Source organism: Cryptomeria japonica, chromosome 11 (genome assembly GCF_030272615.1).
Source record: "Cryptomeria japonica chromosome 11, Sugi_1.0, whole genome shotgun sequence".
Lineage (NCBI taxonomy): Eukaryota > Viridiplantae > Streptophyta > Pinopsida > Cupressales > Cupressaceae > Cryptomeria > Cryptomeria japonica.
In genome coordinates, this window is record NC_081415.1 from 631,436,383 (window position 1) to 631,508,471 (window position 72,089).

At 34.9% G+C, this 72,089-nt stretch overlaps 3 protein-coding genes across 3 annotated transcripts; all 3 read right to left on the bottom strand.

Annotated features, from left to right (window-relative positions):
• Positions 1–15,378: 15,378 nt before the first annotated feature.
• Positions 15,379–16,334, bottom strand: LOC131859921 (uncharacterized). The gene has a single exon (XM_059214202.1). The coding sequence runs from the start codon at positions 16,150–16,152 to the stop codon at positions 15,631–15,633; it is 522 nt and encodes a 173-aa protein (XP_059070185.1). The 5' UTR covers positions 16,153–16,334; the 3' UTR covers positions 15,379–15,630.
• A 2,885-nt stretch (positions 16,335–19,219) lies between these two features.
• LOC131063157 (uncharacterized) lies at positions 19,220–19,959 on the bottom strand. Its single transcript, XM_057996932.2, has one exon. It carries the CDS (start codon positions 19,931–19,933, stop codon positions 19,412–19,414), a length of 522 nt encoding a protein of 173 aa, XP_057852915.1. The 5' UTR covers positions 19,934–19,959; the 3' UTR covers positions 19,220–19,411.
• Positions 19,960–24,078: 4,119 nt separating this feature from the next.
• Positions 24,079–24,600, bottom strand: LOC131063087 (uncharacterized). The gene has a single exon (XM_057996861.2). The coding sequence runs from the start codon at positions 24,598–24,600 to the stop codon at positions 24,079–24,081; it is 522 nt and encodes a 173-aa protein (XP_057852844.2).
• Between the last annotated feature and the right edge of the window lie 47,489 nt (positions 24,601–72,089).

Genomic DNA, 72,089 nt, shown 5'->3' on the forward strand with positions numbered 1-72,089 from the left:
AGGATTTTGAAGGTTTCATGGTCACCATTTGTTTTGTGACCATCAACTGTTAAATCACCCTTGTCTATCATGTCTTGAACTATGTTCTTTAGCCTCATGCAATCATTTGTGTTATGCCCTTTGTTTTGATGAAAATCACAATAATGTGAGTCATTACACCAGGGTGGTTTGACTTAGGATTCAAAGTTTCTTGTGGTTGGTAACGTGATGATTTTATTCACCAAGAGTTCTCGAAACACTGATTATAATATTTGTCCTAATGGCGTGTCTATGCGTCGATATGGGAAAGTATTAATGTTGCCTCTTTGGTTTGTGTTGTTTCCTTGGTTAGTGTTGTTGTTGCCCTGATGATTTTTCTTGATGTTTGACGTCGAAGTTCCTTGGTTGGTATTTCACTGATAAGTGTTAGTGCCTTGACTAGCACTCTTTTGATCATTATTGGATGGTGGATTGCCTAATAAAGTCAACATTGGTTGTTTAGATTTCACATTGTTGGCATCAATTACCCCATCATTAACAATGTTTTTATTCCTTGTCCAAAATCTAGATTTGTCTAAAGTGTTGTTATTGTTGTGATTGCTAAAGGTATTAGTGTTTGACGAATTAACACCTTCCTTAAAGAATATCAATGTTTCTTTCTTGATGCAAGCTTCCTCTACTTGAATACCATTTTCTATCAATTTTACAAAAGATGGTATACATTGGAGTTTGAGTTGATAACTCATCTCACTATTCAGATTGTTGATGAAGATTTCCATCGTTTCCTTTTCAGGCACATCTCGAGGATATCTCAAGACCATGCACCTCCACTGTTGTAGAAATGCCATGAATGTTTTATTGCTCTTTTGTTTTGTGTTAAACACATCCAACATGGTGATTGCGTGTTGAATGTTATAGGAGTATTGTGTTGTAAATTTATTTACCAACTCATCAAATGATCTAATGGGGGGTGTAAGTTTAGACAACCACTCCATTGTTTTCCCTCCCAAACTTCTTGGGAATAATCTCATTAAGTATGTGTTGTCGTGAGCAAACTCTAAGCTCATGGTACAAAATTATTGAACGTGATCATGGGGATCACTCTTACCATCGTAATTTTCATACTTTGGTATATTTGAATTTGGGGTAAAAGGTACCATGTTCAATCTCCTATCAAAAGGATAAGGACAAATTTCGTCCAAGGATTATTGTACTATGGTTCCTTGTTGTGTGTCTTGCATTTGTCTCTGCAGTGTTTGGAGTTGTTGTGTAAGAGCAGCCATGGGTGCATTTGTCCTTCGATGGGGAGCTTCCCTCATTCATTAAGATTGTCTTGATTGCGAGTATGGTCTTGTTCATGGGTGTTGTCTTGTTCATGGGTGCGATCTTGGTTGCGTATGTTTTCTTGATCATGTGCCTCTTCTTCTCTTCATTGTTATTGATAGGCATAGTTTCTTGATCTCATTCTTGAAATTATCTCATCTATATTCCTTAAGTTTTGTATGTTGAAATCCTCAGGAATGTTGACTCCTTTGCTAGTTAGCATGAGTAGATAGTTTTCCTTATCTGCTTCTATAAGTCTTTCTATGAGTTTTTGAAAAGACACGTTCTCTTGACATTCTTGGAGAAGTTCTTTGGTGATCTTCGTTTCTCCCATATTTGCATACTCATCAGAAGGATTGGACAATCTATGACCCATACTTGATTCTAGTTGTGATTCCTTCTTTTTGTTTCTCTGAGATTGAGTTACGATGGGGGTGAACTCACAATAATGGTTCCCACTTTTTTGCCACTTTTGACACTGAGATGTACATTTTTAAAATAATCTTCAACTTCCGAGAACTATAACTTTTAAAATATTAAAAATTTGAAGATGATGTAAATTAGTGATTTCTAGCATTTTGTTTGTAGATTCTATATACATTTTTTTCAAATTTTTTTGGAATTTTTTTAAAAAAATTTTCCATCTCCCTCGAAAAGTAGTTTTTTACAACAAACTACATTTTTTAAGAGTGATGTGCCTCCCGAAACGCATAACTTTTTTTCTATAAATGATAAAAACTCAATTCTTTCGAATTTTGGTTTATAACATCAATATCTAGGGCTTGCATTTGGTTTTATAGCGATATGTTCAATATTTTTCATTTTATAAAGTTTTGAAGTCCGACTAGTCATAATTCAAACATAGGTTTACGTTTGAACACATAACTTGTTCTATATAAATAGAAATTCAATTTTATTTTTTTTGTTAGAAAGAAGACATCAATACCAAGGGCATAGATATTTTTCAGAATTTTTTTGAATTAGTTTCTTATTTTTCCCAATGCGTTGAACAGAGAAGTTCATGTTCAGTGAAAAACCAATTTTTAATAAAATTAAAAAATCAAGAACATAATAAATTCAAAATATTACAAAATTATATTCGTTGGAAAGCTTGTTTCAAGTACTACCATCTAATATTTTTGGGTTATCAAGATTATTTCATTCGTGCATTGAACTAGAGCTCCGAAGTCATTAATTCTTCAGAACTCTAAAATTTTTTGGGAGAAACTTCTAATTTTTGGGGTTCGAACGAACACGAGTTCGATCGGATTGGGTTCGCTCGAACCAAAAGGGGTTCGAGCGAACCCCCATTCGCTCGAACAAGTGAGCTTGATTTTGGCATGCTCGATGTTCGAGCGAACCCACTCGATGTTCGAGTGAACCCACTCGATGTTCGAGCGAACCCAACTGAACAGTTTGGTTCGCTCGGACTCCCAGGGGTAGTCCGAGCGAACATTTGTATTTCGCTCGAACACTGGCAAATCCGAAATTCCCACTTTCACCAAATTCCTTCGTTGGCAAAAGTGGGAACCAGCTTTGTGAATTCACCCATGGGAATTAATATATCTCTACCGTGATGAATTATGCTTCTTCTATTGGGGTTCTTGGTGGAGTTGGTGGCTCAGGCCGAGCTTCATTGTAAGTGATAAGTAATTTTGGAAACAAGGTAAGGTTAATCCTTCCTCCACTATTAAGGCATTGGTTGAATGTCACTTTCTGAATGTAAGCCCTACTTCTCAAAGGCTCTTTGTCAAATTTGTTTATTTTTTCTTGGATATGCAATCGCATATGACACAAGAATGTGCGATGTGGTGCAAAGAGTTGACAGTTGATATAGAGAAATTTATTCTTTTTGATAAGTACCTTAGAACTAGGTTGTCTCTTCTTCAACTTAGTTTTTTTATGAAGACTACTTCTCAAAATATGAGGAGTGGTCATACATAAATGATGTTGATGTTGATGTTGGATTTAGATACTTCATTTGAAAACTCAAGTTTACTTTATCAAGTAGAGGTTTAGTTCGATTCGCCTCCACGACAAAGTGTGTCAAATGAGTCAAGTTTCTTGATGTAGAAACTTAATTTGACAACTTGAGGACCTAACTAGGTATTGTTTTGATAGGATTCATTGGATGGTGGAACTTTGATTACTATTTTGATACTCTTTAATTTTGTTAGATGAAATCTGATCTCAAGCTAGTTGATGATTAGAGAAACTCTTTCTAAGAGTGATTTTATTGGATTCAAAATTTTCTCACTTATGATCCTTTTTCGAAGTTTTATTGTTGGATTTGTCAAAGGACCCAAGAGGGTATTTAAAACCATTGATAATTTGTTTTCCAAAGTGACTGGTTTGCTCTCCGTTTTTCACTAATATTGACCATGCACTAAGACATAGACCTGATGCACTAAAGGATGTTATCAACGCGCTACAAAATATTCACTATGCGCTATGTTGCCTCTCCAATGCGCTATTGTAGACTGTTGGATAATAAAATTGTGGGATAGGTTATGCGCTAATATGTCCTTGTGATGCGCTGATGCTTGGTATGTAAGTGCTATAATATGCTTTGAACGCGCTAGGTTGATGCTTGCTACAATGATGTTGACAAGCATTATTTGAATTTTTACGAGTATGATACTGGTCATGCGCTAATTTGAATGATGAAAGCGCTAAGTATTGGTTTGAATGTGCTACTGAATGTTTGAGATGGGCTAGGATGTTGATCCTACACGCTAGCTATCCCGATTTCTTTGTTTGATGCTTTTGCTGTGATGTTGAAAAATAACACTTGTGATTTCATGGATGATTTTCTGAAAATGACTTGAAAACACAACATATAGAAGAGATGAGAATTTGTCTATGCTAAACAAGTAGTGTATGTTCTTTTGAGGATGTTTTCAAATCCCCGATGTTTTTACTAGTTTAGATTACAAAGAAGACATATCAAGCAGACTCTTTATTCAAAGGTCATTAACAATATCATAGCCCACTAGTCTCGATACTCCGTCAGCTCAAACAGCCTTGGCAACCCCTAGGGGGCGCCCGTTTTTTTTCTTTTTGCCAGAAATTAACCCAAAGTGAATTGCTTCACAATTTGAGTAGTTATCTTGGGAGATATATGGTGAGTGATCTTGGGGGCAGATTCTTCCCCACCCTTGCACTATTATATTGCCAATTCTTCGTGACTGACTCGATTCAAAGTTTCTAATGCTAAGGTTCGTAATCAGGCTTTCATTCGGTCTTCAGAGATAAACTCCCTCGGGAGGCTTTCCAACCTTTAGAACAAAGGTTTTACGTATCTTTAAGATATTGGGGGAAGACTAATCACTGAGAAAATCCATTTAAGGGAACTTTCATCAACCTCCACATTTGATTATAGTGGGTTGGAACACTTGGTGATAAAGTCATTTCCCACTTAGGTCATTCCCCTCTCATCAACCATTAATGGCGCCCTAAGGGCAACTCGGGAGGGCAGACCTTCTAAAGGATTTAATTGATTGAAGTAAAATAAATCATAAAAGAGTGGTTTGGATTTTTTGTCACCCGATTAAGGGGAGAGCATATACCTTCCACTTTTGAGACAAGGCAAACAATATTCTTTTTAACTTTCAAGTCAATGATTACCTAAGATATATTTGGAGATGTTGCTCCAACAAGCATGGTGTTATTTTTACCCCATAAAGTAATTTGTTGTCTAACTAGGAAGTTGAAATCCTGGTCAACAAAAAGTAAAACATGTTTACATGAAATGGAAATCGCTTTGCAAAATAATAGGAAAGATTGAATTGCTTTTTACCCTTGCAATAAAATGAAAATTTGTTGTTCTTTTTATAGCCCAAATGAAGTGTTTTTCCTAATCTTGCAAGAAAGTAAATGTGTTTGATTTGTTGTTCTGTTTACCTTGCAATGAGGTCCTTTTTAAGTCCAAAAGAAAATTTGATTTGTTTTAAGCCCAAAATAAAATGAGATTATTTTTAACCAAAGGGAAATGAGTTCTTTTTAATCCAACTTAAAAAGCTAGAAAGAAATCAAAATTCCTAAATCTAACTCCTCCAACCTAACTCCTCCAACCTACAAGAAATGATTAGTAACCTGCAATAAAAGGAAGTTAGTGAAAAATCAAAACTTTGTTAGGATAACCAGTGAACAACTGAGAGGGGGGGTGAGTCAGTTGTTAACAGATTATAACATTTAATCCACTTAATAACTTTTAACCTGATTAAGTGCTGGTAAAGAAGAAATAGATACCGGTAAACAATACAACTTAACAATTAAACAGATAATCAATGCAAAGCAACCATACCACATAACACCATGATTTGTACGTGGAAAACCCAGAAAGGGAAAAACCACAGTGGGAAGCCTACCCACAGTTAGATGATACTTTTGTAGAAAGTATGTGTTACAATGAGGGGCCTGCACATGCAGGAAGGCACACTGCCTAGAGCGTATTGCTCATTACTAAAGAGTCTCACTTACTACAGAGAGGATACAACCATCTCAGGATAAATGGACAACAATCCAATAGAGTGAACTACCAGAAATAGAATCTACCATGCTTGATAACAATCTCGGTTAAGCTCAATACCAGAGGCCTTTGACCTCTTCCTTAATCCCAATTCGATCACCTATGATCGACCAAATCTCCTTCGCATATGATATTGCATTCCAAGACCACGAACACTTATTTCATTCCCATGCCACACATGCCACAATCTATAATGAGATCTTACAACATTTTATACAAACCCTAAGGCCTAAACCAATTAGGTCGGCCACCTAAAAGATATTACAATAATATCATTACATAAATCCATATTAAAATGATATGCCATGTTGGCTTAAGACCAAAACAACAATAAAAAATCCATAAAACATCCTGAAACATCTCGGTAACGTGTAGAGTACATGTTAACATGATACTGGTCCATAACCTAGATAGGCACCGGACCTATTCTGGGTCCACCACGCCGAAGCAATGTCTTCAAGCAGTTGAAGCATGATCAAAGAATCCTGAAATCCATGTAGAAGCTGCACCAACACCAATTATGCATCTTGTCAAGATTCCTCAATGAGAGATCTACCGGTAAAGCCTTAAAGTAGTGTCGGTAAGGGTTTACCAAAGTGTATGATAGCATCTGATTACCAGGTCAATACCAACTAACCAAAACATGCTCCAGGAGCATGTACCACATGTAACCAAACATATTCCATAGATCCAAACATGTCAGAAGTGTCCAACAAATAGTCTCTTATGCCGATAACACTAGATCTTCTATAGGTAACCAAAACCTGTTTGTTGGTAACCAACTATAACAGCTAGTGTTGACATCAATGACAAAACATCAATTCAATACATAATCAATTCATCCAATAATGCCAACAAACTTTAGGCAGGCTTACACAAGCCTAATTTTCTAACTTTGTTACAAACTATCCTTCTTCTCTGCTAGAGTTATGTGTTGAACTTTTACACAGATGTGCTACAGAATGGTATAAAAGTGCTAAAAAATAACTCCTACACGCTTCCCTGATGCCTGAATGTGCTACATTGATACTTCTATACATAACAAAGAAACAGAGAAGGTTATGTGCTAAAAGGTAGCTCAAGAGTGCTAGAAGATGGGTCCTATGTGCTAAACAGTGCGATGACTGTGCTATGGTTTGCCACAAATGCACTAAAGTATACTTTAGATGCGCTAAAAGGGTATTCCAGCATGCTTGTAATCCTTAGCCTGCACAAAAAATGATGTTATTTATGGAGACAGACCCCACGGTAGGCGCCACAAATGTATGCGAGAAAATGTGGTGACGAAAAAGAATAAATTGAATCCAAAAGACCCACACACCAATGCAACTCTTGATGCAAGTATATGAACTAATCCAATTAGTTCAACTTCCCAAGGGGTGTCCCATTGTTCTCTATCTCGCAGGATCCCTAAAGCCAATGTTTTTCTCTTAGATCATTGAGCAAGTGACTTAGGAATGACAACTCCAAGAACAAGTGATATGTTTGATTTATATGCATGAATGCATTCTAAGATATATATGATGTTAAAACTATGATAATTAAGCTAGTATGAAGATGATGATATGATAAAAGATTAGCAAATTATCCTAGCATGATATAATATCCTAACATGATTATCTTATGATATTAAAAATATTCTTAAATGCTATGATGATGTTCTAACAAATAGAGGCTAAATTTTTTAGTAAATTAGACTATAATGTAGATGCATGAAAGATTGTTGATACGAAAATGAGAAATGAGAGCTCTATTTATAGGGAAAACAGGGCAATGGATGGTTAAGATTGAATAATCTTAACAAGGGCTAGGATTGAAATTTAATCAATCCATGTTTACAATTCTCACCAATGAAATAATGACAATTATCAACAAGAGTTTGCTTGAGAGGAGATGCAAGAAGCATTAAATGTTTGAGAAGACATGAAGGTTACCCTAGGAGGTAAGGGTTAAGGTTAGGTTAGGGTTATCCAATGGATAAAGCTTTTACCCAAAGGGTAAACTCTTGTGCAAGGGTTAATAGGATAACCATGGTCAAAGCCATGAATTCTTGATGAGACCCTTGGGTCAAAGGGATAGTTAAGTTAGAAGAAAGTCTTCAACTAGAGGTCAAAGATGAGTTAACCATAAATGGTTATGTAAGAACCTTTAATGATTTGGAAGACTTTACAGGTTAACCATTTGAAGAAACAAAGCCTTTAATGGTTATTGAAGACTTTGGAGGCTTTAAGAAGTGACTTCTCTTTGCTTAGGAATGTGACAATAATTAGGAGATGAATTAGGCTAAATTGAAAGTGATTAGAAGAATCTAGAAGGGTTTAGGAGGCAAGTGGGAGATGTAGGAAAATGCAAGTGGACGAGGGAAAATAATTTTAATTAAAATAAAATTACTTTATTTCCCCATTATTTAAAATTTGAAAACCCTGCTAGGGTTTGAGGTTGCATATTACGTCTTGCATGTTTCCGACCACATTTACTGCAGTATTTTTGTGTTTATTATGGCTCCGACCAACTTTAGCCCAACTGTTGATGTTGGTGTTGTAGTTGTTGCAACAGACCCTCATGGCGCCACCAAACAAACGCACTCGCAAATTTGTTCTGAAAGTGTTTCACGAGGTATGTCCTCGCCTGATGTTGTACTTCATGTTCAGGATTTTGATAATGCTTGTGATTGGCTTGAAAAATGTACTTTGATAGGATACTTTATGGGTAGGATCCCTCCTGAAAGCATGCTTTGTGATCGGGTCGCCAAAGTCTAGTCTCCTCATGGAGTTCGGCTTGATGGTGTCCAAAGTCTCACGAAAGGTTTTTTTTGTTCTGTTTTTCAAACCCTTCCCATGTAGAGGCTATTCTCTCCCATGGATCGTGGATTGTTAGGTCATCCCTCCTGGTTTTTCAACATTGGTCTCACGACTTTTCTGTCTCAGATGACAAAAAGTTGTGAGTTCCAGTCTGGGTTGAGTTCCCTGGTCTTCCTTTTCCCTATTGGCCTTTCATGCAAACCATTTCTCAATTTGTTGGCAAAGTTGTTTGCCTTGAGCCAAACCATTTTTTTAATGCTCACCCTCAAGAGGGTATGTGTTGAGGTCGACCTTTCTCGCAACCTGAAAGAAACTGTTGATATTCAAGTGGGAGACAACACCTTCACCCAGAAGTTGCTTTATATGAACCTACCCAACACTTGTTATCGGTGCCATTCGATGGATTATAAGATCAGGGATTGTCCCTTGGCAACTCCGAAATTAAAACCCCTTGTTAAGGAGTTTGGCCCTTGACCTATGGAGGGAGCCAAGAAAGATTAATGGACTACTGTTATTCGTAAAGGTAACAACTTTGCGGTTTTGGCCCAAAAAACTCTCGTTGGTTCCAGTTCTCAACCGACGGCGGATCCTTCTTTACAGTCTCTGTCCTCCCAGGCGGTTTCTACTCCAATTTCAAACCCCGACCAATAGGGGAAGGCCTCTTATGAGGATGTTTCTTGCCCTCCTTGGGTGCACACTCCTTAGGTTGTGTCTGCGATTTCTACTCCACACTCTCTACGCCACTCTCGCAACCCTTCTGGGAATGCTGAGATTGTAGATGGTGATTCAGAAAAATGGTGAGTTATCTCTAGTGGGGACCCATATTTTTTGAGCAATAGCTTCTCCTCTCTTGGGGACGAGGAAGATGTGTTGGTTTTGTCATGAATTGCATCTCATGGAATGTCTGAGGTCTCACAGACCTCGCCAGAAAATATTATGTTCGAGATGTTCATCAATGTATTGTAGGCCTGGATGTTCTTTGCCTCCAGGAAGTTAAAATTGCAGGTTTCATGCTCAATGCTACATGCCATGTTATTTGGACAGATAGCCTTGTTTTTGCTTCCCAGCATGAATTTGGTCGAGGTGGAGTTGCTACTCTCATTTCCCCTCGATGGTGCTCTGCAGTTATTTCTCATGGCTTTGATCCCATGCAACGCGTCATTTGGGTTTTGCTTTCAATCGATAATCATTCCATTGGGATTGTTAATATTTATGCTCCCAATGATTCGGTTGAAAGATCATACCTTTGGCAATGGATTGCGGACAATCTGCCACCTGTTGCTTGGGTCGTGTTTGGTAACTTCAATATGGTTGAGGTGGCTTCCGATAAGGATGGATTTTTGCCTTTTCGTTGGATAGCTGGTGAACAGGAAGCTTGGTACTATATGCACAATAAATTGGGTCTTTTTGAACCCAACACCAACCGTCGTCGTTCTGGTGGGGTCTAGCACACTTGGTCTAATTTCAAAGCTGGTTCTAACAGAATTCTTAAAAGGATTGATCGTGCTATGATATCTGCGCAATTTCTTTTCTCTTTTTCTGAAGATCATGATCTACCCGTCACTCCTCTTGTTGATGTGACGTTGTCAGACCACTTCCCCATAAAGTTTAGCATTGAATGGCAGACAGATAGGCAGCGTCATTCCAAAACGCAGTTCTACCTCAACACATCTCTCCTACACCATCCGTCCATGATGGCCCACATTCAACGAGTTTGGAATTTAGACTCAAGGCCTCGTCATCACACTGGTTGGATTGTGTGGTGGCATGATGCCATTTCCCGCTCTGCGAGGTTTTTGCACATTTATGGTAGGCAACTCACCATCTACCGCAAGCAGTCGTATGATGTGACCACTAAAGCTCTATGCACTGCCACAAAAGCTTTAGCCTTGAATCCCTTTGATTCTACCCTGCAACTTCGTTTAGCCCAGCTCCGCCATCAGAAACAAGTTGTTGATAGTCACTCTTCTAGAGGAGCTCAAATTAAAGCCAGGTTGCACTATCTCAAGGTGGGCGATAAGGCTTCTAAGGAATTCTTTCTGGCTCTATGTGCCCATCATACCTCTGTAGGGATTAAGAAAATAAAAGAGGAACAGGATCTTCTCACCGAATTGCCTGACATATTGCAAGCCTTTGTCCGTCATTATGAGAAGGTGTTCACAACACAGGGAGATTCTCCGGCCAAAACCCAAGCTTTGCAAGACTGCTTAGCCATTGTTCCCAAATGTCTCTCCGACTCTCAACAAGACTTTTGTGATCTCTTACTGACCATTGATGATCTCAAGGAAGCCATTTTTTCTATGGCGGATGACAAAGCTCCAGGTTGTGATGGCTTCCCCTGTGAATTCTACAAAGCTCTTTGGCCTTGTGTTGGTCTTGATCTTCATAAGGTCTACCTAGAAGTTTTCAATTCCCGCTCCTTGGAAAAAATGATTAACCAAGGAAACATCAAGTTTATCCCTAAGGTCGGGGACCTAGAGGACATTTGCAATTAGCGGTCTATTTATTACCTTGCTTAATGTCTCTTATAAGATCATTGCCAAAGCTTTGGCTCTCAAGATTCGCCATCTCTTGCCACTTATTGTTCGTCTGAAATAGACTGGATTTATTAAATCCAGGTTTATTCTGGATAATATTATTGTTGTTTAGGAAGGGATGGACTGGGCCAGACACTCTCAACTGCAAGCAACCTTTCTCAAGATTGACTTTGCTAAAGCGTATGATCGCATTGAGTGGCCTTTTATCTTGGCTATGCTCAAAGCCCTCGACTTTGGTCCTCGATTCGTTCAGTTTGTTCAGATGTTATTTAGAGATGCCTCGGTTTGCATCACCATTAATGGCCGACAGGCTGAGGCTTTTGGCCTTTTCATATCCATTCACCAGGGTTGTCCTCTGGCTCTTGCTTTATATGTTCTTGCAGTGGAAGGGTTTGGTTACTTACTTGCTAATGATATCGTTGTTGGGTGTGTCTGTGGTATCTCCCTGCCTGAGTCACCTTCTCAACTTGTCAATGGCCACTTTGTGGATGATTCCTTTCTCACTCTCATTGAGGATGAAGATAATGTGCAGGCCTCTCTTCAGTGTCTAAACACGTTTTGCTTGGCTTTTGGTTTGGCCATTCAATGGCACAAGACGCAATGTTATAGGCAGTCTTTTCTTTCCTCCCTGCCTTGGATCCTTCATTATGACTAGAAATGGCTTCAGCATGGTGAAATATTTCACTTTCTGGGCATTCCTTTTGCCTTTCAAGCTTTGCCTTCGGATCTCTGGAATGTGGTCTTAGCCAAAATTGAGAAAAAGCATGCCTACTGGATCACCAAGCCTCTCTCTTTGGTTGGTAAATTCCAAGTTTGCTCCAAAGTGTTGGTCGCCACCCATGTCTACTACTCCTCATGTTGGGCTCCTTCTAAGGCCTCTTACATGAAATTAGATAGACTTTTGTGGGCCTTTCTCTGGGCCTCTGGGTCTGACCATCATGATTTTCATAAGGTTGCTTGGGAATACTGTTGTCTTCCCAAGGAATCTGGAGGGCTCAGCCTTATTTCTACCCAGAACCAAGGGCTGGCCTTATGTGCTAAGTGGGTTATCAGAGCCTTATTTAGAGATGAGGCCTGAAAAATTCTTCTCCGACATTGCATTTCTTCAAGATTTCCTTCCAAAAGGCCAGCCTTGAATGAGATTGGCTTGAAAACCCTGCCCATTATGAAAGACCATGTTCAGATACAGGATACTTTTATGGTCAAATTTATCTAGCGTGCTTGGGAAGCTATCAATCCTTGGATTCGATGGGTCGACGATGGCTTTCGGGATGACTTATCCATAAATCAACACAACCTCTGATGGTCACCTCTTTTTTTAGGTGCAAGGGTTACCTCTAGCCAAAATCCAGGGTGTCAGTGCTCTGCGCTTTCACAAACACGGTATTAGAGAACCTAATGATCTGTTTTCCATAACTTCTATGAGCCTCTGGTCTTGGGAGGACCTACAGGTCCAGTTTCGCCTATCTCATCCAGATCGACAGACTTACGACCTTCTGGTCTCGACTCTTCCCTCAAATTTACTTCATAAGCTTGGTATTTGGTCTGTTAGACCTTGGTAGAAAGATTGGAAGTGGTATCCTTGGACTCCTTTCACCAACTACCCAAAATGGGTTATCTCTGGTTGGTTCCTCATTTGCCTATGGTTCATACCCTCAATCAGCGATGGCACTTGAGGTCTTCTCAGACTTCCTAGAGATTCAGGTTTTTTGCTGTCTAGTCCGCCATCACTGAACCCAAGATTGCACACTTTGCTTGGTGTGTACTCTTTCAAGGATTGCCTTTGGGTTCGAGACTCAAGCATTTGGGAGTTCCTGATCCCCGATGCCCTTTTTGTGGTCACCCAGAAACTTTTATGCACATCTTTGGTTATGTAGAAGAGCTCAACAGTATTGGAGTTGGATTCATGACTTCTTTCGGCCTTTTCGGCCTGAGCCATTTTCTTGACACATGGCTCTTATGGGTGATTCGCCTAGAATCCCCTATAAATTCTCCCAAATATGACATGCTTTTAGAATGGAAATCCTATACACTCTTTGGAAGGATAGAAATGTTGTTATTTTTTCTCACAGCTGTTTGGATATTAATGTTTCGCTTTATGCTAAAGCTTGCATTTGTAACAATGTTTTAATGCAGATTCAGGTACAAGCTGATAAGGTGGCCCTGGAGGTGGCCCACCTTCAAGAGCTCCTCTAGCACTGGGGCAATGCCCCTTGTGCGATTGCTCGAGTACCGCCAAACTCTATCTCCGTCGATCGTACTCCACCCCATGGTCGTCATCGTGGTTGCAGCTTCTCTACCCACCGCTCTCAGACCCCGCGGTCCCAGCCTCCCCGTTGCCCCTTGGGCGGGAGAGATGATACTTGGTGACATCGCTCGACTTCTCCGCTGCGTCGGGGCTCTGCCTCGGGGTGGCCCTCTGCTGCTCTTGTGACTTTTGCTCCTATCGCTGATGATTCTAAGTGGCCCTCTACTACCACTTCAAAGTTTCCTCGCTTAGCTCTGGCAATCTCGCTTCCCAAGTAGGAGGAAGGAGAAATTGAAAAAAATCCTGAAGATGGGTGGTCTGTGTCGGACCCGACTCCTGGCCCCGCTGATGTATGGGACAAAAAAGATGATCTTGATCCTCCTCCCTCAGTTGCCACTGCTTTGGCTACCTGAGGAAGCTTTTTTATGAATAGCTTGTTTTTGTGTTTCCGGCCGCTAGCCGAGTGACTCTCGTGGGGTGATCTTGTATCCCCCGACCTTTTTTTTTGTGAATATGTACTTTAATATTTTTAATTAATAGAGAAGGCGTATTCATAAAAAAAATTACTTTATTTCAACCAAAATAAATGCAACTTGCATAAATACAAGTGGGGGGATTTTAATAAATAAATTAGATTTATTTATTTGCAAGGATCGTTTTAATTAAAAAGGGAGAAAGGGGAATTAATTAAATAAAGTGATTTATTTAATTAAAAGCTATAAAATGTTTATCTGAATTTAATTAAATAAATTGAGTAATTCATTTAATCAAATAGATGAAAATGAAGAAATTAATTAAATATGATTTAATTAATAGGGGGAATGGGGTTAAAATAAATATTAAATATTTATTTAAGAAAGTGGTCAGATTTATACATCTACAATTTGATTTTATGCAAATTCTTGGTTACTGTGGAGTCTTACACCAGTTGTTGCAAATGAAGGTACCAAATGCAAATCCATTTAATGCATGAAGTTGTAAAGTGATATTTGGAAGAATGTACATTTGAGTGTCTAAGAAGTCAAAAGTTGATTGTTTTTATGTCATGTAATGCACCAATAGTTGTGCATATGTAATTGTAATTGGAGTACATTTGTACTTTTTAGCCACTTGCATAAAGTGGCAAATATAAACATTAAGTTTTAAAAAAAAAAAAAAAATGTTTATTATTTGTGCAAGTTGTTTTGTATTAAAATAGAAAATGTACTAGTAGTTTTTTCAACTACTAATTCATTTGTGAATATGTGTTAAAATAAATATTTATTGGTATTTTTATATTTATGTATTGACAAAAAAAAATTTATGTTTTGGGGGTTCAACATGGCAATAAGGTGACAGTTATTGAAATTATGTTATCTATTGGTACTCTTCCTCTACTAGCCAATTTGAATTTTGGCAACTCATTAAAAAAAACAAAAAAAAAAGAAAGGTCATTATTTTATTTATGGCCGAGTTAGGCACAATGTAGACTATGAAACCTATCTTGTTAAAGCTAAGGGATTATTTTCCCACTTAACTTATTTCCTTCCATGAATTTTGCATTCCTGATGAAAAAAGTTACGCACTTGAATTCAAAAATTATCTAGGGGAAGAGCACTAGTAGCCGTCATAGCTAACTTCACGCACCCATAGATCCTAAATGGTGCATCGGATTTTTTTTATTTTTTTTCTTAGTTGCCTTCATATGCGACTTAACTACTTATAGTTATTGATTTGGCTTCTGAGTAGTAACAATGCACACTATGGAATAAGTTATGCGCACAAAGGTCAAAAAGTACACATTTCAAAGTGTCCCCTGATACCTAACTAAAGATGTTCCAGTAACCGTCAACTCAAAATCGCTAGTACTTGTTGACAAATGTCCCAATAGTGGTGCACAAATGTTTCAATAGTGGTACACAAATGGGACAAATGTTCCATAGCTGTGCACAAATGGGTCAATTAATTACAAAAAATGATTGGCTATTGGTACAAAACAAATTTATTTATGATATTTTCACTATAACAACTATTGAGAGGGTCACCATGACAATAAAGTAACACTTATTGAAACTATGTTATCTATTGATTCTCTTCCCCTACATATCCATGAAAGGTGAAAGTTAAATGACTTTAATTTCATCACATCAAAATCAGATTCAATATTGAATAAAAAACAGTCAACTTGGCAGAATGTGCTGCTTTGTGGACGGCAGAGCCACAAACCACCAATTAAACACGTTGGGGCAAATGTTCAGAAAGAAAGCAGTAGCTATAGAAGTCTCTGGTTTTCTCCTTGAAGGCAAAATATTTGCAGAGCAGTCCTTCCTTGACAAATCCAGCTTTCTCCAAGACTCTCTGAGACGCCACGTTTTCGGGCTCCACCAGACCTTCGATGCGCTCCAAATCTGGCATGTCACCGAAAGCCCTGGATACGCACAACTTCACAGCTTCGGTGGCGATGCCCTTCCCCCACCACCTGCGCGCCAAGCCGTATCCGATCTCCGCCCTGCAGGAGGAATCGGCGAGGCCTCTTCTCAGGTTAATGGCGCCCACAGCCCTGCCCTCCACGCAAATGGCCTTCAACCAGGGGTGACCCATGCCTTCGTTTTTTATGTACATTTCCGCCTCTTCCCTCGATTTGAAAGTCCCCCGCATTGAGAAACGATACACCTCTTCGTCCGTCGCCCACTCCATGAAATCGTCCAGGTCGGATTCCTCAAAATTTCGCAATGTTACAGGCGGCCTCTCCATCGCTTTACCCAACAATTGTCATCGGAAGAGGAGGAGAATGCGAAATTAAAAAGGGGGAAATTGCAGTGTGCGGTCAAAGTCTAACAAGTCCGCTTTCTTGGCCTCCAAGAAAAGCCGGCCAACGGTATTAAAATATAAATCTAATCTAGAAACCCTCATTGTATTTGCACATGTGGGTGGAGGAAGCCACTTAAGAATACACTTCGATTTATATAAGATGGTTAAGAGTTATAGATCCACAATATTGGAATGTAGTACTATGGTCCTTTGTTACTTGATAGTGCTGGATTTTAATGAGTGTCATTCTCAGTTAACAATGTCTCATTGTGTGTGAGAAAAATGGTAATCTGTAAGCTGAGGGTATTACATTCATATCACTGTCTTTCCACAAGGACTGTTTCTTCTCACAAGACTTTCTTACACGACTCTCATGGTTGCAACTCTCAAGCCATGTGTTACTTCTTTGATTCTTAGCTCATAGTGATCCAGCTAAGAGTCACATTGATTTTAGGTGCTAAAATTTGGACGATCCAATTCTCATTGACCATTATGCCCTTATTAGATGTGATTTGAGTAATGACGAAATTTTAGTTTCTATATTTCACTATTATCTTTGTGTTAAAATTATTTTGTGTATTATGTAATTGTTACAAATGTTTGTCTTATTTTGTTTTGTGGTCATTTATATGTAAGCATGCTTTTTCTTTCTCTATGAAAGAAATCCACTTTTGTTTATTTTCTAATGGATGTCCATGTCCTATTTCAAAGCTCTAGTTTTGCCACAAGTTGGAAGGATTTTGGCAAAGCTGGTGGAGATTAGATTTGCACTTACCAATTGCATTTGTTTTAAAGTTTTCAAAGCTTTGATGTACTTGTCCTAAGTCACTTATCTAAGTCATTCACATATACAAGCAGATTAGATTTGCACTTACCAATTGCATTTGTTTTAAAGTTTTCAAAGCTTTGATGTACTTGTCCTAAGTCACTTATCTAAGTCATTCACATATACAAGCAGATTAGATTTGCACTTACCAATTGCATTTGTTTTAAAGTTTTCAAAGCTTTGATGTACTTGTCCTAAGTCACTTATCTAAGTCATTCACATATACAAGCAGATTAGATTTGCACTTACCAATTGCATTTGTTTTAAAGTTTTCAAAGCTTTGATGTACTTGTCCTAAGTCACTTATCTAAGTCATTCACATATACAAATGCTTGACTTGTTGATAAAGCCTTAGAAATCCTTGAGAAGATGCAATTCACAAGTGTGAAACCAGTTGCACCAACTTTTGTTAGAATCCTTCTAGCTTGCAACAAACTTGGGACTTTAGATTAGGGTGCCATAAAGTAATTGAAAACAGAATTTCATCCATTGTAATTATGACCACCTTGATAGGCATGTATGCAAAATTTAAGATAGTACACAAGGCATTATAATTGTTGAGAAAATGCATCTACTAATAGTGGTCTTATAGGAAGTTGATTGCTCAAGACACTTTGAAATATTTTCATATACAAAGGTCAACTTCATTGTCAATGAAATGTTCATAGATTTTATAAAATAAATTTATTTTAAATTTGGGAAAGCAAATTTGATGCATGACATTTTGCTATCACGTCACTCTGTGTTTTGCACATTTATATATTGCCTTTCTAGGTTGTGGACATTGTTCTAAACAAAAAAAGAGATATATCTTTTTGCATATTAGTATAGTGTGGGAATAGCTAATTGTGAACTGATTTTGTAAAATATGCATACAAACATGCAAGCAAGGTTTGTCTCAAAAATATCTTTAGTTGTCATCTAGATACTATGAACCATCTATTTTCATTGGTATATATTTGTATTTGTAGCTATTTCACACTTCAAAAGTTTTCCAAAAGATCCTAAAACATTCAAAGATCTAAAAATAATAATGAAGTGTAGAAAGATCTACTTGATTGCAATGCATTAAGAGTGTATTTTAACAAGCTCAACAAATAAACTTACAAAATGAATGCAAGAAAATTTCTACAATCTATGAGACTGTATCTTTGTTGCTTCTGGATTTGATTATGTAATGCTGAAAACACTCACACAATCAAATCCAAAAGAAGAACATATACTTACAAAATGGTTTTATTTTTTGACTCTCTTGTATTTTTCTATTGCATGTTTTTTTATTGTTTTCAACTAATGCAGATTTATTTAGTTTTGCTACCAAAGGAGCTATGATTTTCTAAATGAATGCTAAAAAATGCTCCCTTTCTGTTGGTGTTGGAAATAAGCCACATCCGGACAGCTTAATGGTAGAGCACTCCAGCAGCATATGGAAGGTCTTAGGTTCGAGTCCTAGCTGGGCCATGTCTCAACATGGTATCAGAACCAGGGCCAGGTCTCAACACATTAGTTGATTTTGTTGTTGAAATTATTTTTGTAGAGATATTTAGATGTTTTAAGAATCTTTTGGATAAGCTTATAAAGAATTAAGAGATTCTATAACTAATTGAATTAACATTTTTATAAATCAATACTAATTTAATCCAATGAACAAATCAGACCACCATGATTGATAATTATGAAACTAAATTCTACAAATTTTATTAAATATGATGCCTCTTATTAAAAAGATATGAACATCTTTCAAAGGATAAAGAAGATTCTTATATATAAAATGCAGATCATAAACAATAGATATAGCTGCTTTGCCAAATAAACCCATAATCTGGCTAGGCCAATCAATCTTCCTACAGGTTAAAGATTACAAGAAGAAAGCCTTTAACAATTAAACAGTGATGTGGGTTCATACACATATCAAGCAAATTGATTTTAAAACTCATATATGTTTTTGCTCTTTTCAGTCTCTCTGTTCACTTCAATATTCATGTACTTTTTGTTTCTGCATAGCCTTTGTACGACATATGATTGAGTTCAATTGTTTCTATCACATGGGGATCAAAGTTTTGTGTGCAAATGGTATCTGAGATAATACCCACAAGAAATATATTGTCCTTATGAAAATTAACATTCTAGAAAACACTCTGATCTGCCATCCAATGTTCAGATTTGAGATATTCCAGAGTCATGTCTCAGTAAAGACAGTTTTCCTATATAATTAGCCCAAGTCTGGATGACTCATTAAGATTTAACACGCTGATAAAATATTTAATTGCAAAAAGTGTGCCGTCTCTGGGACTGCGCAGAAACCCTCCCAATGCTCTGCAATGCAACAGTCCCACTTAAAACCTTAAAAGAGCTGACACACCCACAAAACATCAACTACATAGACGGGGGCAAATCCTCAGAGAGAAACCTGTAACTATAAAAGTCCCTGGTTTTCCCCTTGGCTATACAATATTTGCGGAACAGGGCTTCCTTGACAAATCCGGCCTTCTCCAAGACTTTCTGAGACCCCACGTTTTCGGGCTCCACCAGAGCTTCGATCCGCTCCAAATCTGGGAGGTCAGTGAAGGCGGTGGAGAGACACAAGTTTACGGCTTGGGAAGCGACCCCTTTTCCCCACCACTTGCGAGCCACCATGTATCCAACCTCCGCTCTGCAGGAGGAATTGCCGAGGGCTCTGTAGAGGGAAATTGCGCCCACAGCTCTGCCCTCCACGCAAATAGCCTTCCACCAGGGATGCCCAATGGCTACATTTTTTATGTAGTCTTCCGCCTCTTCCCTCGATTTAAAAGTGTCCCGCACGGAGTAACGGTACACCTCCTCGTCCGTTGCCCACTCCATGAAATCGTCGACATCGGACTCCTCGAAATTGCGCAGTGTCACAGGCGGCCTCTCCATTGCAGTAGTGATAATTGTCGTCAACAGAGGAGGAGAATGTGGAATATAAAGGGGGCGAATTGCACGGTGCGGTCAAAGTCTAAGAAGTCGGCTTTCTTTCGCTCCAAGAAAAGCCGTCGACAAAGTCCAAACTCTTCTCAACATTTAAAAATAAATAAAAAAATTATGGTTCAGGGTGTTGAGCAATTTCTATATGGGTGTATAGATGGTTTATAACAATATGAGATTATCTCTTACTTCTTGCAGAAGGTATCTAATTGTACAATAAGCGAGGCATATATATCTATTTATAAGAATTTGGTGCAGATTGAAAGAACTCGTGTGATAAAAAGTATTTGGAGAGTTTGGGAAGCCATGAAATCTTGTCTTTTATGGAATGGTTTTTGATTTTGTGATGGACTTTCCATCAACCAAACAAAATATTTGGTGGTCTCCCATTTTGTAAGATCAAGGTTACTCCTTGACAATGCTATCTTGGGTTTGTGTCTTGAGATTTATCAAGAAATGAATTCAAACCCCGCGTGTCTTGAGATTTCATAAGAAATGAATTCAATCCCTACGAGACCTCTTCTCCAAAGCTTCAATAGTGAGTCTCTTGACATGGAATAAAGCTAAAGCCAACTTTCACCACTCTTAATCAAGATTGTGAAACTTTTGATATAGTCATGGGTGTAATTTTGGCTAGTATGGTTCACAGAATTGGTGTCAATTCTTCTAGGTCTTCGTGAAAATATGGGAAGTGAGGTCCAAACACCACTTTGTAGAATTATAAACCATGACATAGATATCTTTGGTGACTATCTCCCCACTTGCCCATGGCTCCTACATTAAACCAACAATAGCATTTGCAATTGTCGAGATCTTAGTTTGGCAACACAAATTTCATACCATTTGGTTGGCTATTTCGGAACTCAAATTGACCCACTTTGCTTGGTATATTCTTTTCCAAGACCTTCCTATGGGCTCCAGGTTATCCCATTTCAATGTTTTTGATCCTCATTGCCCTTTTTGTGGGTAGTTGGAGTCTTTTAAGAATCTATTTTGGTTTTGTCCTAGAGCCCAAAATTTTTGGACCTGGTTTCATGATTTTTTCAAGCTTTTTTTACCAGAGTCTTTTTCATGGCACATGGTTCTTTTAGGTGATTAACATCACATCCCTCACAAATTCAACCAAATATGGAATGCTTTCAAGGTGGATATTCTCTTTAGCATACAGAAGGAAAGAAATTGGCTATATTTAACAAATGCTATCATGATCGACATGTTTTTCTTTTTTCTAAAGCTATGATATGTTTTAATGTATTATTGCATGTTCAAGTGCAAGCTAATTTTTTTGCATTTGAGATAGCCTATTTATAGGTGCTCCTTGACAACTAGGGGAATGTCCCTTGTGTAGTGGCTAGAGTTCCTCCATCTCTGTCCTCTAGGGGTAGCTTGCCTTTTTGCAAGTATTAATATAGGAGGAATCTTTGTGCTCGAGGTACCTATAGGCTTACTCCCAGGGTTCTCCCCTTATTGTAAGAAGGGACCATGGTCAACAAGGTTTTTTACTTGTTATTGCTTCGCCTCCCCGTCACTTTGGGGAGGAATTTCTAGGTGGTCAATTAGTGATGCTTCAAAGTGGTTTGATTCCAACTAGTTTTTTTGGTTGTCTCTTGCTATTTCCTTAGCTCATTCTATGAAAGAAGAAGAGGAACAAAAATGATGATAGGTGGGATCCCCTTGTGGATACTTCGGACCCCACTAATGTATGTGGAAATCTAGATGACATAATTAACTACTTAGCCACTTGACAACTTTATATTTGTTTATATGTTTTATGTTTTGGTCTTTAATCCTATATTGGGCTCTAAAATTGTAATTTTTTAACCACCCATCGTTTTTTTTTGTGAATGTGTAATATTATTTTATATATGATAATCTAAACACTTATTCATAAGAAAAAAAAACATAAATTTCCATTGTTTATAAATATTGAATTTCTTGATTTTTTTTGGATTTGATGGAAAAAATATTTATACAAGGGATCATAAATTTTAGTTGAGTTGAAAATATCAACTTATAATATAGATAATTGCATGAAGCTATTGATGGGACGAGAGAAAAACAAAAATGAATTGAAGTGAAAAAAAAAACATAACAAAAAAATAGAAGAAAGAAAGGAAACAATAATTGTTGCAAGAAAAAGGAAAGAGTGGGAAAAGATAGACAAAGAGCTCCAATGACAAAGTAGAAGAAAAATTATACAAAGGTAGAAGAAGGAACAAAAAAGAGGAGCATGATGAGATCTAAAGAGAGCACAAAACAAAGGAAAAAGAACTTGAAATAACTAAGAGGGCATTAGAGAGGTTACTGTTTTTTAGCAATCCATTGAACTCCTTACCTAAACAACATGCAATGTTTATGGAGATAATGAACATTCATTGCCTTCAATATTCCGCTGAAATGACTTTTGCAATCTTATCCAATATCATATAGGTAGCAATCCAATTTCAACTTTACTAAGAAGGTGTTGGTGTATATATTAAATTTCATCTACGATAGTATTTATCATGAGCGTAATACTACACCTAGTTAAGTTTATTTATGATAGTAGAAATATTTAATTTATTTTACATAGGTAGCTAATAATGACATTTGTACACCTTGACATGAGGTATATAAGTGGCATCATTGCCTCGTCAATTTTTTATTCATGGTAGTTAGGTCCCACATCTATTTAGTCAAGGTCAACTTTCATTTGTTGATTGGAAATGATTGAGAATTAAATTTATATCTCTTGGACATGTCATTTCCTTGACTCGCAATCTAATATATATATATATAAATTATATGTTGCATTATATTGAATACGTATCTTTATTCTTAACCTAGATTTGTGATTAGCTCATATGTATTAGGTCCTAGCTAGATTTGTTGTTTGTAGACAATTCTAATTTGATATTCAATCCTTGCTGAAAACTTTTCATATAGTTGCCACTACTAATAAATGAGAAATGCTTTTGTAAATTCATTGTATCAGTGTGTAATATTGTGTCTTTATTTATTTGTAATAGGTATTATATGTTATTTTATCTGCTCTTATTTTATTAACATGATAGTTCAATGATCTTCCTAACATTCATTTTTCAATTACATTATGAGAATATGTTATATGTATTTATAGATTCAAAAATATAACTAAAATCTATAACTACTTATAATGAACTAATGTTCATTATCCTTTGAAATTAATAAATATTAAGTGTTATCTTTAAATTTAAATACAAGTAAAACCACTTTTGATTGAACATTTAAAACCACATTTCTTATGTTATGGCTGGATGACAATGTAGGCAACCCTTGTTTATCCATGTATAATAATACCAATATAAGCAGAGAATTGACCCTAAGATAAGGGGGGATGAACCAATAGTTGAGCATCTTAACTTTGCACTTCTCAAAATTCTACATGGATATTTCAAATCACTCGTAAACCTTTACAATAGCTTACTTGGTTGACAAGTCCCCTACTTATAACTAAAGTTTCAAGAGCAAATAATCAAATATGATGCCACATTAGGTGAAAGGACCCAGTAGTTGTGCACCCTAACTTTGCGCTTCTCAAAATCTTACGTGGAAATTTCAAATCATTTCGATTTTTTTACAACAACTTACTTGGCAAGTACCCTGCTTATAACTAAGGTTTCAAGGCCACATCATCAAATATGATGCTCAACTATTGGGTCCTTTCCCCTATCACACTTTTTGCCAAGATGTCCAAAACAGCCAAAAAAAAAGTGAGACCAATACTTGTACTTGACGTGATATCATATGGTTTGTTGCTTTTGAATACTTATGTATACATTTCATTCAATCATAGATAGTCAGTTAAAGTCATAACTATATATTGTCAAAAATATTAGACATTAAATCAATAAATACTATTACAGCCTTTGAAAGACATTCAACTACAACATGATTCCTTTCACATCTTTCCCTAATCACACTCTTCACAGATTGAAATTGGAATTTGACCCAAAAAAAAAAAGTAAAAATATAAAAGTCTGTCGCCTCGGGAACTGAGCAGAAACCCTGCCAATTCTCTGCAACGCAGCATTCCCATTTCAAACCTTTAAAGAGGAGGTACACCCACAAACCATCAACTACATAGAGTGTGGCAAATCCTCAGAGAGAAACCTGTAACTATAAAAGTCCCTGGTTTTTCCCTTGGCCGTAAAAAATTTGCGAAGCAGGGCTTCCTTGACAAATCCGGCCTTCTCCAAGACTTTCTGAGACGCTACATTTTCTGGCTCCACCAGACCTTCGATGCGCTCCAAATCGGGCATGTCAGTGAAGGCAGTGGAGAGACACAACTTTACGGCTTGGGAGGCGATCCCCTTCCCCCAACAGTTCCGCGCCACCAGGTATCCAATCTCCGCCCTGCAGGAGGAATTGCCGAGGCCTCTGTAGAGGGAAATTGAACCCACAGCCCTGCCCTCCACGCAAATGGCCTTCAACCAGGGGTGCCCCATGGCTTCGTTTTTTATGTAAAATTCCGCCTCTTCTCTGGATTTGAAAGTCTCCCGCATGGAAAAACGGTACACCTCCTCGTCCGTCGCCCACTCCATGAAATCGTCCAAGTCGGATTCCTCAAAATTGCGAAGTGTTACAGTCGGCCTCTCCATTGTTTTTCCCAACAATTCTCGTGGGGAGAGAAGGAGAATGTGGAATTTAAAGGGTCCGGTCAAACTATAACGAGACCACTTTCTTTGCTTGCAGGCGAAGTCTAAGAGAAAGTTGTGGGTTCCAGTGTTTGTGTTTTAATATTGCTAGCAGGTGTGATATAGAGAATGGCTATTGAGTCTTTAAAATGTATCAAATATTTATTATAATAATGAAATTTAATGAATATTTTGGTAGAAGAAATTTGTAATTAATTTTGTTAACTAGGAAAAAGTTATGTTTTCTCATTTGAGATGGTGGAGGATAATTTGATTGAATTAACATAAAATTACAAAGGTAGGAAGTAGGGAGACATTTAACAATGTATAGTGGTGATATATTTTTGAGGTGAGAAGTAAGGTGACATATTTTTGAGATAGTAAGTAGAGTGAGATATATAACAATATAGAGTGATGAGATACTTTTGAGGTAGGAAGTAGAGTGGAACAAATAGTACTGTAGAGCGGTGAGATACTTTTGAAGCAAGAGGGAAACATAAAGAAGTGCAAATAAGGGTGTGATGATGACAAATGTATATAAATAGTACAAATATGGGATAAATATGTGTGAACAAGACGAGATCATGAGCCAAGCTCAACAAAAGGAAATGTCACTTGTTGGTATGCTATTATACTAAAACATTCCCATCGAGGTGGAAACACAATTAAATTGGAAATGGTATTGGTATAACAATTTTACCATTATATATAAATATCCAACATAAAACGTTTTGGATGCAATATATCTACGAGACAACATAGCTATTTTTGAACAACCTTTCTAGAAAAAATTCAACTACTTGGGGAAAGGATCTAGTAGTTGAGTGTGTTCCAATAATTGTGTTGGCATTTATTGATTTAATGTCCAATATTTTTAATGATATCACACAAATAGTTGTGACTTTAAAGTTATTAGTGTTGATCATGAGTACTCATAATTGAATGAAATATATTCTCTAGATCTAAAAAGAAACAAATCATGTGATGCAACATCAATGCATCAATAACGCATGACTTTGTGCACAACAAATGGGAGCCTTTGGGGACACCTTAACAAAAAACATGTTGATGTGGCATCAATTTTGATGATGTGGTGTTGAAATATTAGTTATTAGCAAGGGATTCGCCAAGTAATTTGTTGGAACCTTCATTTTTTGGCAATTTGAATTACCACTATGCTTTTAGTTTGCAACAATACTCTTTTGCACACCCCCGTCGAAACAACCTTAGTGGCCTATCCATTTTTCTCTCTCCCTCTACATATTTCTATATCTTTATCTATTTTTATCCCTCTTCATCTCCTCTACTTCATCTTTACTTTTACTATTGGTAGGAACTTGACGCATTGTGTCTCTTGTTTAAATGGTATCTTTCCCTTCTGTATGCTATCTCCTTACTCCCCTTTCTAAGTGTGAGATTTTGCCAAGATCAAGAGCTCAATGAAAAGTACAAAATAGAGAGACAAAATAGGACAAGAATAAATTTGTATTCTCATCAATAGATAAATGATCAAATAGATCAACAATTCTTACATGCAATGAAGATGAGCCTGCATATATAGGCAAGGCTATATATGTGAGCACACAAAAATGACATGTGGCTCAATAAGAAACAAAGGTAGGTAGGAAATAGGTGTGGTAGGTAGGAGAAACAATAAAATATTCCACATGAGGTGGATCACCCACCGAAGGTGCAATTATCACTCCACAATAAGTGGATATGATAAAGTAGTAACAAGATCACACCATAAAAGGTGGAAATTCTCCAACACACGCTATCTCAATGTGGCACAAACACCTAAGTGTCTCATACCCAAACTACTATGGAATGCATTATCCTAGTAAACTTAAGTAAGGTGTAATAATATCCAACATGAATAAATAATTACACCAACACCCCCCTTAAGTGCAACTTATGGGAATGTACTTAAGTCTACAATGCAACTAAGCAATGCAAGATGGGTCCCGGCTACTAGGCCATGCTAGGTACCCATGTACAAATGCAAATGCATGCAAACCAACGCAATGAAATCTCTCATAAAGCGGGGAAAGAGAGAAAAATCCAATGGGAAAAAACCCTCCCCCAAAAGAGAGGTGAAAGCTATACAAGAGAACTCTCATAGAAGTATGTGAGGAACAAAACCCAATGTGAGGAAAAAGTCCCCCCCCCCCCCATATGAGAGAAGAAGAAAAGCTATGAATCCCCCCCAATGTAGAATCTACACCAATGATAGAAGCTCGATGATGTATGAAGAAACTGCTCCACGAACGTTGAACAACATTCCTCCCCTTAGGAAGAAACAAAATCAAAGGTGTATCCATGAAGTCTCCCCAATCATGAAGGGAAGATGTATGAAAAAAACTCATGATGAATGAAGTCTCTGAAAACTACTCAAGTGTTCCCATGTTGATGCTGAAAGATACCCCTCCAAAGGTGGTAAACTGCTCCACACTGCTGAAAAAAGGCACTCCAATATCTAGTGGAGATGGATTTAGAACATGTCCCAAAGACTCACATGTCCCCTCTAAGCATAAAGAGACCTCCTCCAATCATTGCACATAAGTATCCACAATCATGTCAACCTCGAAAGAATGATCATGTAGAGAATGAACAAGAGGGTCAGAGTGTTCCCTCGCAACAATCGAAGAAGGATCATCTTCATCAAAGAGAAGATGAATATCATCAATGATGTCTCCCAAATCTGCAATGTAGGATTCCACAAATAAACCTGCAATGTCCATCAAGTACTCATCCCAAGAAACTAAGGTTGGAAGACAAGATATATCTTGCTACACTAAATCACAAGAAGGCAAAATTATCGCACTATCTGCATCATCAGGTGCAATAGGTGATGTGATATCGATATGAGGAGATGAAACACAAGGCTCAAGAACGTGGTCACATGTGAGAATCCCCAAGTTCAAGTACCCAAAGTTCTCCTCAAAATATGAATCATCACAAGAAGTGTGATCATCATGTGTAGAATCATCATATGTGAAATCATCATCATCAACAAAATCTGAAAATGAATATACCCGAGATGTATGATCAACCACCCCAGTCACAATGATAGCTCTAGTCTCCAAGTCTCTAATGAAAACTGACTTAGGTGTGAACTCCACAATTCTCTTAGTTGTGCCATGTGTGATTTGATAGATGGAAAGGAGATTAGCAGTGTTATAATACTACATAGCAGTGTTATATTTTTTTTAGGGAGGAAGTAGAGTGAGACAGATAACAATTTAGGATGGCGATATATTTTTCAAGTAGGAAGTAGAGCAAGATAGGTAATAGTGCAGAGTGGTGAGATAGTTTTGAGATAGTACGTAGAGTAAAGATAAGGTAGGAAGTAGAGTGAGAAAAATAGTAATGTAGAGTGGTGAAATACTTTTTAGGCAACAATGTAGAGTGGTGAGATATTTTTAAGATAGTAAGTAGAGTGAGATAGATAACAAAGTAGAGTGGTGAGATATTTTTAAGATAGTAAGTAGAGTGAGATAGATACTTTTAAGGTAGGAAGTAGAGTGAGATGGATAATTGTGTAGAGTGGTGAGATACTTTTGAGGTAAGAGGTAATTATATAGAAGTGTAAATAAGGGTGTAATGATGACAGTTGTATATAAATAGTACAAATAAAGGATATATAAGTGTGAGAAAAATTAGATCACGAGCTAAGATCAACACAAGAGAATGTAACTCATTGCATGCTATTACAATGGTGAGGTGCTTTTGAAGTAGGAAGTACAATGAGACCTTTAACAATGTATAGTGGTATATTTTTGAGGTAATAATTAAGCTGAGATATATAAAAATTTAGAGTGGTGAGATATTTTCTAGGTTGGAAGTAAAGCAAGATAGGTAATAGTGTGGAGAGGTGATATGATTTTGAGGTAAGAAGTAGACCAAGACAAGTAACTATGTAGGGTGGTGATATACTCTTGAGGTAGGAAGTAGAGCGAGACATGTAACAATGTAGGTGGTGAGATACTTTTGAGATAGTAAGTAGAGTGAGATAGAGAACAATATAGAGTGGTGAGATACTTTGGAGGCAAGAAGTAGAGTGAGATTAATAGTGTTGAGATACTTTTGAAGCAAACAATAAACATATAGAAGTGCAAATAACATTGCAATGATGACAAATGCATATAAAAAGTAAAAATATGTGTTAAATATGTGTGAACAAAACCAAATTATGGACCAAGCTCAACACAAGAGAATGTCACTTGTTCGTATGCTATTACACTATAACATTCTCACTAAGGCAAAAATAAGATTAAATTGGAAATGGTGGTAACAACCAATTTTACCATTACATATAAATATCCAAGATGAACTTTTTTAGATGAATGATATCTAAGAGATCAAATTACTATTTTTAAATAACGTTTCTAGAAACCTTTCAACTAATAGGGGAAATGATCTAGCAGTTGAGCATGTTCAAATAGTTGTGATAACATTTGTTAATTTAATGTCTAATTTTTAATAATATATCACAAATAGTTGTGACTTTAAAATTGTTAGTGTTGATGATGAGTACTTATAATTGAAAGAAATATATTCCTTAGCTCTAAAAAGTAACAAATCATGTGATGCCACATAGTGCACCAATAAAGCATGACTTAGTGCACAACAAACAAGAGCCTTTTTAGACGCCTTAACAAAAAACATGTTGATATGGCATCGGATTTGATGATGTGGACTTGAAATCTTAGTTATTAGCAAGGCACTTGCCAAGTAAGCTATTGCAAAAAATTGGGAGGAATTTCAAATTACCATGAAGGATTTTGGGTGCTCAACTATTAGATCCTCTCCCTTCATCAAGTCATAAAACTAGCAATTTTATTTAAGTAGGACTTGTTTACTAGATTAAGTAAAAACAACCTTACACAAATATATTAAAATTTTAAAAAATATAAAATAAGTAAAGACATTTTTTAATAAACATTTGATTCAATTGGTAAAATTTAAATTTAAATAAATACAAGCTCCAAACCCTTATTCCTTTTTTAGGGGAGTGTAATCCCCTAAAAAAATAACTCTTTTATTTAAAATAAATTATAAATATGTCTTGTTTATTTATTTCCAATATTATTGTATATCAATTTTGTCTCTTATAGATTTTAGAAAGTTAATTTTAGCCACTTTCAACAATGTATATAGTTTTAAAATAACATAATCAATTATTTGTAGAATATAAAAAATAAAATCACTATAAACATAGGCACATATAAAAAATAAATGTTTCGTTACATGAAGAATATCTTTCATATGAGCCAAGAAACTACATATTTGAGTGCTTGAGGTGAAAAATATTTTTAGCCGATCTAGGCTATCCCCTATGGGGGCTGCCCACGTCGGAAAAATGGCTCATACCGTTAAATTGCTGTTGTTTTCTTATTGTTATCGAGAAAATTTTATGACACCCTTTTTTTAAGACTAGTTTTTCTATCAGTTCCCTTCTCTAAGTAGCTAGCTCTGGTATTATTCTTGCATCACAGTGTAGAGCACTCTACTATCTATCTCAGTTATGCTAACTCTTTCTATAGTCTTTAGTTTTCCTCTATTAATGATTCATAGCACTCATTATTTTGTTTTCTTAAGCTTGTTTTCGAAAAAAATATGTTTTGCTTATATATGTTTGCAAACTGCCTATTCACAATGTAGGAGACTTTGAAGAGGCAAATTGTGAGAAGAATATTAACATGACATTTGAATACATGACATTTCTATTAAAAAAAACATCGTAAATATGTTTGAAAGTAATTAGAGGTTTAATGCCACATGACTAACTAATACTATGAATTTATATTTATTCATGGGTAAAAGCACAATGTTGTGTCACACTTTTATAAAGGAAGTGACCAACACAACTAAAACTGTTTAACTTTGACCGCATAAAAGTGACATTTATAAATTGAATTTCAAAATGATGTAAACTAATCAAATATAGAAATATTAATAAAATGTTGGTTTGTTATTTAAAAATTAAAATTAAAAAAAATTGACATTTGTTTTATATATTCAAAGATAGATTTTTTATTGCTTAAAAATATTGAAAATCAGGGGTTCTAGTTAGCGTCACCAAACAAAATGAAAATGAACTTATTTTAATTTTTCAAATAGAGGACATATATATGCAATGTTAAAAAATAAATAAAATTTGATGTACATATATTTCTCGTAAAAAATATTTTAAAGTCCAACATAGCTAAATTTGATAGTTTTCATTCGACGTCACCTTTTGTCTACTAAATTTATGGTTATTAAAAAAGAAAAATTATACCCTTTTGAGGAAGATTCTCTCATCTAGTGAAAAATATATTTTTAATTTTTTTTAAATATCATTTAATATTTTTAAAAAATTTCTAATCAACTTCTTTTTGAACTTAAAAAATCTACTTGCAATGTTTAATTAATAAAAAATATTAAAATTAATCAAAATACTAAAAAAATTATATGACTAGATTCGTGACTTCAAGCTCTACAAAAGGGTATTTTTTGATTTTTGTAAACAAATATTTTGTCTAGAGAAAAATTGAGCAGAAGTGAAAAGTTTTTGAAATACAAACAAAATAGGTGATTTGGTTGCTACATCATTTGCCACATAGGTGAGTCCAACCGAACTCAGTCCGACCTATTTTTAATTTTTTTGAAAAATTCTAAGTTCAAGTGCTCACAAAAGGCACCACAACAGTGCCACAAGGTGCCACATGGCAGGGTGGTAGTTCGACCAGACTTAGTCTTTAGTCTGGCCAGACTACCCCCTGTTAGCCCCAAGTGCGGCATAGCTTCATGCTTTTTCCCTCTATTAATTTATCAAATTCTATATATTTTGCATCTAGTTACAGATTTATCAAATTTCTATTTACTCCATTCACCCTTCGCATGATCCCATAATTACTTATTTTAAAAATCGAGAAAGAGAGAGAAGTTCTTAATCAGTGGATATTAGTTTTCGGTTATTTATTTGCATTTTTCATTTGACTTTTAATTTGTGTCATTGGTTAAAAATAAGCGTTTGAAAAGCTAAAGATTGACACTCGAACTCATTTTCACCAGACAATATACTGTGAAAATAAGAATTAATAATTTATTTTTTTTATCATCCTGATGATGAATAACATAGTGCGATTCGAAACATCGATGATAAAATTGGCTTACACAGTTGAATCTAGAAGCAATTACTGGATATTAATATGGATTGTGGAAATCTGATAGCTCTAATTTTTTTTTCGCTTTTAAACTTTCGTTATAACAAAAGAAATACATGAGCTTGAAGAAAGGTAAGAAAAATGGGTAAAGATAAAAATCATTTCAACTGATAATTTTTTTTTAACTAAGATTAGGTAAAGGGTGGAAAAGTCTTTTTTTTAACCGTTGATTATTTATAAATATTTGTGGTACTTAATCTTAAAAATAATCTATTTTAATGATTTGATATTTTAATATTCAAATTATATTTTTTTATCAATGATAATATAATAAATATATATAAAATAATGATGATGAAATTTTTTATTTATAATTTATAAAAAATTTTATAAAATAAAATAATTTTTTATTATGTTCTAAAAATATGAAAAAGTAATAGAATTCTAAATAAGTAAAAGAGATTATGTGAATAACTTTTTAGAATAATAATATTAATTTTTAATTAAAAATAAATATTAATTAATTATTTATAGAATTAAAATAAAAATCGGATTTTGATTTAAGTTTGAAAATATAATTATCATTGGACATAATTGAAGATCGTTGCATCTCACAATCAGCTTGCCAATTTCTGGACAAGGGAAAAGTGAAGATTGTGAAAAAATCTAGAGGTAGAAAAACCTTGAGACAATTGAGGGAAGAGGAGGCCGCGACGAAGGGATTTACCAATATCTTCAAATTCCTAAGTACCAAGGGAGGAAATTCCTCCCTTGGGAAACAATGAGAATCACTTCATGGAATGTCAAGGGCCTCAAGGCCCTTGACAAGCGGTGCTTGGTTAAGCACCAACTACAAACGCTCTCGGGGGAAATAGTCCTCCTACAAGAAACAAAGCTCTCTATGATCGAAGGCGAAATATTTGGGAAATTTTGCTAGCCTTGGGAGGGATTCTTCCAAGACTCATTGGGTGCTTCTGGTGGTATTGACATCCTCTGGAAACATAATTCAATTGCGTTCAGTATCCTGCACTCCGAACAACATTGGTTTGCGACTGAGATCTCTGAACTTTGCGATGACTCTAAATTCTTGCTCCTTAATATCTATGGTCCTACAAGCACATAGGACAAACAATGGGTTTGGTCTTCCATCTTAAATTTCATTAATGGCCATAAGAACAAACTCATCATTGAGGGGGATTTCAACACAATCCTGGACCTTTGGAGAGAAAAATGGAGGCATTCGGCTGGTTAACCAAACTATGGTTTATTTCCGCGAATTTGTGGCTTCTTCTGGGTTAATGGATTGTCCCACCTCGAACGACCTCTTTACTTGGACAAACAGGCATAAGGATTTTACCGCTATTGTGGAGCATCTTGACAGATTCCTTATTTCTCCTGATTAGATGTTGGGTGATCTTAACTTAGATGCTCACATCTTTTCAGTAGGTATTTCAGATCACTTCCTGATTGAACTAATAACCAATAATGGTATCAAACCTCTGAAGACCCTCTTCAAGTTTCTGAACATGTGGTGGCATGATAAAGGGCTGATCACATTGCTGGAACAATGGTGGCATGAATGTCGGGTTAGTGGATGTATCAGTTACAGGTTGGTCAAAAAACTGCAATTCATAAAACAAAAAATGAAAGTTTGGAACAAGACGAAGTTTCAAAATATCTGTCATGAGAAGGCTCGAATAAAGGAGTTAAAATTTCTCAATAAACATGTCATTGTACATGGCATGCGTAATGAGGAATACATGAAAGAGAGGGGTTTGAAAGATGAGCTCACATAAATACTAAAATGGGAAGAAATTTACTGGAACGATAAGTCTAGAGAACTCTGGCTCAAAGATGGCAATGCAAACACTAAATTTTTTCACTCATCAACTCAAGCAAGGAGGGCTGCCAATAATATTGAATCCATTCAACTCTCAGATGGATCATCTTCTAAAGGTTTGGAGGACGTTAGAAAGGGGACAACCTCCTTCTTCCAAGGCCTACTTAGCTCCAAACAACGTGTGCCTGTCAATGGTGGGATCGTAGACTTCATCCCAAGATTGGTTGACGAGGTAGATAACCAAATGTTATGTGAGTCGATATCCTTCGAGGAAGTAAGGCTAGCTCTTTTTTCAGATGTGCCCTGACAAGGCTCTTGGGCCTGATGGCTTCTCTTCTCGATTCTTCTAGAATTGTTGGCACTTTTTAGACTCTGACATTTGGTAGCTTGTAGAGGATTTTTGGAAATCCAACAGGTATGTCAAAGATCTAAATAATTCAATCATTTCTCTAATTCCCATAAAGCCAGAATGTGTCTTTTAATGACTACATGCCCATTTCTCTGTGCAATATACTCTATAAAATCATCGCCAATAGGCTCAAAAATCTACTGGGCAAAATTATTTCATGGGAACAAAATGGATTCGTGCCAGACTAAGAAATAACAGATGGTATTCTCCTAACCAATGAAATTGTTCACTCCCTCAAGAGTGAACACCAACCTAGAATTATCATTGAACTCAATGTCAGCAAGGCATATGATAATGTGTGATGGTAGTTTTTGGATGGTGTCTTGTTCTGAATGGGCTTTTGTGAAAAATGGAGAAACCTCAGCTCATTTTGCATTTCGTCCATTAGATTTTCAATTTCAGTAAAGGGTGGCTTGCATGGTTTCTTTCAAGAAACTAATGGGCTTTATTAGGGGGACTCCATATCCCCATTTCTATTTGTTTTGATGGTCAAAGCTCTCAGTCATTCCATCAAACGATGGGTGATGAGTCTCAAATGGAAGGGTATTCAAGTAACCCTTGACATGGAACCAATCTCACATTCTCAATTTGCGGATGATACCAACTTATTTGGTGAACCTTCTGTCAATGAGGCTAGATGCATCAAAGAGACATTGATGGAGTATGAATGTCAGTCTAGACAAGAAATGAATAAGGATAAATCATATATTTATCTATTTAACACCCTATTAACACCCTAAGGACGGTGCATCATAGGATATCTAGCATACTCCAATTCTAGAGTGACTCATTACCGGCTAAGTTTCTCAATGTTCGGGTATTTGGCGGGCATAATCGCTCAAAACATTGGATAGATTTTGTGAGTCATTACCAGAATAAGGCCTTGAGTTGGAAAAACAAATGGCTTACATTGTTAGGGTGTATGACTATGGCGAAGGCGGTTCTGGCTACCATTCCTGTATACAATATATCATGCATGGAACTAACTCACAAGGCCAAACATGGTATGGAAGGGGTAATTAAAAACTTTCTTTGGGAGGGCTCTCAGGATGTCTGCAATGTGCCTTTGGTCAACTGGGATACAGTATGTAAGTCCAAGAAGGTGGGGGGTGCTGGATTATGTTATCTATAAAAACAAAACATGGACCTTGGTGCTAAGCTAGACTGGAAAATGTATTCCCAACCCCATAAGCTATGGTGCCGAATATTCCAGTCAAAGTATTTAGAAAATAACAATCCAAATAGAATCCTCACGTGTACAAAGTAGTTTGGAGGTTGAGCCACCTGACTGTTTTTGAACAATTGCAAACACATAATCTGTGATCACATTTCATGGAACATTGGCAATGGGAAAACTACAAACTTCTGGTTTGACTCATGGAACATGCACAAAAGCATAGTAGAGATTCTGCAAATTGAAAATGGTGTGCACCAAATCATTGAGTCACATGGGTCAAAAGTAGGCAACAACATTACCAAAGGATCTAATAAGCTCGGTAGAAATGCTGAATGGATGGATGTCAACAACTTTCCCCTTCCTCCCAACATCATTGAACATCTTAAGCAGGAATTGGGAAGGCGCTTGTGCCAAATATCGGAGCAACAAGACAAGATTATATGGTGTGGGGAAAAGAGTGGGTGCTACACTACACGTTTGGGCTATTAGATTCAAATTGCCCAGGAAGTCATATCGGACTGCCCAGTCCCACTTTGTTGGAACAATGTTGTGCTTCCAAAGGTGGGGGAATTTATGTGGGTGGCTTCTTAGTACAAATGTCTCACTGTGGAGAGACTTAAGAAGATTGGTTTTCATGGGCCCTCACGTTGTTGTCTATGCAAGGCTGATGAAGAAAGCATGGACCATTTGTTCTTAAATTGTATAGTCAATGCAAGATGTTGGGACTGGATCCAAAATGAGACTATGTTGGTGGAGGTTCTCGTTCAAACTATCTAGAATGCAATCATTGAAACGGTCAATAATAGGATGAAGATCAAAAGAAAAATGACCTATACAAGGTGGGATGATGAAATACAATTACGATGGACTAAACTGAAATCCCCTGCAAATGTTCAACATCTAGCTAGATTAAGGGACCTTTCTTAGCCTTGAGCACCATCTTGTTGAACATGATTATCCGGGTTCCTTCCTACTACAAGCTCACCCTACAAGCGTCGTTCATGATTTTCAGCTTGCTCTGCAATCTTATCTAATATGGTGACGACCTTCCTATATTCACTAAAATCAGTTTGTGTTTTCCTTGCAAAATACCGTAACTGTCGGAATATATCCTCCTACTCCTTCTCTAGCCAATTCAGATCTAGGTTATGAAATGGTAGCTCACCATCATAATCCAAAACCATTCTGATACGAGCGAATCATGACAATTCCCTTTTTTTAGCTAATCTTAATTTTTTCTACAAAAATGGCAACATCAAATATAGTAACGCATGCCGCCACCTTTTTCATGTCCTTATTTGCTTAAATACCATTGATGGTGGTACTTTGTAAATCTGCCCTTGATTTATTCCCTGAAAGTAGTGCATGATGTGGTAGTTGATGAGGCAGAAAGAGGAACGACAAGAAACAGTTATTCCACTAACCTGACAAGTTCATTTAATCTTGACGATGTTTGAGTATGATTCTATCCTTTTCCCACTCGTGTGGCCACCTGAACGGGCTACAGAAGCATCTTGAGGTTACATCACCAAAATGTCCTTACTTTAGAATCAGAGATGTCCCTTAAAGCCTTGAGGAAGCCCAACCTTAATCACAACGCAAAGGATGTCGGAAAGTTGGAAGATCAAATAAGTTCGCAACCATCAAACTCTTTCAAAGGCAACCAAAAATACGACTTTCTAATATCCCTGACTTCATGCAGAATTCCCTAAGCATGTCAGGTGATCAGATAATTCTATAAGTTTGGAACCTCACAACAGAAGTTAGAAAATTCAGAAAGGTCGCGACAAGAGTGAATGGGAAAATAGCAGAGGGAAACAACTTATCAAAAGTTCAAATATTTATAGGTAACAAGATCTACACATGATTCATTTTTAGATTTATATTATTGCTTTAGATCTACATTGCATTTGTGATATGAAGCATTTACATTAAATTCATTTAGGGTTTTTAATCATAACATAGGGTAGAACTCTAGTTTGCATTTTAGCTCATAGGAATCTTACAAACACATTAGATTCTAGGGTACACACACTTTTCAATATACTGTTGGCTATTTGTGGAGGTGGAAATCACCAAAACAAGGGGTTTGACTAAGGAAAAACCTTATATAGCCACAAACACACCATTTTTCAGATTGCAGGCATAAGTACAAGTTTCTGTCGGAATAGGAACTTTCCAAGAAGTCTCAATCAACAGTCACATATCCACTTGTAGAATCAAGGCGCAAATCTCTAGGACCAGAGTACCCAACACCTTGGTCCTCTTCAGTCATATACAGATTTTAGCAGTTCAGATCCAGAGCAATTCAATTTGCAGATTTCAAGATTTTGGCTCAATTAAGTCACTAGGACTAAAGCGCCCAACGCCCCAGTCCTACCAATTCAAGCTTAGTTTTTGATATTAGGTGCAAATTAGAATTCCATTCTTAGATCTGTATTTGTTCTCTCAGTTTGATTCAATTATCAGTATGTTGTTATTGTTATTCTAGTTACTTTTATTCATCCTATTAGCATAGATTTACATCCCCCTACATTTAACTCATTCCCTTTTAGATCAACAAAGGAATAGAAACCCTAAAAGTATTCACTGGCTCTCTTTCACAAGTGTTAGTCAAATTGAATCACCTCCTTATGCTCTTTCATATATCAATGTATGGATGAAAGTGGGATTAGGTCCTAAACCACCTAGTTCCATTTTTCACCATCATAGTTTCAAACCCTAGGGTTCTCCAAAGCAAGAATCATGTCATGAATTAGTCATAGTAAAAGATGACGACAATGATATGGTATTACAATGTATCGCTCAGGAAAACTACAACGATGAGGATTTTTTATAGTGCTTTTCAAAGAAGAAAACAGTGGCCTACAACGTAAGCAAAGATACACTAACCATATCCACTAGAGGTCTCATCATCATTGAAAGACTTTCTTCAAGTATGAGAAATGGTAGGTAACATCATAAAGAGAGACATGAGAAGGTAGTCCATACAAATTTTTTGAAGTAAAAAAGAGACAACATGACAACCTCTAGTATGAGAAGCCTTCAAAGACAGTGCTAATAGTGAAGGTACAAGAACATACCACAAATATAAGTAGTGCCTACACCCTTGCCAATGAGAAAACCTCAAAGGCATGAAATGTCAAAGTCAAGGATAGTTAGAAGGATGAGAGGTCTACTATAGTTGCAAGTGAATGAAGAGAGCATCAATGTTATGAGAAATGAGTCTAAAATACAATCATGAACCTATAATCCAAGTGTTACCCCCTTTTTTTTCCGCTTATAGCCCATCAAAAATAAGGGTCATCATTTTTGCAGAGCTTAAGTCTTCATCAATCGAGTTTCGTACTCATCTGTTGAACCTTTTATAAAGTTCAAAATTCGGGTTCAAAGGAAATGCGATCCATAAAGTTCTAAGTCTTCATTAGCATAGTCGTTGAACTTGAACTTTGAACGTTTCTGGTTCAAGGTTCAAGGTTCAATCAGTCTTTTTGTCTTGTGTTTTGTGGCTATCTCTTTAGTCCTAGTCTTGTGGTCTCTTTGAACTTGAACCATTGAACCTTTGTTTTTTAAATGGTTCAAGGTTCAAGGTTCATTCCCGTGTCATTGAATGTTCCTTTTGTCTCTTTCAGCCTGTTCGCAAATGTTGATCTTTTGTCATTGAACTTTGAACCAATGAACTTTTTTAAAATGGTTCATTCAGTTCAAGAAGGTTCATTCAGTTCAAGCAAGTTCAAAGGTTTATTTCAAAGGTTCAGTTCAAAGATCAACTTCAACAAGGTACAATTGGTTCAGGCAGGCTCATATCTACAAATTGTGGCCATTCATGTGAAGATCTTTTGTTACAGCATGTGAAGAAACATTGCATTTCCACATCCTTTTATAAGAGGCAATGAGAAATTATTGTACTCTTCAATGAGGAAATTAAAGTAATATGGTTTCAATTCTGAATGAATAATTGTTAATGGAAACCATTGAAGAACACTTGATAAATGTTGGAGTTTGGACAACAAGTTTGATTGTTTTGACAGTTTTATATACCTCCACTCAGACATCAATAACTTTTGCCTCGGACATAATTTTCTTGATCTCTCCGGTCAAGTTGTGCTAAATTAGGAATGCAACAACATATCCACAAATTGGCAAGATCCAACAGTGGGGTAAAAAGTTATACCCCCTGCAGCGAGACCCAATTTGACTGTCATAAAAACATCCGCCCAACATCAAATTTTTATTATTATTTTAGACTAATGTTTTCATATCCCACCTGTCCAAATATGCCAAAATGACATTTATAAACTATTGAATGTAAAGTTTATAAAGACTTGATTTTATGAAGAGGATGGGTGGAGAAAGTAAAAAGGAAAGGTAAAGTAAAAAAAAGGTGGAATCGGTTACATTTCAAGAATCGGTTGTTTCTTGAAACTTTGGTTTTAATTTGCTAAAAAAAGACAATTTAGCCTGGTGGCTATAAATATTAGTTATGGATGTTTTGGCGGGATCCATAAAATTTTGTAAAAAATTGAGAGAGCAGACTAGTTTTACTTGTAATTTTAGTGAAATACCCATCTTTGAATGGAATGGAATATATGATACATTAGAAAACCTGTGAGTTTGAATATATAAAGATTTCTGTTGGAATAATTATGTGTTCATGTATCTGATTTCTTCTATGATTTTTCATTTTAAGTCTGTGGATCAATTTGAGGAATGAAATTAGCTGAAAGCATTTGAATATTCTGATTCCCCTTGTCTTGTGAGTCATGAGTGAGTATCAATCAGAGTTCAAATATTTTTGATCATCCTGTGAGTTAATCTTCATTTGAAGTCTAATGTCTTACTATGAATTTCATTATCTATCATGAAGCGTTCACGTTGTGTTGACAAGTGAATGTTGAAGCCTTTTGTTTGCTTTCTGGTTAAAAGTGAATTACATGATTAAATTTATTCAAGATTCTTTGAATATCATATAGGGAGTTGTACCTTTATGCAAAGGGTAAAATAATAATTATTTACCCAACTGTTGGTTCTCATTGGTTTTCTATTGGGCAATAGGAGTATTTATTTATAAATTTTGAGAAATCCAATCTATTAACCAACACCAAGAACCAAGTAGGTCTGAGGAAACATAGTAGTATGCATTCGCTAAGACAGAGAATGCGACAAATTCAAAAAAATCAAACCCTTGAGAATAGTCACAAGACTCTCTAAGATAAAAGCCACAAAGATAAGGAAAGGTTTTCAGATAGAGGTCATGTTGTGAATAGTAGAGGAAAGATCATGAAAAGAAGCTCACTATTTTAGTGATAGTTAAGAAGACTATTTATAGTCACAAAATCAAAGAAAGATAATCTTGTCGGCAAAGTCTCAGTGTATGCAACAAAGCTACAACATAGGGTTTGAAGCAATAAGACTGTCATAAGAGAGTGTAATAGAAAGGCCAGAATGATAGTTCTAATGATGATAAACAAAGCATATAAAGAAAGGCCATGTTGACAAGTATTGGGGTCTCCAAAACAGTGAGCAGCGACATTAAGATTTCACCTAAAGCATTGAAGTCTTGAAAATAGTGAAAAGGTGATAGTAGGACAATGCAAAGGAGTCATGGCTAAGTATGAAGAAATCATAGTGGATCTCAATACCTCAAACATTGCCACAATCATAATCTTTCATGAAATTTATTGCAATCTCCAAGATAAGATATGACAGTTTTCATAGAGCAGTGAATATAAAATAGAGATAGTAGGGAAAATGATAGTGTTGATAGGGGTTTGCCTTTGGTGAAACCCCGGGTTTGAAATTAACCCTCGAATTGAATTAAAATTGAACTTGAAAATGGAATTGACTGAAATGGAAAATATTTCCTTCTAAGGGCAAGGCTAAATCTAAATTGAAATGCTTGAATTAGAACTCGATATCTTGATTAATCTTGCTTTGAAGTCTTCATGCATAGGTTGATAATTTCATGCAAAATGTCTTGATCATGGATGTCATCATGAATGCTTGAAATTTGAACTTCCTCTCCTTCACTACCTCGATGATACTTGATTGCTTTCTCACCAATGCCTTTGATTCCATTAACCACTTTAGTTACTCAATGTATGTAGCTATCAATATTTTCTTCTTTTGACATCCTTAGATTCTCAAATTTTCTTTTGAAATTCTCCAACTTGGCTTGTTTTATTATTTGATCTCTTTTATATATACTATATACACTCAAAATTGGTCTGGAGATAGTTAATTAAATATGCAGTAATTTAATTAATAAACCTTTCTAATTAATTTAATATGAAGTTATTTAATTAATTACCCCCTTTTTATTCTTCTACTTGTAAATAAATATAAGGATTTATTTATATAGTTCATTTCAATAATCCCCTTTTGATTAATTAATCTCAATTAATTAATTCCTCCCCATTAATTTCATTTCTCCTATTCCTATAATTAAATAAATTAATTAAATCATTTGTTGAATTTAAATATCCATTCTCAATTATTTGAATTTTCAATTCAAATGAGCACATGGCTCCTAACTTTAACCACCTAGCCTAACCATATTCTAACCTAACCCATTGAGTCTAACCTAGGGTCTAACAAACCCCATCCCTTCTAACTTGCACATCCTAACCTCTTTCCAACCTCTTTGGAGTGTCCACCTTCTCTTGAAGACACATGGCATCTTTGCAACATGTCTTTTATCCCTTCACACTTGCCTTCTTGTGGGAATTTGGTTGAAAATTATTGGACACGTGTCACCCTAGAGATGACATGTGTTTCTCCTTCCAACCTCTTTTCTGACTTCTCCATTCTTATCCCTTGATATCTCCAGATTAGATCCTGACTGTCAATTCCTGCCACCTCAGCTTTGGCCTTGGAAATTCTATAAAAGAACCTCATTCTCAATCAATCAAGACCCTGGTACTTAGTTTAATTTTGTATTGTTACTCTCTTGCAATATGCATTTATCATTTCTAGTAATAAACATTTAGAGTGTCATTTTAGCATAATCTTAGCATCACATCACATCAATCTTGCATTTATCATAAATCAAGTATCTACTCACATCTTAGGTAGTCATTTTGATGGTCATGCTACTTGCTAAGAGCAACATATATTGATCTTCAAAATCCTTGAGATTAGAGGAAAATTGGACATCACAAAGAGGGCAAAGTTTGCATTTCTAAATCTTAATTTTCTTTCTATTCCAGTGCTTTTCTCATTTATGTATTGTTTAATATTTTTTTACACTATTTCGACATACATATACTGTTAATTTTTTCCCAGATATCCTTGGTAGAATTTTAGTTCATTACCTTCAACAATTTTGTATCAATCAAATCACTTATGATTTCATTCCTTGCCTTTCCATTATTTTCATGCATTCTAATCTCATCCGGATTAGTTAGAGGAGTAGAGGGAGGAAAGTAATCATATACAACAAAGTTATAGATTATAAACCCTATATAGATCAACTATGATTCCATCCTCATCTTTCAAACTAATTAGTTCATGCCATAAAACTTAAGAATCTTGTAAGATCCATCTTGTGCCATCCTAGACCTTCCGCAAGTCATTAAGCTTCTTCTAATGGAAGTTATCTCTGATACCAATTGTTAAACACACCCTAAGATTAGGAAAGGGGGTGAATCAATCTTGATCAAACACTTGAACATTGTACCACAATTAAATACCAACTTAACCTTAATCTTATCACCAACAGTAAAAAAAATCAATAAACACCATGCATAAGAGAACACTAGATTTATGTGGAAAACCCAAAAAGGGAAAAACCACAGTGAGAGTCAACTCACAATATATGAATAATATTACAAAATTGTTTTTGGCTCACTACCAAGGAAGCACACTACTCCCTAGATGACTTAGAGACTAAAGTGTGCTACCTTGGGGAATGATACAAGGCACTTGTAGGCTAAGACATACTACCTTAGGACAAGATAGATAAATTGCATAGGAGTATTGCTATCTTTGAGAAAGGTATGAGGACATATGAATCAAGATGAACAAGCATTCAAAAATACTACCCCCAATAATCTCCAAATATGAAGTTGCCTTTGAACCCTTCTCTCAAGTAGCCAACTTCAAAGCAATCACCACACACTTCTTCTACCTCAACTTCACATCACTGATTCTATAAATGATATAATCATGTAAGCATAGCACACATATTGAACCAAACACTTATCTACACCATCAACATCAATTTAATCTTTTATATATACCATCTTCTTCATTGCAAGCATCGATTAGGTTAGCTAAAGGAAAGGAAAAATATAGGTCCTATCAAGTTTGCCACTAGATCACAATTTTTATTAAAGACATCCAATCCACTAGATAGAGAGGACCTAAATGAATCATATCACTTCTTTATAAGCCATCTCAAACAATTCACATGCTATTGCATGTCCTCCAAAGTTGGCAACAAGGTAATGTGTAGATAATAAATGTAGCACTTCACTAGGTTCCCCAAACATATCTTCTAGATGAATAAGGCCAATGCAGATCTTCACATGTCAAGGTAGGAACCAAATACAATATAATACAAACTTCAATGCAAGCAGAGACACCCAAGGATACACTACAAGCAAGAGAATAAATTTGGTTGGCCAAACCAGAGCAGTTACCTTGAAACACACAAGCAAACACAACGCATCAACAAACAAACCATTTATCATAATGCATAACATGCAAGGAAGTTCCTTGAACATACACCAACATTACCAAATACTTATTTCTCCTTGTCACATCAAAATCATAATGGCACAATAAAATTAACACACAACACTTCATTCTAGAGGGCCAATAACACCAGTCATGCACATAATACCATTATCAATTCTTGTAGACAACACTAGCACATGAAAATTGAACTAAGATACAAAAAAAAAATTATGAACATGTTATCCAAGATGTAGTACCTAAAACATCAACACAAAGAAATATAGAGAATTTCCTAGACCAATTCCAGCAAAGAGTCAAACTATCAACTAACTGCAATCACCAACCACATCAACTACAACATCATGGACCTAAGAAGATGAGTACAATGTATAAAAATCATAAGCATTATGTTCACATATGCAAAGGAATAAAAAAGCCTTCTTCTTCCTTGTCTTCAACATATATTCCTACAACAACATACTTCGCCAAGTTTTCAAGGACCAGGATGCCCCAAAAACATTATCTTCTCACTCAAGAACAAAAAAGAGATATAACCATCATTCTATAGCATACATAGGACCAACAAATTCATTATATTTCCATATATATAATCCTCATTATAATATGGTATCATCATCATACCATCTTTGTCATTAAATACATTATCAATATCAACATCTACATCAACATATCATACTAAGTGTAGACATTAGACACCAAGGAGGTGGACATACACAACACATGGAAACCATAATCATCAATGACTTACAATGCATCATTATCATAATAAATTTGATGACAATTCAAAACCAAATTGATGGTGAATATCAATATTTGACAGAACAATTATCAACATTAATATTATACAAGGACAAATATTTGCATCAATTATTTCCATAGCCCACAACTGGCAGAATTTTTTAATTACCATAGCATGTTTGATATCAACACTAAAAAGGGTGGACATAAAACATGAAACATCCACATAACTCTCCTCTAAGATCCTTCATTAATGTCAACACAATCTACAACAATTATCTGCTCAAGAACATCAATCTTCTATACATTCATCTAAACTCACCATATTAGTACCTAGGATATCAATCTACATAATCCAATAATCACAACATCCAACATAGAGAAATATATTTTTCATAAACAAATCAATAGACCCAATCAATATTGGTAACAACATCCATTTGTACTTCCATCTAACAATTACTATAATCATATCTTTGCACTCAACTGCTCCTTGTGACATAAATGAATAACCAATCCATTGTAGTGACAACTCCTAACAATCAGTGATAACATACAACTTTTTTATCACTACTTCAAAAAATGCTATAGTCTCTCTCCAACTATCATATCATCAATTACAACAATCTCTACCATGTCATTAATGACAACACAACAACTATTAACAATCAAAGACAACATATATTGTCAAACATTAGGTTGAAATTAATGACATCACATATTTCCAACACTATCAACATCTTTAAGAATCTTATTACCTATGGTTATCCCTCAAAAACATAAAATTATAAAAAATCATCAAGAACTTCAAGAAAAGTATGAGTGGGTCTTGTAGACTAGATCTTCAACTTTTGACACTATAAAAAAAAATGTTACAATTTTGAATTCTATATTCATTACATGGGGATTATGAAGTGAATGAAAAAATGCATGATGAACAAAATATTTGTAGCTTTACACAAAAACCATTCCTATGAGATTATATTACTGAAGCTCCATCTACTCCTACATGCCTACTTTTTCACAATTGTGTAATCATCCACACCTTATATTTTGTTTAAATATTTCTTAACCATTTAAAATATACTATAAGATGTTCTAATATCTTTAATTTTATAAAAAAGGGTAGATGGTGTTGGAGAGCATAATGATCTACAATATACATATACATGCCCTAGATGTATTATTTATTGTTCTAATTTTATCTAAAGATAATGTGATTAAGTTTGCCTATTTTAATTTTCCCCATACATTATAGTTTACCACCTTAGCATTACAACTTGTCCATCACCACCCACTATTTATTGACCAATGTGTGCTAAGAAAGTTAGGAATACTCAAAAAAAAAATTATAATAGAGGTGTCATAGGATACTGTCAAGTCAAAATGTAAAAAGAATCATTCAAGTGAGTAGTTTTTCTATTTTTGATGCTTCATCATCTTTACAAATTAAGGTGGAATTATATATCCACATACATATTTTTTTAACTATTTTTAAATAAATTTATCATATTTCAAGGTATACTTAGTTTATGAAGACTATCTTTCTTTGTTTCACATCTTATCATTGATTTTTCCTCTACATCTATGATTTAGTTTTCATAAACGTTAGAAACATGTTTTCAATTGTATTATTTTTGAGCTATTGTCCACACCATATTTCTAATTATGAATTTTTACACTTACATTACATGAAATCTTTCTATTTATTTTATTATCTAGATCAATTTTATGAATGAGTACTTTAATGCCTAATCTATATAAAAACTTCTTAGTAAATCCCACATAAACCCTTTTTTATTTAGCTTTTCTCTTCTACTTATATAATTTCCTAATTTATTAAGGTGGTTTTATTATTATTGCTACATCAAGTTTCTTCTATAATATCATCTCTAGATTTTTCATGCACCTCATGGAAGTATTTCTCAATACATGGCAAAAAATTTAATGTTGTAGGTTGATCTAATATAGCTAGACTAAAAAATTTTGAATTATGTTTTTATATTTGGTTAGCATCCTTTACCACTTCCAAGAAACTAAATACTACTTAACATCTCTCACAAATTGGAAATTATAAAACATGCAACTGTGTTTAATTTTTCTATCAAAGGCTCGACATTAATAGTTCTAGTACAATATGTAAATAGATAAAATTAAAAATAGGTCATAGATCTCTAAGGGTCTAGATGTATCACTACTCAAAATCGTGTATAATAATATAAGTGAATAGATAATTAAATAAACGGAATATCGTATTCATAGAAAAACTATTTTTTTGTCATTTACCTCTCACTAACTCCTTAATGTATGTAGTCATATATGAATTACAAAAAATAAATTAATAAATTATAATTACAAAGAGAGTATTGGACATAGAAGAAACCAAAGAAAGTGTGAGATTCTACCAAGATCAAGAGGCAAAGGAAAGCATAAATAAGAGAGACAAAATATGTGATAGAAATAAACTGTATTCTATCAAGATGAAAATACTGATCAACTGGATCATCAATCGTTGTTATTTATACAATGAATATGAGCCTGCTTATATAGGCAAGGCTATATGGATATGTGAGCACACAAACATGACATGTGGCTCAATAAGAAACAAGGGTGGGTAGGAAATAGGTGTGGGTAGGTAAGAGAAACAATATAATATTCCACATGAGGTGGATCACCCACTGATTGTGGAGTGTAACAACAAGACCACACCATAAAAGGTGGAAATTCTCCTACACACACTATCTCAATATGGCACAAACACCCAAGTGTCTCATACCCAAACTACTCTGAAATGCATGTACCTAAGTAAACTTAAGTAAGGTGTAATAATATCCAAGATGAATAATTATTTACACCAACACCTCCCCTTAAGTGCAACTTAGGGGAATGCACTTAAGTCTACAATGCAACTAAGCAATGCAAGATGGGTCACGGCTACGAGGCCATGTTAGGTACCCATGTACAAATGCAAATGCATGAAAACCAATCCAAGGAAATCTCTCACAAAGCGGGGAAAGAGAGAAAAACCCAATGGGAAAAAACCCTCCCCCAAAAGAGAGATGAAAACTAGATACAAAGAACTCTCATAGAAGTGTGTGAAGGACAAAATCCCATGTGAGGAAAAAGTCCCCCCCCCCCCCCCCGCCATATGAGAGAAGAATAAGAGAGACTAGGAATCCCCCCCTCAATGTGGAATCTGCACCAATGATAGAAGCTCGAAGATGAATGAAGAAATTGATCCACAAACTAATAGTTCTGATACTTAAAGATAAGTACAGATGCCAAGCTAATATGATGAGAGGGGGGGGGTGAATCATACAAACTTAATCTTCCATAAAAACATCAGATTCAACCTCGGTAACATATACTTCAGTAATATAACCAAAGCTGCTAAACATGCAAACTCAAAAGCATATAAACATCATAACACTCATAACACCAGATTTAACGTGGAAACCCAAATAGGGAAAAACCACTGTGGGATTTCGAACCCACTAAGAAATATACTCTTCTAGTGTATGCTCGGTTAAAAGAAAATCCTGTTAAAGATTACAAACACATTGCTAGATGTGACCCGGTTAAGGGATTTCCCTCAGATCTGTTAGGATCTTCACCTTGTTAGAAATGACCTTGTTAAAGGATTTCAAACACTCAATTAGAATGTCACCTTACTTGAGGGTTTTACAAATAAGACTGTTAAGTCCACTCGGTTAAGAGATTTTATGTCACTTTCACAAAATAACAGTAATAAAGATCTATCTGCAACTTCACATCTAAAATGCTAAAGCAAATTCTTATTTTCTCAATACAATATAGACATAGAACTAATCTTGTCCATCTGTTGGGCTCTATACTCTGTTTATTCAAAATAGGTCTTCAAGCTTCTATGCTCAGTAATCACTATGTAGCATCCCTGTGCATACACTTGCTTGCATACATTGTTTTATCAATAGCTCCCTATTTATAAACAATTTGTCAACCGCTTAATCTCCTTGATCACATTTTCCATGATCAATCATAGCCATTAGATCTTCAAACTTTGACTAGGTTCAATGTATCCTTTGATTTGAAAACATTTTACCCTGCCTTGGAACTTGCATACATTTCTTGGAACTTGTGCTAGGGTATTGCGGTTCAATCTAAGCTATAGATCTTCCTGTCGATTTTCCTTTGCCATAGATTCTTTAACAAACTTCATGCATGACATGCCAATCATTTAATCATGGCCAGCTCATCAGCTTCCTTCATTAAATAACGCTTGTAATCATTTAATGCATTCTATTACAGCTCGGTTACAACTCAATGAATACTAAACTTCACTCGGTAGACATTCTGCCTTCATTAACCGATAGCGATAACCTTAGGGTTTACCGACTAGGTTCCTTAGGGTTTACCGACTAGGTTCTTTGCTCGGCAACATAGTATAGTATTAACCTTACAATCAATAGCATATGTTTGATATCAAAAAAATCTAAACATCATGATCTCATCATTGTCTAACTCGATAATAGTTGCCCATTGAATAACTTATTTCTCCCCTTATCCATCATATTCTTTCTGTGTCTTTTACCGACATCTTTATACTCATCAAATCATACTTCTCAAGATATGGCAACATCATACTGAATTAGAAAATCAATTTCTTGACATCAATGACAAAATAATAATATTAAGACAATAAACATCCTTAGTCAGTTATATCCATAATCATCAATAACCTTCTCAATATCCTTATTAAAATGCCAACAATCTCCCATTGTCTGTTATAATGCCAAATGCCAACAATCTCCCCCTTTGGCATTGATGGAAAAACCAATTGATTTGACCTAATTGATTCGGATTGCTGTGCTAAAATGCTCTCCTTCTGTCATCAGAATTCTCCCCCATACATTAGTTTTCTCCTCTTTTCTCAGTTTTTCTTTTCTGCTTTTCTCCAGTCTTCTCCAGTCTTCTCCAGTCTTCTCCCTCTTTGACAACAATGCCAAAAAGTAAAGAACTAAAACAAAATTTCTTCCTGTATGAAGTGATTTCCTGCTGTTATGTGTCAACTTTAGTCTCGGTCAGAGCATTTTGTCTTCAATTCCTGTTCCCTGTATTATTTCCTATATTGTTTCCTGCACACCTTTAGAAAACATCCTAAAGTGTGTAAAGCAACATTAACTCTTAAAAGATATTTGGTAGAGTCATCGAATTGATGCTTTCACCAAACTCGATCAGTGAGTAGAAGATAGGGGTAGGACCCCTAACTTACTTCTGAGATACTCAAAAGTGTCCCTTGGCAGTGGCTTGGTGAAGATATCTGCTATTTGTTCCTTTGTGCTAACATACTCCAACACCACTTTCTTCTCTTGAGCTTCTTCTCTAAGATAATGATATTTGATAGAGATGTGCTTTGCCTTAGAGTGCATAACAGGATTCTTTGAAATGTTAATGGCACTACTATTGTCACAGAATATAGTTACTGGCTCGGTAACTTTCTCATGTATACCTTCCAACAGTCGTTTGATCCATGCTATGTTGGTACAATTCAATGCTGTAGCAACGTATTCAGCTTCTGTTGTTGACTGTGAAACACATCCTTTTTTCTTGCTAAGCCAACTCACTAGTCTTTCTCCTAAAAAGAAAGCTCCTCCACTTATGCTTTTTCTGTCATCAATGTTGCCTGCCCAATCAGCATCAGTATAAACTTTTAAATCAAAATCATTTCTTTTCTGATATACTAAGCCATAATCTTTAGTGCCTGTCAAGTATCTAAAAATTCTCTTGATTTTTCTCATGTGTGTTTCCTTAGGATCTATAGAGAATCTTGCAGCTATACCTACTGCATGTGCTATGTCTGGCCTGCTGTGAACAACATATTGCAACTTTCCAATCATGGATCGGTAAAGTGTCTCATCAACAGATGTAGATTCACCATTGTTTGATAGTTTACAGTTGGTAGTCATAGGAATAATTACTGGTTTTGAATCCTCCATTCCAAATTTCTTCAAGATTTCCTTTATGTACTTGGATTGAGTAATGAAAATCTCATCTTTCATTTGAAGTACCTGTAAACCTATAAAATACTTTATCTCACCGATTAATGACATCTCAAATTCTTTGCTCATTTCATTTCCAAAGTTCTTCCATAGAGAGTCATTTCCACAAAATATAATATCATCAACAAATATGGCTAAGATCAGTATTCCATTTTCGTCATTCTTCATGTAAATATTGTTGCTTTCACTTGTTCTTATAAAACAAATCTTGATTAAATAAGAGTGCAATCTTTCATACCATGCTCTAGGTACTTGTTTTAGACCATATAAAGCTTTGTTCAATTTACATACCTGATCTTTATTATTGTCTTTAGCAAATCCTTCAAGTTGTTCAATAAAAACTTCTTCTTTTAATATTCCATTCAAAAATGCAGATTTGACATCCATCTGATATACCTTGAAATTGTTGTAAACAACATATGTCAACAAAGTTCTTACTCCTTCAAGTCTAGCCACAGGTGCAAAAGTCTCACCATAATCAATTCCTTCTTCGTGGGCATAACCTTCGCAAACTAGTCTTGCTTTATTTCGAATGACCTCTCCTTTTTCATTTAGCTTGTTTCTGAAAATCCATTTTTGTACCGATTACATTTTTGTCCTTCGGTCTTGGGACCAGTTTCCATGTGTCATTCTTCTTGATTTGATCAATCTCTTCTATCATAGCATTTATCCAATCTTCACTGTTAAATGCCTCTTTCACTATTCTCGGTTCAAATTTAGATATCAGACATGTGTTATGTCTTAGTTTGTTCCTTGTTATCAGACATGTGTTATGTCTTAGTTTGTTCCTTGTCATCACTGGATCATCCTTATCTCCTATAATCTGACTTGGTGCATGATGTCTTCTGACATACTTGGCTAATACAGGCTCGGTAGGCTCTGTATGATCTTCTTCACCACTCAGTAACTGGATATTCTCTTCATTCCCTTCTACAGTTTTCTCAGTAGGACTTGTCGGTTGAACATAGACAAATTCATCATAATCTTCTAGTTCCTTGGAATTTCCTTCATAATTTCTTTCTGCAAATTCATCAATTTTCACATTTGCACTTTCTACTATTTTATTAGATGATTTGATCAGACATTTAAATGCTTTACTTCTAGAAGAATAACCAAGAAATGTTCCTTCTTCACTTTTCTGATCAAAGTTGTCATTTCTATCATCCTTGTGTACATAGCATCTACTTCCAAAGATTTTAAAATAACTTACATTAGGTTTCTTGTCATACCAGATTTCATATGGTGTCTTCAAAGTACCTTTCTTTAGTTGTACTCGGTTCAGGGTGTAAATTGTTGTGCTGATTGCTTCTCTCCAAAATGTTTGTGGCACTTTCTTTTCAATCATCAGGGTTCTGGCACTATCCACAATAGATCCGTTTCTTCTCTTAGCAATTCCATTTTGTTGTGGAGTTCTCGGTGCAGAGACTTGTCTTTTTATACCATGATCATTGCAGAATAAGTTGAACTCATTAGATGTGAACTCTCCTCCTCTATCTGATCTAAGATATTTCAGTTGTCTTCCTGTTTCATTTTCAACTCTTGCCTTGTACCATTTAAACATTTGAAAAGCTTCTAATTTTTCTTTTAAAAACATTACTGACATCATCCTTGAGTAATCATCCACAAATAATATGAAATATTTATCACCATAATAACTTTGAACTTTCATAGGACCACAAAGATCAGTGTGCACAAGATCTAAAATTCCCTTAGAGGTGTAAGACTTACTTGTAAAGATTGATCTTGTCATTTTACCCATCTGGCATCCTCGACACATAGCATTCTCGAGTTTTTCAAGACTTGGTAGACCTCTTACTCGATGCTTCTTGCTTATTTTTATCAGATTATCAAAATTTACATGACAAAACCTTTTATGCCATAACCAGGTATCATCTATCTTTGCATACAGACATTTTTTTTTGAGTTGAGTCAAGGTGAAACATATTACCTTTTGTTTGTGTCCTAGTAGCAGCTAACTTTCCATGCTTGTCATGAACTTTGACAATTCCTTTCTGAAATTCTATTCGGTATCCTATATTGTTTAGCTGTGTTACACTCAACAAATTGTATTTCAAACCTTCAACCCAATAAACATCATTGTATCTTGCATTGTCAAGAAGTGTTATGGATCCTTTACCTCTTACCGAACATGGTGCATCATTACCAAATCTTACATAGCCTCCATCATAGTCTTTTAACATAACAAACTTGTGTTTATCACCTGTCATGTGATGTGAGCATCCACTATCTATGATCCAAGAATCATTAGTATTTATGTGAGATATTAGGGCTTTTTCTTCATACCTTTCTTCATTTGATCCATCTTTGATAGCCACATAAACTACTTCCTCTGAATTAGTTTCATCTTATTTATCATCATTGGATTCCTCATCAGCTATTAAGCATGACTTTCTATCTCTTCTTCTGAAGTCTCAGTGTCCTCTGTAATGATTATCTTTCTGTCTATCATCTCAGTAATCTCTCTTTTCAGTAGAATCTTTGTTAGGACAGTTAGAAGCCATATGTCCTATCTTATCACAATTGAAACATTTCAAAGGTAGTTTTCCTTTATACTTGCCTTTGCCTCTCGGTAACCTTCTGGCTAATAGTGCTTCAAACTCTTCTTGCTTTCTAATTTCTTCATACAATTTGTGTACTTCCTCCATGTTCTTGTGAAATCTTTCACTTGCTCCACTGTGATCTCCTTTAGAGTACTTATACTTTCTTTCATTGTAATTATTAGATTCATCAAGATGAAAAGAACTAAATACAGATTCAACTTTATTTACCGATGACCCACTGTTATCAAAGTTACTTAACTCAAATGCATGTAGCTTACCAATAGTAGCATCTAAAGAAACTGGCATATTAGGTACATACCTCAATTCATTGATTGCAGAGACTCGGATTGCATAAGTCGGTAGAAGGGTTTTTAACAACTTACTTGTTATATCCTTTTCTTCAATAGTTCCACCTGCTCCTTTGATTTGATTGACAATCTCCTTTAGTCTTGTATTGTATTGGGTTATGTTCTCACCTTCATTCATCCTCATAGATTCAAGTTGTCCTCTTAGACTATCCACTTTTTCTCTTTGAACATGTTCATCTCCTCCATACACTAATATTGCCTTTGCATCATTGTAGCCTTCTAGATCATTAAACTCTGAATCGGTCAATGCAGATGTTATTTCAATCATTGCTTGGATATATTCTTGCTTTGCTTTTATCTCTTCCATTGTCAATGGATAGGTGCTTGGTGTGATGAAATCATTCTCCAGATAATATACAACATATTCTCCAATTCCTCATAGGTGTAGCTTCATCCTTTTCTGCCATGTAGAGAAACTTGATTTGTTTAGCTTCGGTGTATCCCTCTTATACATCCTTGGATCTTTGCCTCAAGTAACTTTAAACTTTTTCTTCTGGAGTCCAAAGCTCTGATACCAATTGATAGTTTTGATACTTAAAGATAAGTACATATGTCAAGCTAATAAGATGAGAGGGGGGGGGGGGGGGGGTGAATCATACAAACTTAATCTTCCATAAAAACATCAGATTCAACCTCGGTAACATATACTTCAGTAATATAACCAAAACTGCTAAACATGCAAACTCAAAAGCATATAAACATCATAACACTCATATCACCAGATTTAACATGGAAACCCAAATAGGGAAAAACCATTGTGGGATTTCGGACCCACTAAGAAATATACTCTTCTAGAGTGTGCTCGGTTAAAAGCAAATCCTGTTAAAGATTACAAACACATTGCTAGATGTGACCCGGTTAAGGGATTTCCTTCAAATCTATTAGGATCTTCACGTTGTTAGAAGTGACCTTGTTAAAGGATTTCAAACACTCAATTAGAATGTCACCTTGCTAGAGGGTTTTACAAATAAGACTGTTAAGTCCACTCGGTTAAGAGATTTTCTGTCACTTTCACAAAATAACAATAAGAAAGATCTATCTGCAACTTCACATCTAAAATGCTAAAGCAGATTCTTATTTGCTCAACACAATATAGACATAGAACTAATCTTGTCCATCTGTTGGGCTCTATACTCTGTTTATTCAAACAGGTCTTTAAGCTTCTATGATCGGTAATCACTATGTAGCATCCCTATGCATACACTTGCCTGCATACATTGTTTATCAACAGTTCCCTATTTATAAACAATTCGCCAACCGCTTAATCTCCTTGATCACATTTCCGATGATCAATCATAGCCATCAAATCTTCAAACTTTGACCAGGTTCAATATATCCTTTGATCTGAAAATGTTTTACCCTGCCTTGGAACTTGCATACATTTCTTGGAACTTGTGCTAGGGTATTGCAGTTCAATCTAAGCTGTAGATCTTCCTGCCGATTTTCCTTTGCCATAGATTCTTTAACAAACTTCATGCATGGCATGCCAATCATTTAATCATGGCCAACTCATCAGCTTCCTTCATTAAATAACGCTTGTAATCATTTAATGCATTATGTTACAACTCGGTGAATACTAAACTTCACTCGGTAGACATTCTGCCTTCATTAACCGATAGCAATAACCTTAGGGTTTACCGACTAGGTTCTTTGCTCGGTAACATAGTATAGTATTAACCTTACAATCAATAGCATATGTATGATATCAAAACAATCCAAACAACATGATCTCATCATTGTCTAACTCGGTAATAGTTGCCCATTGAATAACTTATTTCTCCCCTTATCCATCATATTCTTTCTGTGTCTTTTACCAACATCTTTATACTCATCAAATCATACTTCTCAAGATATGAAAACATCATACTGAATTAGAAAATCAATTTCTTGACATCAATGACAAAATAATAATATTAAGATAGTAAACATCCTTAGTCAGTTATATCCATAATCATCAACAACCTTCTCAATATCCTTATTGAAATTCCAACAATCTCTCATTGTCTGTTATAATGCCAAATGACAACACAAACGTTGAACCATGTACCTCCCCTTAGGAGAAACAAAACCAAAGGTGTATCCAAAATGTCTCCCCAACCATGAAGGGAAGATGAAGCAAAAATACTCATGATGAAAGGAATCTCTAAAAACTGCTCAAGTGTCCCCATGTCGATGCTGAAAGGTACCCCCTCCAAAGGTGGTAAACTATGCCACATTGTTGAAAAAGGAACTCCAAGAGCTAGTGGAGATGAATGTAGAACAATATCCAAAGACTCATATGTCTCCTCAAAAGATAAAGAGACCTCCTCCAAGTGTTGTACAAAAGTATCCACAATCATGTCAACCTCTAAAGATTGATCATGTAGAGAATGCACAAGAGGGTCAGAGTGATCCCTCGCAACAATCAAAGAAGGATCATCTTCATCAAAGAGAAGATGAATGTCATCAATGGCATCTCCCAAATCTACAATGTAGGAGTCCACAAATAAACCTGCAATGTCTGTCAAGTAGGCATCCCAATCAACTGAAGCTGGAAGACATGAAATATCCTGTTGCACTAAATCATAAGAAGGCAAAACTGTCGCAGTAGCTGCATCATCAGGTGCAATAGGTGGTGTGATATCAATAGAAGGTGATGAAATGCAAGGCTCAAGAATGGGGTCACATGTGAGAATCCCCAAGTTCAAATGCCCAAAGTTCTCCTTAAAATCTGAATCATCAACATAGGAAGAATCAACCTCACCAATAGGACCAAAATCTGAAAAAGAGTACAACCGAGATGAATGATCAACCACCCCAGTTGCAATGATTGCTCCACTCTCCAAGTCTCTAATGATAACTTAATTAGGTGTGAACTCCACAGTTTTCCTAGTTGCCCCATGTGTGATTTGATAGATGGAAAGAAGATTATTTGTCAAGTGGGGTACACACAACACATCATTGAAGGAGTTATCCCCAATGGCAATAGATCCTTTCTCAATCACATCCATGTATGTATGACTTCCCATCAAAATTTGTGGCATGTGGCAAGGCTCAAATGTAGAAAACATAGACTGCGAAGATGCCATATGATGAGAAGCCCCTGAATCTAGAAGCCATCTCCCTGAATCATGACTTGTAGTAGCACAAAGAGTTTGTCCCTTTCCTTTATCTGTCCCAAAAGAGTGATCCTTTCCTTTATCCTTGGAAGAAGAAGTCGATGTAGACATTCTAGAAGGTAGGTTGATTCTATTCTTCTCAAGAAGATTCTTCAACTCATTAATATCCTTCTTATAACAATGATGTTCATCATGTCTCGACTTCTTGCAATATCTACAAAAAAGATTGTCCTTATATGATTTCCTCTTAGGTGAGAATGGTGAATCAACTTGTTGTGGAGAGGAAGATTGTGCTCCATCTTGTTGTGGTTTAGACTTAGGTTGCTTTTGATTCTTGCCTTTTCCTTGATTACTTTGATTCCCTTTGTTAGCCACCAAAGCTTGTGACTTTGAAGATTTGAGAATCCCCATCATGGTCAACTTAGATTGCTCAAGTATCAACATCTCTGTGAATGAATCAAATGAGGGAGAAGTGTATAAGGAACCTTGAGCTAACCTATGGGTGTGAAAGCTAGATACAAAGGTTGCATACTCTGAAGGAAGCTTGTCCAACAAGTCATAAACCAATTGAGCATCCTTTTTGTCAATTCCACAATCCTTTAGCTTTGCTCTTAACTCAATTGCTTTTGTGACATAATCCTAGATTGTATCAAAATCCTTGGGATCCAAAGTTGTGAGTTCACTATCAAGCTTGTAGCCCTTAATCTCATCAACTTGACCATACAATTTCTTAAAAATATCCCGAGACTCTTTAATTGTTGTACACTTATCAATGTGAAAAATAAGGTCATCTGATACACACTTTCTAAGAGTTCCAAGTGCCATATTATTCTTAGTAAGCCATTCAATTTGAGCATTAGGATCAGCCTTAGGATCAGGTGGTGTTGTAATAGTTTCATTTATAGAATGAATGAGTCATTTTTCCATTAGTTTACTCCATGCCTTAATTTTCCATGATGCATAATTATGAGGAGTTAAAAGTGGAAATTTAGGAGAACCCATAGCACCAAAATGAAAAAACACAAGATAGAGAGAGGCACAATCACACAAGACACCCCCCCAAAATACTCAATCAAGAAACCCCCCCCCCAAAAAATAAAAAATAAAAAAAATTGGTGATTTTAGCACTTTATACTTAGTGCACATACAATGGGCCACTTGCAAAACAAGGCAAAGTGGAATTCTGATTTCAATTTACTTCTTCTCAAAATGAGATCTAAAAGACTTCAACAAATACTGCTAGTGATCTAAACTAAGATCCAAGCAAAATGCAAGTACCAAATATGCCAAAAATGGCCAAATACTGAAAGTACAATTTCTACTTAAAATCACTGCAAATAGATGGAAGATTATGAAAGTAGATGAAAAAATATGCATTTTCAAAAAAAAAGGCACCTGAAAAGGAGTTTATATGAGCCCAAACGAAGCCTCCAAAGTTGTAAAAATTGAGATATCGTGATTTCCAAAAAACTTGTATCCAAAAATTAGAAAAATTTTGCACCACTATACAGATCACAAAATTCTACCCCAAAACAAAAAAAATTGCTCATAAAAATGAGTCCGGATGAGTGAGATATCGCTATTTGAAAATTGTCTACAAAATTATAATTTCTGGAAAATTTCCGCCGCAACATCAAACTTCAAATGCCTCTAGATTTGGCCTCCAAAGTCTGATTTGGATGAAACAAAAGGCAAAACTGACTTTCTTGGACCTCCTCAATCCAATGGTAACCTCAGATTTGACCCATCAAACTTCAATAATAACCTACAATAGAAAACTCCAAAATACACAACCCCAAATAACATCAAATTTCTCTCAATTAGCAAACCAATGACACTCTAATGGCTCTGATACCATGTGAGATTCTGCCAAGATCAAGAGGCAATGGAAAACACAAATAAGAGAGACAAAATATATGATAGAAATAAACTGTATTCTGTCAAGATGGAAATACTGATCAACTGGATCATCAATCGTTGTTATTTATACAATGAATATGAGCCTGCTTATATAGGCAAGGCTATATGGATATGTGAGCACACAAACATGACATGTGGCTCAATAAGAAACAAGGGTAGGTAGGAAATAGGTGTGGGTAGGTAGGAGAAACAATATAATATTCCACATGAGGTGGATCACCCACTGAATATGGAGTGTAACAACAAGATCACACCATAAAAGGTGGAAATTCTCCTACACACACTATCTCAATATGGCACAAACACCCAAGTGTCTCATACCCAAACTACTATGAAATGCATGTACCTAAGTAAACTTAAGTAAGGTGTAATAATATCCAAGATGAATAATTATTTACACCAACAGGAAGGAGTCCAAAAGAAATTTCTTCATGGGACATAAATATTCAAAAAATGAGTGGATTTGAATGTAGAGGAAAAAAAGCTGTGTAAAAGAATAATTAAAAATTTTAATTATATTTATATGAATTAAAATTTGATGAAACCCATCATATTACAAAGTGGTCAAGAAAAAATATGGTAGCTCTTGCATAATTGTAGGAAAATTGATATAAATAGAGAATGATTGGGATCACGATTCAAAATATGTGTGAATATTTTAAGGAAATTATGGCCCCAATGTTAGTGTGAATTTATAGCAATTATGTTAAAATTATTCCTTGTATAGGGTGGAATTTCAATAATATTAATGAATATGCCCATTAATTGAAACATGTCCTTGAAATTCTAGTTGATTTCTCTAGAAAAATGTATAGTCGATTGTGAGAAAAATACTATTATGTAAATACTTCATAAATAATTTGGTGATGATTATCATCCTTTGTTCCAATGAGTGACAATTTGAGCCTTCAAAATTTTCATTATATTCATAAAAAATGAATTGTTTATTACAAACTATCTTTAATTGTGAAATTTCACCATTAAAAAAATTATTGCTTTCTAGTTTAGAGATCATGAGAGTTTGCTTGGGACATTTTATTCTCCCTTGGTAAAATGTCTAGTTGGATAGATTTAATAATTATGAACAATGATTAAAAAAATGTTAGACAATCATGCAAAGACCATTTTAAATATTAATGCAAGTAGCTAATATCATAATGAATGATCTAAATGTGTGTAAGAACTTTTTATAGTGCATATAATTTACATACATTATATTCATATGGGGCATCAATGTGAGATCAATAAAAGCTCTTGTGAGCATGTATTAGAGATAAATATGAGCTCATCATTTTAAAACACTGAAAAATTTCTTATGGAAAACCAAGAGTCACTACTTAAAAATCCACTTATTTAGAAACTACATCTATATTAGAAGCCAATTATGGGAGACCAAGAATCACAAATTAAAACTCCATAATAGATGTTTGAATAGAGATTTGAACTCGGGTCTCCATAATAATAACCAAACACTTTAATCAATTATCTCTAACTCCTTGGACCATGTAAGATATTTAGGCATGGAGTGATCAAAAAATGAATTAAAATTAGTCTTTGAATGCAACTCCAAATGACACAAATAAAACATTTCATCTCTCAAATTAGTCTTAACATTTAAATCTATTCAAAAGTTTTTGGCCACTTTATCAAGTTGTACAATTAACCTAAATCATTTATGTAATCTACAAATTAAAACCTTGAATGAAGAATGGATAAACTAAAGATTAAGACCATTCCGTAAGACTGAATGTATATAGAATCAAATAAAGCTCAAATTATATGCCATATTTTACCAAAAGTCATACCAATTGCAAATTTGTCATTTTGTTTAAATAAATTCCAAAAGTAAAAGAATACAATATACACATCTATAAATATGGATTATTGATAAAAACTATTTTATATAAAAAAAACATTATAATTATCACTCTTACAGTTCAAGAATGTAAAAGAAAAAAAACTCTAATACTTGAGCTATAGTGTAAAAGTCAAATTAAACTTAACCCTTTCGGCCCAAGGATAGAAAGTTAACTAACACTTGCTTTGTATTCGATCCCCCATCATCCTTTTGAGATCACTTTAATAATATTCAAAGGACATTAATAATATCACTTTAATAATATTCAAAGCATATAAAGTCCTTTACTTTAAGTATTGGACTTTAGTGTAGAAAGTCAATATATCTACAAAATGAACATAAAGCACTACTTAAAAGTAAGATTCCATTCACAATAATCTTAGATCACAAGACTTAAGTGGTAATGATTTTACTCTAAGGAATAATGTTGAAAATTAGAACTAACCAAAAAAAAATGAATGGTCATATGTTGCTTTTAATATTAAGAGGTGAAGACCAATGTAGTAAGTCAATTTTCAATTGATGTTTCAAAGAAAGTAATAATGTAAGGATATTTAATTTTGAATATGATGGAAGATAGTACTATGATAGATGTGACAAATCAATTTGTTATAATATGAAAAAATTAGATCTTTGTTCAATGGTTATTGTAGATTAGGAGTTTTGGTTATGAAATTATCGAAGTCGTTAAGTGATTTTTAAAAGTGTAAGAATTGAACTTGTCTAGTATTGAATTTTAGATTGTGGGTCAAAAATGATTTGTCATATAATTTTGCAAAATATTCACTTTCGTCTAATTTGTGATTTATATAAAAAAATTGGTATTTACAAAATACTTTCAAAACGTGCAAAGCAAAGATCATGGTCTCCTTACTCAAAAGATTGAGAAAATTAATTCCACAATAATTAAAGAAGATTGAATACATTAGGTAAGCATTCAATAGGCTCTTAAAATTATGATGTAATGTTGATGTCATAATTTTTATTATTTGTAATTAATTTTTAGATATACTTGTTGGATTCCTTGTTTTTTCTCTAAGATCTCTAAATGATTCAAATGAATTAAGGTTAGTATTTAATTATACAATCCTAGTGTGCAATTTGAAATAAATCACAATAGTCATTTTATACAACTAAAATGAAAGGGGCAACGGTATTTGGATTTAAAATTTTAGTATTTACATCCATGGACACAAAAATATTTTTGCTTAATTCTACACTTGCTAATTTGAACGAAGGTGGCAAATAATAGTATTAAATTTTAAATATGAATTAAAATATTTAAATTTAATTTAAATAAATTAAATTTTGATCTGGTTTTTGTCCTTATGGGGTGGTCTTCAGTAGTTGGGCGATTCTTCTCAAGTGGGGTTTTGTTTTCTCAGGTTGGTTGTGACTACTCGGCCTGATCTTTGTATATAATTCTATAAAAACTCTATAGTATTATTGTTAATATATTTAGGTCTATGGTCTTTTATCAAAAAAAAAATTGAGATGTGTGACATAAATTAAGATGTTATTTTCCAAATTTTACACAATGAAATGTATTTTGCAAACTATTCAAAGCATAATGAAAACCTAGTTGTTTTTTAAAGGAAGCAATGACACAAAATATGCTTCCTACAGTAATCATTGAAGGTAGGTATTTGAAAAAATAATTAATCTCATAGTTATTAAAAAGATACACAGGAATATTATACTATGAAAAAATGATTTATATGGGGGAAACCTTTTTGGAAAAAAGATCGTTTGTAGAATCTAAGAGGTTATAATACAAATCACAAGGTATGTCCTTACAAGAGTATTGCCAATATTTTAATTCTAGAGAAATTCTAATAGCATAATAATAACTAGAACTCATTGATAAAATATATCCAATAAGCCACCTTCAAGCACCAACAAAGAGGAAAATATAAAGTCATAAACTAAAAGTGGTTTTCTAAAAATATGCACCAAATCCATGAGCTTGAAATTGCACAAATTTTCTACTCCAAGATAGTTATAGTCTTCCAAGTTATTTTCAAAAGATGCTCTTATAATTATGATAACTTTTTATAGTATCTATTGTGGTTGACTCCTCAACTTTGGTTCTCCATTTGGAATTATTGAAGCCCACTCAATTATTTTAAATATAGCAATAATGTGGGTTGAGATTCTACTGTAACTCTTGTATAATTATACTCTTACATGCCCCATAGGAATCTACCTAAAATTATAACTCCCACACTACAATTCCATAATGACATTAGATGTTCTTGCAACTTCATACACACTATGAAATATAGTCTCACCTAAAACTGTGACACTTCATGTGTGTGTGTGTGTGTGTGTGTGTGTGTATTTAGTAAATTGTATTATTCCACAAACTGATAATGCGTATATGAATATCTTTTTATCTATATATAAAATCCTAAACTAAACTTAACCACATGATTGATTAATTATATAGATTAACATATGGACAAATCTAAATACATTTACTCTTCTCACAAATATATCCAATTTTCAAATACCTCTATATTTAACTTTATACAAATATTTTATTTGCAAAATATAACTCTATACTCAAACCTAATGACATTAATCCAAATATACCTAATTCTCTATCACACTTTTACTTTATAGCCCTTATCCACCCATCACCCTATCTTTCACCCACTTCCCTCAGTTTCCTATCCCTCTATCGGTCATCTTATCATATCCATGTTTATATATATATATATATATATATATATATATATATATATATATATATATATATATATATATATATATATATATATATATGCGCTACAAATGTGGGATTCAGTTGTACACCTGGAATTGAGAAATATGAGCTGATTCGGATCTGCCCTACGAAAAATGCCCCAAAAAAGAAGGGACCGTGGTGCTACCTCTTGGTCCTCTGAATTTTCTGCACATCGAAAAGGGTTGTCTTATCTCTGTGTTTGAAGCTTATTTTCAAAAGTATAGTTGCACACTTATTTCCTACACACAGAAAGAATGAGAAATAAGTTTGGAATAGGGGCTTGCCTTCGGTCAAACCCTAGTTTTGGAATTAACCATGAAATTGAGATAAATGTAAATGAAATGACTGAAAGGAAGGGTTCTCCTTTTGAGGGAGATGTTGAATTATGACTGAAATTGAAATGATTATACCTCCTTGTGAAGTTTTTGTTGCCTCCACATGGAATTAGGGTTTCTTGAAATAAGATGAAGATCTCCATTTCAATGCTTGATCCTTGACTTTATTGCTTCTCCAAGGCTTGAAGAAAGACTGAAAATTCTCAATTTCTCTTGAATGCTTGATGGATGCTTGATCTCTTGTGTATTCATGTGGGTGTTCAAATGAGAGGGGAAATCCTCTTTATATACTTGCTTGTCGGATTAATTGGCTATTTTTTTGACATGAGCCGACATGGAAAAAGAAATACCACTCAAATTTGAAATGGGGAAAAGGGTTTAAAGAGGGCCCAAAATGAGAGGGACTAGGATGTGGCGCTAGTGAGGGCCACAGAACTACGCCTTAAACGTGCCCTATTTTGGGGCTAGGATCAAGTGCAGAACAAGTTCAAAGTTGAAATTTTTTGGTGTTTGTAATGTGTAAGAGCATAATCAGGCTTTCAATCAGGCCAAGGGGTGCAAGCACTAAGGTGAAGAACTAAATACGATCAAAAATTGCAATTGGTGCAATTTTAGGACGCTACAACCCTATCGATCTTCAATGTTTGAGGTTTGATATTTAGCCTTATCTCTTTTGCAAAACAAAGGAACTTGAAAAAGTGAAAGCCCAAAGTTTAAAGATGGAAGAACTATATCAAGGTTTTAGAGATCAAAGTTTCATCTAACCCGTTACTTGGTGAGTATGTAAACAATAAGGCAAAAGCTCGAAGTTCAAAACCTAATGAACCTGGGAACTTCAAAGTTTGAGAGAGGACTAATTAGGCATCGAGTGTTTGGGTTCAATTTATCTCATTTAAAATTCTTTCCAAATTTTGTAAGGTGAAATATTGATGCTAGAGGCCTAATAAACTTAAAGAAAAAAATGTCTTTAAGGCACACTTCTAGGATTGAGGTTCAACGAGAATCCCTTCCTCATACTAAGAGGGGGCTTAACCACTAGGGTGAAATCTCAAAGGCCAAATCCTAACAACCCTAGAACAATTCAATTCCTTAATAGGACCTTTTAGTGATCCAGGTTTAGTGAGGAACCTTATGGTCCCTTTCATAAAATTAGTGAAGTTTTTTGTGTGAAGGCTTGAAATACTATTACAAATTTAAATAATTCTATTCAACATTCAAGGATAGGCTCTAACTCTTTCTATAAGCAAGTTCATTTTAATCCCAAAATACACTTTCCTATATCCAAATTAAAAAGCTCCTAAGTTTATTTTACCATTAACACCATAAACCATAAAAGTATATAAATGGCACAACCATGCTTGATTCCAACATCAACTCACATAAACATGATATCAATTTCACTATACCATCCATATTAAATTAGAATCACAATGCATTTCATTATGAGAGGTCCAAGGTTCACCATTACAATTACAAAAAGAGTTTGGGAATCAAAAGTGTTTGGATCCAAGAACACTAAGAGGGGGGGTGAATCAGTGTTTTGTCAGAATGATTGAATTTAACCTTATTAATGCAACAACTAGGCAACTGGTAAACATAAAGACAGATAACAATAAGAAACAATTGCACAACCATAAATATGAACACCATAACACCACATATTTATACATGGAAAAAATCAATGAGGAAAAATCACGATGGGATTGGAGACCCACAATATCTATCCACTGATCAGATGAATAAATATTACAATAAGGGGCCTACACATGCAGGAAGGCCAACAACCTAGAGTACACTTCTCATCACAAAAGGAGTCTCACTGACTACAAAAAGCATCAAACTGCAATCTGGAATAAAGATTGAACTTTAAGTGTAGCATCTCCTATGCCTAAGTACAGTTCCAGTTAAGCTCAATGTCGAAGGTCTTAAACCTCTTACACAAACCCAATTTGGTCACCTATGATAGACCAAACATTTTGCATATGATTACAACTTTATTCGCACACAGATAATCCCATAACCACATGCCACAATCTACAAAGAGACCTTACATCATATTTATACCAACCCTGGACCTAAATAATTAGGTCGGCCACCTAAAAGATGATACAATGAATCCATTACATAGACCCACAAACCAATGATAAACCAAGTTGTCCTAAAACCAAAACAACATTAACCAAACAATAAATCCAACCAGTAACGCATCAGGAGCATCCGCCAACGCGTTACATAAATCAGTCCATAACCTAGCAGAATAAGACCAGACCTAAAATAGGTCACCATAAGACAAATGAAATACCACCGATCAACTGGAATGCAAACACGATAACCATCAGCATCCTGATAAACTTCTAGAAGTTGAACCAACACCACTTATCAAATTCATCAAAAGATCTTCAACGAAGCTCTGCTAGTAAAACCCTTTCCGATAACCAAAAGGCTTACTAGAACAAATGATAGCTTCCAGATCACCAAATCCTAAACCAATTGAATGTGACAAGCATCTTAACCATATGAATGACTTAAACAAACCAATTCCACAGATCATAATATACCAGAGACAAATCTCTTGACCATCATCAAAGTCCAACCACTCCACCGGAATCTAGTAGACAAAGAAATAAGCTAAGCTAGTGTTGACATCAATGAAAAATATCAATGCAACACATAATCAATTCCTCCAAATTGCCAACAAAAATTCCTTCACAATCAACATTACAATTCAATGAATCAACTAAAAATACATAAGCAAATACATGAGAGAATAGTCTATTGTGCAACTTAGTCTATAATCCTCTGGAACCTAATGGTGGTAAATTCACCACCCAACCAGGTTGAATTAAAAGATCCACTCTCTCATGCTAGGAGATAGTCACAAGCCACAAACACACACGCACACACATGAACGACACATAGGGATAAGGGAATAAACACATCAAAGTAGAAAGCATGGATGGCATCCAATCACAAGGAATAAACACCATCAAATCATAAGGAATATGCAACATTTAATAATTCCAGAATGAATTCAACACCAATAGAAAAGGAACAAATCATCTCTTAGGTGCTACTCAACTACATTAGAACTAGATGCTAGAGAACTAGTTAGGAAGTGTCATCATAGAGCTCCAAGGGATGGCTACACATGGAAACTAGAAACCTCTTGTACTAATGAGTATAATTGATCATACAAATCCTAGGAAATGGTCATCCCAACTCATCATTGTCATCCTTTATGATCACTCAACGTATGCAAGGGGTTCTCATTATCTTAATTAATTACCCATGTTTCATTAGTTTTCACTTGATTAATCAACTCTCGCACATGATTGCCTCTCTCATGCCATTTTCGGTCAGGGACATGTTGGGAACCACTCCCATAAATATCTATAGTACTTATTTCCTAGGCTCATCACATTCACAAAAAATATGGCATAAGACCAAGTAATGCACAACTTACTCACAACACTCAACAATGCATCATTTTCCCAATTTCTCACATTTTCTCAAAATTATTATAGTTCATGATCCAAATGGATCCTTTTTCACATTCCAAAAGTTACACTATCATTCCCATATAATAATCCATTACTATTTATCACAGTTTCACAATTTTCTCAAAAACTCTAAAAACTAAAAAAATTACATAAACTCCATTAAAATAACTTCAAATTTTAAATTTCAAAAAAAATATATATAAGGATACCCTTTGGTTCTAAAAGTGCCCAAACCCCTCTTTTAACATAAAATTAACATTTTGATCTTAATTTTTTTTTGGCATAATAACCCCATATTTTGAAAAGTTTACAAAAGTTTCACATATAAATTCATATTTGCTTAAATTGAACAAAAAAAAAAAAAGTGAAAATAAGAGTGATAACAACCAACTAACACTAATGCAACCTTTTAAAATAATTGAAACAGATTATAAATGAAGAACTTGCAAAATGTCTCAATTTCAAGGCAAAACTTTGGACGAAGAGATCTTTGAGTATGGTGAATGAAGGCACATACAAATAGAGAAGACGATTCCCTTCCCAATTCTTATCCAAATGACACTGATCCCATGCAAATAAATGCACAAATTCTGTCCTAATTAATAAATCCTTTTTTTTCACAAAGAGGGTTTTCTCCCAATTTTCTCTTAGAAAATGTGTTGGGTGTAAACTAAATCCTAATTTTGCCCTTTTAAAACCCGACCCAATTTCACTTTTTCAAGCTAAAATAATAAAATATTTTTTTAATTCTTTGAATTCATTTATTCTATCCTCATTCCCAAAACACACAATTAACAACTACATTGAAGCCATATTTCAATTTCCATATTAAATTACGATTTTAAAACCATAAAAACTCATTTTCACATTTAAATTTACAAAAAAATATAATTTTTCATAAAAAACATATAAACATTTGTTACTAGACGTCCACATAAAGGTCAATTTTTTTGAAATACTACCAACCATAGTATCAAGGGATAATTAAGGAAATAACCTAATAGGAGACCATACTCAAATTGAGTATGATGGTTAAGGTTAAATAATGACAGTTAATGTGACATCTCCCATATGACCACCATTGGAGTATAACATAGGCCTATGGAGTTAGGTGAAGTAATAACTTGTACTTGTAATCATTCCACAATTGTCAAGTGTACCTATGTGCATATACATAATAGTTGAAGCATAGCAAAATCACCTAATGGGCAATATCAGATATATAGTTTGATTTTATTTAATTAGCATAAATCATGTTATTGTTTAATTTTAACATTAATATTAATGCCTCAAAATATCATAAGTTCATAATCTCATTTGTTCTATATTTAAATAATATCTCACACATCATTGAATTAAATCATAATAAAAAAATATGTATGATACCATCTCACATACATAATAGGAAATATCACCATAACAAAATACATGTCTTCACAAGGAACTTGATATAATAACATACACAATCTCAATGTAGATAATATGAACTACCAACATGTTGATGAATCCTTATCTCAAATATGCACAAAAGGTCTAAACACATCATGCAATACAAAGGCACTAGAAACACACTAAAGAAAAATTGTCGAGCAATCACTTCACAAGAAAAACACAACCACCATCTATGCATCCCTAAACATATAGTCAAACCAATGTTAAGATAAATACACATCTCCAAGTTGTAAACAAGAAGGGCATTACAACAATATCAACCTTCTCTAGCATAACACTCTATACTCTACCATGTCACAAATAAAATGGTAGTAGGTGTCTATAAACTTCACCCTCACATGAAAAGTCAAGTTCTTTGGTAGACATATGATACTTTAACTATCACATAGAACTAAATAATAGCTCCCTAACTCAATTACACAGCCAAAAAAAATATTTTAATTCAAATGCCTTCCTTACATTTATAAGTAGTTACCATGTCTTTGGCCTCTATAATATACAAACCAACCATAACCTATTTCTTACTCGTCCAATTGATGAAACCACCAAATAAATTAACAACATAACCATTTGTGGATCTTCTACTATCAACATCACTTGCCCAATTTGAATCAACAAATCCATGAATATCCACTAGTGACAACTTTAATTAATCTTCCTAAATATATATGTATATATATTGTAGAAACCTAAAATTGTCCTTGATTAAATAAATATTTATTATTTATTTAATTATTTTTATCCCAATGTTTTCTATTAATTAAATAAATATTTTAATTATTTATTTAATTCACTAAGCTTCTTCTTTCTAGTTTTTAAAATAAACATTTATTATTTATTTAATCCCACTCCTCTCCTAAATTAAATAAATATTTTATTTATTTAATTTATGTAGCCTTTCTTATATTAATTAAATAAACATTTTTATTTAGTTAATTCATTTACCTTTTTCTTCTTATCCACATGACAACACATCTCCATAAATTACCTACTCTTTAATCTTATCCCTCCATTTCAATTTAACCTCTTAATACTATTCATTCTAATCCTTCATCTTCCACCTCTTAATCTCCTCTTTTAATGCCCCTCATGTTCTCTTTTCTGCATAGCACACTTCTTTTTTGTGTGGACTGGGCATTGTGCATGTGGATCTCTTTGTGGTTCTTGATCTCCCTTTGGACTCTTTATTATTGCAGTGTATGTGACCTTGAGTATTTATCCACAAGGGCTTCATTGGCTAGGCAATGTTATATCACGTGCATTCATATTGGGGGGGTTTAATATCCCAAAAATCTAAAACAATATATTACCTATTTATTGAAAATAGGGGGGTTTTCAATTCGGGCTATGAAATAATACAATATTTGGCAAAAATAGGGGGGTTGTTAATTTGGGTTGTGTATTGGGAGGGGGTGACAAAAAAGGAGTTTAGGGCAATATTTTTTGAAAATAGGGGGATTCTTTAGTATGCCATGAACTCCCGTGCTATAACCCAGGTTCACTAAGTGAAGCCCCCATGCATTTATCTTATGCTTAACTTTGATAAATATTTATGATCATTAGAGACTAGTGATGTGTTGGATTGCTTCATGGTGATTGGATGATGTTGTTGCATTGATATGTGTGTTTGATTCATTATGTTTAAGTCTAAGGACCATTGCATGCTTTGGTATTATTGTATGTGAAATGTTGATTTGATTAATGAATAGAATGAGATAAATGATGTTTACTAGACTAGCTGATTAAAAGTATATTTTATGATATTTTGGTTGGATGAGATATCATGTTACTAACAATATGATGATGTTGACCTTGTTTGAGGAACATAGTTATATGCTCAGCATTGCAGAGGTAAAATATTGATGATGTTATTTAATGCAGTTAATTAGGTTAAATTATTATTATTATGGTGTTAATAGATAGTTAGATGTGAAAGGGATGATATCATATCACTCATTTACAAGAATGCATACGATGCCAGAATTCCCTTCAATAATGTTAGTTAATGTGATTTTTTATATTTATATATGCATGAGTAGGTACACTTGATGTGTGAACGTTTCAGTAACTATAGGTACATGGCATCGACTCCACCTGACTTCATAGGTCTAAGGATGCTTACATTCCCCTACAATGGTTAACAAGAGATATAACGCAAACCAATCATCCCAAGCCTAAACCCGTGCCAATTGATTAGGGTAATTCCCTTGATTTTATTATTTTAATTAGTTTCTCTTTTATGGTTTTGATCCCCGACTACCGTAATTGGTATCTTTCGGATGCCTAGTCATCATGTTGAGTCGTCTTGTAATGATTGTTCATATTCAGTTAGTTGGTCATGCATCAATGGCAATTTGATATCATTGAAGTAATTCAATATTAAAGTGTGAAATATGTCTTATTTGTATTGGACTTTATGAGATTTGTATAATTTATCTTTAGGGATCTTTTGGGGAGTTATTTGATAATTATTTTTTATTATTTTATATCCCATTGCAAAAGTGAGTTTTTATTGTGTTATTGGGGGTCATTTTCAACACGTAGTGTATTTTGCTTGCTCTCCTCTCAAAAAAACATACTTCATGACACCAAGGATTTGTTGATTCAGAGAGATTCGAGAGGTAGAAATTTGTGGGCAAGGTCTTGAAAGAGTTGGATTGGGGAGTTCTTTTTTTGGTTCAATTATTGAGGTCATTGGTTGAGTGTGTAGAGAGAAGTTTCAAATTGAAGCTTCCTCTCCAAGCTGAGGTAGGAGCCTTCATAAACCTCTTTCTTCTATCAATTTAAATTTCTTCATTGTTTGCAATTGTTTGAATTCCAATTGAGTCCATTTTGGAAAATTGTTATCAATTATTTTAGTGCTTGTTGAAGTGTTAGATTGTTTTCGATGTTGGCTTGGGAAAACTATGTGAAATGGGGTGTATTTAGGAAATTGTTGCCCAATTTTCATGGGAATCTTGCATGGGAGTCCTTTTTGTGTTTATGATGTTTTATGAGCTGGTTCTCAAATGGTTTGGTCTCCAATTTGGCCTCCCATGCCTCATTTTTGTTCAACTGGGTGCCCTACTTAGCCTCCTGGACCCAGAATGTGCATATGACCCAAAATGGTGCATCTGATAAGAAGAATGGTGCTATTGATATGAAAAATGGCACTTTTGCCAAACTATGGTGCTATTGATGCCTAGAGTGGCGCATCTGATCAAGAGTGTGGCACTTTTAATCAATGTTGGTCAATAGACCTTGTTTGGCCTCATTTTGCCTCTCGATTGATTCACAATGCTTAATTGACCCTCATGTGAATGAATATGATGGATTGTGTATAATTTTGTGTTGTTGCAACACAAAGAATTGTATTCATATTCTTGAATTGGAATCAACCCTGATGGAATTGTGAAATATTATGAGGAGTCTTTGATTAGTGGATAATTTGGGCACCACTTCTAGATGGTTTTAGCTCATGGTTCTCTGGTTACCATTAGATTATTTCAATATTTGTATATCCTATAAATTAGGTTCTTGAGATGGTGTTTTTGTGTAGATTTATGTACATATTGTTTAA

Coding starts and splice junctions, on each gene's coding strand:
- LOC131859921 (XM_059214202.1), bottom strand. CDS start 16,152: ATGGAGAGGCCGCCTGTAACATTGCGAAATTTTGAGGAATCCGACCTG.
- LOC131063157 (XM_057996932.2), bottom strand. CDS start 19,933: ATGGAGAGGCCGCCTGTGACACTGCGCAATTTCGAGGAGTCCGATGTC.
- LOC131063087 (XM_057996861.2), bottom strand. CDS start 24,600: ATGGAGAGGCCGACTGTAACACTTCGCAATTTTGAGGAATCCGACTTG.